The following is a 71270-nucleotide window of genomic DNA, read 5'->3' as shown; positions in this document are numbered from 1 at the left end:
GTTCAAGCCCCAAACAGGCCAAGGAGAGAGGAAACCCACACACCTGCTCTGTGTCACCGAGCAGTCAGCCAACAACACCCTCGTTGTTCAGCCGCTCAGTCGTGTCCGATTCTTGGTGACCCCGTGAACAGCAGCACGCCAGGCTTCCCTGTCTTTCACTGTCTCCCGGAGTTTGCTCAAGTTCATGTCCCCTGAGTCGGTGATGCCATCCAACCGTCCCATCCTCTGCCACCCTCTTCTTCTTTTCCTGTTGCCCTCAATCTTCCCCAGCATCAGGATCTTCTCCAATGAGTTGGTTCTTTGTATCAGGTGACCAAAGTACTGGAGCCACAGCTTCCCCATCAGTCCTTTCTTCAGTGAATATTCAGGGTTGATTTCCTTTAGGATTGACTGGTTTGATCTCCTTACTGTCAAGGGACTCTCAAAACTCTTCTCCAGCTCCATAGTTCAAAAGCATCAATTCTTCAATGCTCAGCATTCTTTATGGTTCAGCTTTCACATCTGCACATGACTACTGGAAAAACCATAGCTTTGACTATAAGGACCTTTGTTGGCAAAGTGACGTCTCTGCTTTTTAATACATTGTCTGAGTTTGTCATAGCTTTTCTTCCAAGGAGCAAGTGTCTTCTAATTTTGTGCCTGCAGTCACCATCTGCAGTGATCTGGGAGCCCAACTAAGGTGAAATCTGCCATGTTTCTACTTTTTCCCCTTCTATTTGCCATGAAGTGATGGGACCGGATGCCATGATCTTAAGTTATTTGAATGTTGAGTTTTAAGCCAGGTTTTTCACTCTCCTCTTTCACCTTCATCAAGAGGCTCTTTAGTTCTTCTTTATTTTCTGCCATAAGGGTGGCGTCATCTGCATACTTGAGGTTACTGATATTTCTCCCAACAATCTTAATTCCAGCTTGTGCTTCATCTAGCCCAGCATCTTGCATGATGTACTCTGCATAAAAGTTAAATAAGCAGGATGATAATATACAGCCTTGATGTACTCCTTTCCCAATTTTTAATCAGTCCATTATTCCATGTCTCGTTACTAACTGTTGCTTCTTGACCTGCATACAGGTTTCTCAGGAGACAGGTAAGATAGTCTGGTATTCCCATTGCTTTAAGAATTTCCATATTTTGTTGTGATTCACACAGTCAAAGGCTTTAGTGTAGCCAATGAAGCAGAAGTAGATTTTTTTTTAATTCCCTTGCTTTCTTTATGACCAAATGGATGTTGGCAATTTGATCTCTGTTTCCTCTGCCTTTTCTAAACCCAGCTTGTATATCTGGAAGTTCTTAGTGCATGTACTGTTGAAACCTAGCTTGAAGGATTTTGAGCATTACTTTGCCAGCATGTGAAATGAGCCCAACTATGTGCTAGTTTGAACATTCTTTGCATTGCCTCCCTTTGAGATTGGGATGAAAACTGACCTTTTCCAGTCCTGTGGCCACTGCTGAGTTTTCCAAATTTGCTGGCATATTGAGTGCAGCACTTTCACAACATCATCTTTTAGGATTTGAAATAGCTCAGCTGGAATTCCATCAGTTCCACTGGCTTTGTTCATAGTGATGCTTCCTGAGGCCCATTTGACTTCGAACTCCAGGATGTCAGGCTCTAGGTAAGTGACCATACCATCATGGTTATCCAGGTCATTAAGACCTTTTTTGTATAGGTATTTTTCAACACCATTGAGGAAGTATTTTGCCAAGAAAACTGAGCTTGAATCTGGTCAGACATCTTGATCTAGTTACCAGTTTACGGGAGTTCAGGGGGCTGAGGACACAGTCAGGACATCACTAGGATCTACTCAGCAAAAGGTGAAAGATCAGGGAGCCCACAGATTAGAAGCAACTTGGTTGAAAAACAGTTTAAAAAATTCACAAGCCCCCTGGATGAATGTAAATGCTGATTGGGCATTTAATGATATTAAACAGCACTTGTAAACGTTTTAGATGTGAGAGCTCATTACTTCTATGTTGAACAGAGAAAGGTACTTAACTTTTAGAGAAAACTCTAAATATTACGGATGAAACAATACTATGTCTGGGATTTGCTTAAAGACAACGAGAAAGGTTGCTGGCAATGGGCGGGGAGCCCGTGAAACGAGAAGCCGGGCAGTGGGCAGCAGTGGAGCGGAGCGGGGCAGGGGGTGTGGAAGGGGCTGCACCACCCTCTCCTGTGCACGGGCAGGGACTCTCCAGGGGGACGCATGATGATGACGTGCTCACTGGTGTGTGTAACGCTGTCTCTCGTAGAAGTGTGTGCACTGCACAGTGGTCTTGAGGGAGCCTTTCTGTCTCTGACGAGAAGCCTTGTGAGACCAAATGATCAAATCCAACAGGTTGAGATGCAGCGGGTTTGCTCAGGGCTTTTGGGCCAGATCCAGGCTCTGCCCTCGCCGGCTGGGCTTGGAGATGGTCTGCGTTGCTGAACAGTGATGCTCTTCCTTGGGCAGTTCTGCAAGGACCCTGTTCTGCACGCGGCTCTGGAGGCTCCCAAAGCGCAAACCAAGAGCATTGCTCCTGCTAAAACCAGCTAATGTCTTCCGGCTGCTTTTAGCATGATCTGCACAGACCTACCTTGGCCTGTCGTTTCAGTGTGACCCGGCTCTCTGCCTCCCTTTATACTGTCCTCCCCGCGGTCCATTTAGCTCGCAGCTCTGGCCACTCCGGTGGCTGGACGTGGCTGTGCACCGCCTGCCCCCCCAGCCCCCCACCAGTCCCAAGCCTCCACCTCCACCTCCCGCCTGCGGGCCCTCGACCTGGCAGCACCCTGGGTGGCGAGCACCCCACCGGGCCGTCCGCCAAGGCCCCCGGGCTGGCCCAGCACCGCCCTCCAGCCGGCCCACAGCTGAGGTGTGCGAGCAGTGACTGTGGGCGGCGTGTGTCCCAGGGCCAGCCAGGCCTCTCACTGCCTCCAGGCCCACTTTGGAGCTTGAGCGAGCGCGGTCCTGTGTGTGCACACTCGCCCGCATGGGAAGGAAATGTATGAGTCTGTGAGGACTGGTTGTGACAGAGGTTTTATTCCTCCTGCTGTCACTGGTACTTTGGGACCGCAGCATGAGGCCAAACAGATGTTATGTGAGGGGGAGCCTGTATCCCTTTGTTTTGTGTAAACGAGTGGTCACCTGACGTGAATGTGCAGATATGTGCTTGGTATCCAGCAAACAAAGCCATATGCCTTGAGTAATTTCTCAGGGTGTGAATTTTGTAGAAAAACTGTAGGGAAGTTAAGTATTTTTCCTAAAGGGCAGCTGGGTGTCTGTAGAAACATCAGCAAGAGGAGTAGGGTTGGAACTTGGGCTGAGCTGGGGCCTCGGATGCGGGACGGGCAGGCTGTGCTTCTGGTGGCATCAAGCCTCTTGTGACAGGTGTAGACGCCGGAGACATCGACAATGTCAGGCATCTGCCATTTGGAAGTGATTCAGAGGTAAACTTCTTAAAGATGGTGTGTGTCCAGGCAGAATATTAGCATTTCCCCCAGAACAACCTTGAATGACATCCATTTGCTCAAATAAACAGTTCCATTTTGGAGACACCTATCTGGCTGGCATCACCCTGGGAGGTGCAGCTGACGTCATCCTTGCCTTTTCTTGCTAATAAAACTTGAAAAGCAACACTTTCCCTTTCTCATCTTTCTCGTTTCTTAAGGAAACATCCACTGCCCCACATCTGGCTTCTCTGATTCCATATTCTGGAGCTGCTGCTAAGTCACTTCAGTCATGTCCAACTCTGTGCGACCCCATAGATGGCAGCCCAACAGGCTCCCAGGCTTGCCCTGGGATTCTCCAGGCAAGAACACTGGAGTGGGTTGCCATTTCCTTCTCCAATGCATGAAAGTGAAAAGTGAAAGTGAAGTCACACAGTTGTGTCCAACTCTTCGCAACCCCATGGACTGCAGCCTTCCAGGCTCCTCCGTCCATGGGATTTTCCAGGCAAGAGTACTGGAGTGGGTGCCGTTGCCTTCCGCACATTCTGGACATTTCAGTCTTAAAAGAAAGGAGAATGGGGTCTCTGAAGTCACCAGCACAACGCAGTGTTTAAAAAGTACGGCAACCCAGACTCAGGGTCTTCCTTTTCTAACGCACACAAAGAAACAGTGAGGTGTGGGTAACAGCACTCCTGACAAGGGAGCCGGGTCAGGGTTAGAGGAGACAGTCCAAAACTGTCGCAAGACGTGTGTGATCGGAAGACTGGCTGGTCCGGCAGCAGGTTGTTGGGGTGACTGCATTTCCTTGTGATGTGACCTGTGAAAACCCCGGAAATGTCGAGTGGGAAGAAGCATGAAGACCTAGAATGCCATGAGGTCAAGTTTGAGCTCTCTGCCATCAACTTCTGCTGGCGACGTCTGTGCTATGTACATACTGGGTTTTACCTCTCACGTGCTCACATTAGTATTAGCAAAAAGTGAGTAAAGTTTTAAGTTAACTTGAATTTTAACATGACTGGATCAGAAGGGAGAATGTGCTCATCTTGGGCACTTGACAGGAGGCTTCATGAATGTGAATTCACCTGTGGAGACGGACCTGGTGAGGGTTTCTGCCACTTTCATGGCGCAGGAGAGCCGCACACGGCTCTGGCCAGTCTCGGGTCACCTCCCCTTGTACAGAAGTGACCTGTGATGCACTCTCGCAGCGTCAGGCCGTGCTCCTGCATCTCAAGTGGGAGGAAGTACCTTCCGTGTTTGCCACTCACAGACGCACTGCCTGAGCACATGACTCCAAGAATTAGAGTGGATGCCCTTCGTTAGAAGCTTAGAAACAACTTGAGAATAAAGATCAAGTGCAATATTTACAAGGGCATGCTTATGAGTGGAAAACATCCGAAATTCAGGAGGAGTTTCAGTTAAGGTGAAAAAGGCAGATGAGGTCCCTTCCTGTTTCTCTTGACAGAAAGGGAAGCGGGAAGGAGGCTGGTGAGCCTTTGTGCTGCTGTCTGGGTCAGCAGAGGGAAGGGTCCCAGCTGCACAATCCTGGCCCGGCAGAGTTACTAGCACTGGGCTGTGGGGGACGATCTGACTAGCAGATGCGGGGTGAGGGATGGGGTCCCTAATGCTCTGAATGCAGCAACAGCCCCTCTCGGTCACTTCTGCATTCTCAGAGGAGGCGCTGCCCTTGGTCCGGGTTTTCAGGCCTCTCTGCTGACTCTCACGCTATTCTGACAGCATAAACTTGCTTCCCAGCCCCAAGCGGACTCTGTGGAAGGTGGGGCTCTTCCATGTGACTGAGGAATGGAGGTGGGCTCTGTCCTCCATGGCTCGTGGTGAAGCCACCTTGTGAGTCAGTCCTGGCTGCGTTTCCCTGAATGGATTTGGTGTGTCCCCAGGCGAACAACACTGATTCTAGCAAACTGACCCAAACAGAACTTGGAGGCTATGTGCTCACCTTTCTCCCTTCCTGCTCATTCCAAAGCCAAGGGTGCTATTTTTATTTACTTGCCGTCCCAGGTGACCTATAGGTGTCTCCCTTCTGACGGCCCGGGAGGTGTCCCCTTGGGTATGAGGCGTGGGACCCTCCTGGGCTCCGAGGCTTTCTTCTGCCCTCAGTGGGATGAGCCTGGCTGTTGGAGGAAGACTGTTCTCCCCCTCAGCTGAGCCCACATACACTCGCTCTTCCCCGTTAGTAGACATCTGATGGCTGTAGATCTAAATAATGTTTCATTGAACATCTTTGTACATAAATGCTTGTAATTGTGTTATTTATTCGTTATGATAAATTTCTAGACTTGAAATTCATCTGCCAGAGGAAATAAACACTTAAAGACTCTAACCATCTATAAATTTCCACTAGAAAATTTGTACCAATTTATAATCCTGCCAGTTCTTCACCAACAAAATGAGTCATAATTAAGAAATTAATTCCCCAGTTTGACTAGTGAAAATAGTGATCAGAATTAATCTGCTTTATCTGTTCAGTGGTGGCACCTGGCACCTGTTGTCCACATGGAGGACCCACTGCGTGTTGGGTGTTTCATAGACATTTTAAAGGGTGGAATAGTTCCTTCCCTTTCCCATGACCCAGAAAAGTCACAGGCTCAGTGAAGGGCCCAGCAGGCCAGCCGCTGAGCAGTGAGGGCTGGCGTCCTCGGAGAACGTCCCTTCTGCAGACCCTCCCAGTGTGTTTACAGTCTGCAGTCCGTGTGGCTTGCATTTTCTTCATAGGTGGGTGTACTTTTGTCTTAATTTTTCTAAACAACTATATTTGCAATACAATCAATATGTGATATGGTAGACACACAGTGAACCCACTGTGGCATGAGTGTTGAGGACTGCGCACATTCACGAGCACAGCTGCACAGGCAAGGTGGGGGACCCGTGCCCCTGTCGCCCAAAGGCTCTGTGCATAGCCTCTGCTTCGGTCAGCTGACTCCAGTGACAGCCGTGGGGCAAGTTCACGCATGTGGACCCTTCCTACTGTGCTGGACTGTCTCTGCTCACATGTATCATGTCCCTTTTCCTTGTTTAGAAATTTTGTAAGAATTTTTCCACCCAAGCCTCCCACTTGGGGGAGGCAAAGGGACTCCTGCCTTACCTCTGCCCATGTGGAAACTGGCCACTGCACAGCTTGTCCTTGGCTGGCCTGGTCACCAATGCAGTCTTGGCTCAGAGAAGACGCACGCAGCATGGATGCCAACCCCTGGTACGGACGCTGTTCCTTGGTATGGGTGCTGGTGCTCGGAATGGGTGCTTGCCCTTAGTAAGGACGCTGGTCCTCGGTACGGACGCTGGTCCTTGGTATGGATGCTGTTCCTTGGTATGGACGCTGGTCCTCCATATGGACGCTGGTCCTCGGTATGGGTGCTGGTGCTCGGAATGGACGCTGTTCCCTGGTGTGGACGCTGATCCTTGGTATGGGTGCTTGTCCTTGGTATGGGTGCTTGTCCTTAGTAAGGACGCTGGTCCTCGGTATGGACGCTGTTCCTTAGTAAGGACGCTGGTCCTCGGTATGGACGCTGGTCCTTGTCTTGGACGCTGGCCCCTGGCATGGATGCTAGTCCCTAGTATGGACACTGACCCCCAGTATGGGTGCTGATCGCTTTTTTCAGCCTTCTTTTCCTACCCATGCTCCCGGGGGCCCCTCTGGGGCTACCATCAGTACCTTGCCTCCTGGGCCCCTTCTGCTTCTGGAGCCAGCTCCCTCTCTCTGCTGAGGGCCAGCCCTTGGTGGAAGCAGGGCTTCTGGTGCAGTTGGGAGAATAGGACGGGGGTGGCCGAGGAGGTGGCCTCTCCCCCGCACTGCACAGGGGATTGGGAGCTGGCGTGGTATCTCTGCTGGTCCTCACGGTGTCTGGGTAAATCTCATCAGTTGGCACCTGGAACAGGGTCGTGGGGAGACTTGTTGGGAAATGGTTGGAGTTAGGATGAGGTCTGCAGCTGAGGGCGTCAGAGCCATGGGAAGCCCAGAGAGCAGCTTTCTTGGGTGAAATAAACGACATTCCACAAGTCAACCAGCAATGATACAAAGGACCATGTTGCTGCCTACCTGCTCCCACCCCCCATCCCTCCTGGTTGTTGGCAGAGAAGACATACAGCCACCCTTGCAGCATAAAGCAGCCACAGTTCTGGGTAACTAGAGAGTTTCTCCCAACAGTCCTGCCTCACCCTTCCTGGCCTTGCTCCATGCCCCTCATATTCTCGGGAACTTAAAGTTTTTGAGATATAAAGTCACCCGTTTAGACAGACCATCTGGTGAAAGAAGAGTTCTAGCCCGGTTCATTTCATCTGAATTCAGTTTGCATCAGAGTTCTTAGGCTCCGCTGCCCCTCCCGCCGGGGCCCAGAGCTCCGGACACCTCACTGTGGGCAGCGAGGGTCAGCGTGCGGCCACCTCTGGGCCTCACACCTTGCAGTGCTTCACCGTGATTTCTAGGGTTCCGTTGTGAGCAGGCTCAGAGTCACAGCCTGGTCCTCCCGTGGATCTCGAGCCCGGCTGCTCTGGGGTTTGCTGACCCTGGGAAAGCCCAGAAGACAAGCCCCTGGCCCCTGGCTGCATGAGAGCGCCTGGCCTGCGGCTCCTGTCAGCTGACACTGCGACGTGGGGCTAGGTCTCCTTCGCTGGAGTGTCAGCAACAGGAGAGCTTGGAAACATTCGATGGACAGAGAAACGAGTGAGATTTGCCAGCCTGTCGTCCTCTCTGGGCCTGGATGGCAGTTAGACGGCAGTTCTGTCTTTTGGTCGGTAAAGGAGCAAACCTGGGGGCCCGGAGTCCTGCTCTAGCAGCGCCAGCCGCGCAGTCACTCTTTCTGAGAAGTCCTCGCGTGCAGGGGGCGGGAAGCATCTCACCGCCCCTGCAGCTGGGGCAGCTGGGGCAACGGGCAGACGTCGAGCCCACACCAGGAGCCCAGAGGAGCGGCCAGGTGGGCTCGTGAGCCCAGGATGGCTGTGGCAGCGGCCGCACGTGAGGTGGGGACACTGGTCACTCTCACGGGATGCCGGCTTGAGTTCCAGTATACCGAACTCCTGCCCCCAGGTTACTTGCACCTGATGCAGTGAGATGCAGTCTGAGCAATTCTTCATGCAATATTATGGTTCACATGGTCTGACCACACTAATTATTAATAAATTTGGCTGTTATCACAAACCACCTTTTGATGTTGTGCTGTGAAGTCCCACATAAGTAAAATATTATTATGCAAAAATAGAAGATTCAGGAGCAGGCCCTGAAAACTGCACTGAAGTCTAGCTGTGTGTTGACAGGTGTCTGTGGCCAGAGGGAAGTGGTTTCAGAATGACAGTGACTGTCAGCGCTGGGACCAGAAGAGAAAGTGGCAGGAGCTGCTGCAGCGTCAGCGAGAGGAGGGTCAGCTGCTCGGCAGCAGCTTCCTGCCCACTGTCCCACGCTCAGCGAGCGCACAGGGGCGATGCTGAGGGCCCCGCCTGGGGCCAGGGCCTCCCTGCTGCCCTTTCAGGATAGAGCCTCCAACCTGCTCTTCACACAGCCACCCGGAGCCAGGGTCCCTGCTCTGCACCAAGTGCGTGTCATTTAATCCTTATTCTCACCTGTGGAGGATGAAGCCCCAGGTTCCAGTGCCAACGAGACCAAGTCCCAGAGGTTTCTGAGCCTTCCTCACCACACAGCTTCCTGGCGGCCAGTGACAGCATTTAAATAAACACCTTTCCAGAAGGATTTGGATGCAAGGCCATAATTCTCAGATTCTACATGGGGGATACAGTTTCCACCCCATCAACAAGGAAACAAGGCTGGGCCTTCCGCCCCTGTGACTGCCTGGCCCCTGACGGCCCCCACTCATCTGCAGAACCCCTGTTCTGGATGGAGCGCCCCAGGGGAGCTGCCTCTTTGTAACTTGTGCAGCGGGTCTCCTTTCCCCAGGTCTGGCCTCTCTGCGGAAAAGCACTCTCTGGTGCCAGTCTGATCCTGAAGAGAGGAAGAAGGGGCCTGGAGCGAGGCCAGGATATGGGCTGATGGGAACTGCTTCCCTCCCACTGCGGCCCCGGCGCCTGTGCTGCTTCACGGGTGGCCCCGTTCCCTCCGTCTGTTAGGTGTGCTGAGCGTACCCCACTTTCAGGCTAGCCTTCTCAGCAAGTCTTCCTTCCAGCATCAAAGCCCCCTGGGTCCTGGGATTAGCATCCTGGGAAGGTCTAGACTTTACCTGGAGTAACAATAGCTCTGCCCTGGGCTGGGCTGGGCTGGTGCTTGGCCCTGGGTTAAAGGCTTTACAGATGAAAAATTGAGGCACATGGGGGTTCAATCACCAGGTTCTGCAGCTCATGAGGGTTAGGGGGTCACGAGACCCAGGAGCTCCAGACTTGACTGGGAACCACACACGTGGGCGCTGAGACGCCATGATGATCCTGGTCGTTGGCCATATACTCCATGCTGACAGCCTGCCGTCTCCACAGGAAATGCAACAACCTCTAGAAATTTGGGAAATTCTAGGAAGTAGGTTTTGACCTCTTGTTCTACTTTCACTTTCTCGCTTTGGTTTACTGAGGAAGTGAAAATTCCAAATTAGCATGTGACACTCATTCAGATCATTGGGGTTTGTGTTTGTGCGTTTTCCCACAAACTGGCAAGAAAACACAACCCACAGGAAACTTTATTGCTCCCGGCTCACTTCTGGGGGAAGGACATGCGCCCCAGGAGGCTCCGTCCATGTGGCTGGACAGACACAGTGAGAGGGCCTCCCGGTGGCCATTCGCTGTCCTGCCCACTTGTGACCTTGTGGCCTTCCGTAGTCCTGGTCACCCTGAGCTTGGCGTCTTCCATGCTGGGTGCTCAGCAACGACTGGCAGAAGGATGCAGGTGGGAAAACTCCTTCCGCCGTCCTTTCCACCTCCCAGCATCTTGGAATTAGAACCCAGTTAATGGTCAGGTGAAAGTGAAGCATCAGCTTCAAGGATGATAGAAACTGATGCACTTCAAAGAGATCATTAAAAAGTTACCCAGATCAAGGATGTGGTGGACAGAAGAGGCCCAGAGTTGTTGGCCTCCAGAGCCCCTGAACCTGTGAATATGCTGCTCCCTGTGGCAGCCAGACCTGCCCTTGTGATCAGCTGAGGACATCGGGATGGGAGGTAATGCTGGGTCACTGGGTGGCCCGATGTAATCAGTTCAGTTCCGTTCAGTCACTCAGTCATATCTGACTCTTTGTGATCCCATGGACTGTAGCATGCCAGGCCTCCCTGTCCATCACCGACTCCCGGAGTTTACTCAAACTCACGTCCATTGAATTGGTGATGACATCCAACCAACTCATCCTCTGTCATCCCCTTCTCCTGCCTTCAATCTTTCCCAGCATCAGGGTCTTTTCAAATGTGTCAGTTCTTTGCATCACGTGGGTGGCCAAAGGCTTGCAGTTTCAGCTTCAGCATCAGTTCTTTTAATGAATATTCAGGACTGATTTCCTTTAGGATGAACTGGTTGGATCTCCTTGCAGTTCAAGGAACTTTCAAGAGTCTTCTCAAACACCACAGTTCAAAAGCATCAATTCTTCAGCGCTCAGCTTTCTTTATAGTCCAACTCTCACATCCATACATGGCTACTGGAAAAGCCATAGCTTTGACTAGACAAAACTTTGTCAGCAAAGTAATGTCTCTGCTTTTCAATATGCTATCTAGGTTGGTCATAACTTTCCTTCCAAGGAGCAAGAGTCTTTTAATTTCATGGCTGTAGTCACCATCTGCAGTGATTTTGGAGCCCAAGAAAATAAAGTCTGTCACTGTTTCCACTGTTTCCCCATCTATTTGTCATGAAGTGATGGGACCGGACGCCATAATCTTAGTTTTCTGAATGTTGAGTTTTAAGCCAACTTTTTCACTCTCCTCTTTCACATTCATCAAGAGGCTTTTTAGTTCCTCTTCACTTTCTGCCATATGGGTGGTGTCATCTGCATATCTGAGGTTATTGATATTTCTCCTGGCAATCTTGATTCCAACTTGTGCTTCTTCTAGCCCAGCGTTTCTCATGATGTACTCTGCATATAAGTTAAATAAGCAGGGTGACAATATACAGCCTTGACGTCCTCCTTTTCCTATTTGGAACCAGTCTGTTGTTCCATGTCCAGTTTTAACTGTTCCCTCTTGACCTGCATTCAGATTTCTCAGGAGGCAGGTGAGGTGGTTTGGTATTCCCATCTCTTGAAGAATTTTCCACAGTTTGTTGTGATCCACACAGTCAAAGGCTTTAGCAGAGTCAATAAAGCAGAAATAGATGTTTTTCTGGAACTCTCTTGCTTTTTCCATGATCCAATGAATGTTGGCAATCTGATCTCTGGTTCCTCTGCCTTTTCTAAAACCAGCTTGAACATCAGGAAGTTCACGGTTCACGTATTGCTGAAGCCTGGCTTGGAGAATTTTGAACATTACTTTACTAGCATGTGAGATGGGTGCAATTGTGCGGTAGTTTGAGCATTCTTTGGCATTGCCTTTCTTTGGGATTGGAATGAAAACTGACCTTTTCCAGTCCTGTGGGCACTGCTGAGTTTTCCAAATTTGCTGACATATTGAGTGCAGCACTTTCACAGCATCATCTTTTAGGATTTGAAATAGCTCAACTGGAATTCCATCACCTCCACTCGCACTGTTCTTCGTAGGGATGCTTCCTAAGGCTCACTTGACTTTGCATTCCAGGATGTCTGGCTCTAGGTCAGTGATCACACCATCGTGATTGTCTGGGTCGTGAAGATCTTTTTGTATAGTTCTCTGTGTATTCTTGCCACCTCTTCTCAATATCTTCTGCTTCTGTTAGGTCCACACCATTTCTGTCCTTCATTGTACCCATCTTTGCATAAAATGTTCCCTTGGTATCTCTAATTTTCTTGAAGAGATCTCTTCTTTCCCATTCTATTGTTTTCCTCTATTTCTTTGCATTGATCACTGAGGAAGGCTTTCTTATCTCTCCTTGCTATTCTTTGGAACTCTGCATTCAGATTGTCATATCTTTCCTCTTCTCCTTTGCCTTTTGCTTCTTGTCTTTCACAGCTATACGTAAGGTCTTTTCAGACAACCATTTTGCCTTTTTGCATTTCTTTTTCTTGGGGATGGTCTTGATCACTTCCTCCTGTACATTGTCATGAACCTCTGTCCATAGTTCTTCAGGTACTCTATCAGATCTAATCCCTTGTATTTATTTGTCACTTCCACTGTATAATTGTAAGGGATTTGATTTAGGTCATATCTTAATGGTCTAGTGGTTTTCTCTGCTTTCTTCAATTTAAGTGTGAATTTGGCAATAAGGAGTTCATGATGTGAGCCACAGTCAGCTCCCAGTCTTGTTTTTGCTAACTGTATAGAGCTTCTCCATCTTTGGCTGCAAAGAATATAATCAATCTGATTCGGTGTTGACCACCTGGTGATGTCCATGTGTAGAGTCTTCTCTTGTGTTGTTGGAAGAGGGTGTTTGCTCTGACCAGTGCGTTCTCTTGGCAAAACTCTAGAGGGTCCTAATAAGGGAGGAGGGGGGCAGGGGGGTCAGTCAGGAAGTGGATGTGACTATGGGAGCAGAGGTCAGGACCAGAGAGATGGGATGGTGGAAGAGGGTGGTGGAGGAGGGGCCAGGAGCCAAGCAAAAAGTGGCCTCTAGGAGCTGGAGGAGCAGGAAGGACTGTACCCTTGAGGGCCCTGAAGAGCAGCCGTGCGGACAGGGGGACTTAGCCCAGGGGCCTGTCTCTGCCCTTCCCAACTGTGGGATGAGGTTTTGTTTGTTTGGAGCCATTTGTTACAGCATCAAGAGGAAGTGAGTACAGGGTTCAGCATATCTGGGGGCTGCAGAGAGACGGGGACGTGGACCTGGCCCCCGGCTCTGGCCTCACCAGCAGCCAGCATCTGAGGTCGGACCCTCAGAGTGTGTGTCCCATGCTCCGAAGACCCTCACTCCAGATGCACCCTGGCAAGGAGAGTTGCAGATGGGTCTACCTTAGTCCTTGCAGGAGCAGGCCCGGAGCAAGGCGGGGAAGCCAGAGGGCTGCGGGAGGGGGTCTGGCTCAGGGCTTGGCCCTGCGGGCTGGCGGGGAGGCCGGCTCTGCTCAGATGCCCTGGGAGCCTTTGTCTAGCAGCAGTCGGATGCAGCCAGGTGCGCGCTCCAGAACCCAGAGCATTTCTGCAGGAAAATGCTCAGCTCTTTCCAAAACGCCATGAGAACGTTAGTGATGGGAATAAATAACAGGTGGGGGAGCAGCTGCTACTGACTCATGACACTTCTTCTTTAAATATGTTTTCTGTGGAGGAACCAAGGGCTTTCAGAAGCATTTTGCTCTGAAATATTCAAGGAATGTTTCTTGCTTTTCCTTATGACAGCGACAGTTTTAGTATTTGTAAGCTGACTCATGAGACCCACAGCAGAGCCAGAGAGGTGGCAAGCTGCGGGCACCTGGCCGTGGCTCCCGCAGTTGCTGTGAAGTGGCATCTGGCCCTTCACGGCGTCTTTCTGAGATGGCGGTTGCCTCCTCTACAAGCCTAGGCTGAAACCATTGCCCGGAGCCACATACACAGTGTGGGAGACACGTGCGGGTGTGGCTGGGTGACTTGGAGGCGGGTCTTGGCCTGGAGGTTTGGGCATGGTGTGCCTGGTCCCTGAGCTGCTCCCCTCCACTGCATTTCTGGAGGGGTCTGTCCTGATGGAGTGTGGGCTGCAGGAAGCACCCTCCCCCTGCCCACCAGCAGGGTGCCTTTGTGTGGGCACTGGATGCACAGAGCCAACAGGACTCCGGAGCTCCTGGCAGAGTGTTTATGGCCGTGAGACGGCTGTGAAGGGCCCCGCGCTCCCTGTTCGGAGACGACAGGCCGCGGTGTTTGCTGAGCCGGTCCCTGGGATCAGCTGGGTTCTGTACTCTTAGACGCTGAGCTACCAAGTGTCAAGAATTTCTACAAGATTTTCTCGTTCACTTTTTCTGTACCTCCTGGAAGTGTGATTAAGTTACCCATTAAGTTCTTTGGTGTGAAGACTGTGACCAGGGCGCTGGCCCTGCCGGTGTTGAGAGTGAGGGCCCCACACACCCTCCTGGCGAGTCCTCGGCCCGCTCTCCAGGTTTGCAACAGCACAGCTGGCTGCCTGCTCACTGCGGGTTCTAACCTGCTCAGAGCCGCGGGGTCGAATGCTTGAGACGGAGCCAGGAGCGTGCTCACCCCGTGGAGTTCACGCGCCAGGCGCCCCGGGTCTCCATGCTGTGTTGTGCAGATAATAACCAGCAGCCAAGTCTCTGACTTTGAGTCAACACCTCCGCGCTTCCTTGGTGAGGAGAGCAGAGTCTAGTCTTGCCCTTGTCTGCTGTTTATCAGGGCAGAGTGAAATGGGAAGCTCTCTCATTGGTTCAAGCCACAGAGCCCCCCACTCCTGCCGAGGCCGTGTCCCTCTGGGGCCCGGGGTAGCTCCCCTCACCAAGCCCACTCAGCTTGTGCCTGAGGCACCTCACAGGCACCCCACGGGGAGGCCGTCCTGGGGTCCTGGGCAGAGAGGTGTGGCTGCAGGATTTCCGGGGGAGGGCGTGGCCCGAGGGCGGGTCTGGAAGCAACTGTAAGACGCCGGTGCTTTGCAAGCTCTTGCCTTGGGGCAGCTGCCCTCCTTAGAACTGGCTGGACGCTTTTCTCCTCCTGGGTCCTGGACCGAGTCCTGGAGCCACCACAGCACATCCCTTGAGCCGGGCAGGTTTCAATGACAGCAGCGTGGTCTCCCACTATTCTGCGGCCAGTCTAACGTCAGGGCTGCCAGTGAGCGGGTCCCTCTGGAGGCTCTGAGGATCTCTATGCCAGCCCCCAACCCTGGCTCCCGGGGTTCTGGGCTTGGGCGGCGTCACCTTGGCCTCTGCTCTCACTCCATCTTCTCAGGGCCCCTCCTGTGTGCCTCTCCTGCTACTGTGAGGACACTCGCCTCTGGGTCAAGGGCCATCCAGTCTATAAAGACCCGCTTTACGCACAAGGTCAGGCTCTGAAGTGCTGGGCTTGGAGGGAGATCATTTAATTTACTGTAGGTGTTGTCATTATGATTGATGAAATGGCTTTGAAAAAAAGAGTATCTGCTTTAAGGGCTTCCCAGGTGGCTCAGTGGTAAAGAACCCGCCTGCCAATGCAGGAGATGCAGGAAACTTGGGTTCCATCCCTGCATTGGGAAGATCCCCTGGAGTAGGAAATGGCAACCCACTCCTGTATTCTTGCCTGGGAAATCCCATGGACAGAGGAGCCCAGCAGGGTACAGTCCATGGGGCGGCACAGAGTTAGACACAACTGAGCTTGCACGCCACGCGATCTGCTTCAGATTTTCCTCAGTATTTTCTGAGAACCTATTTGTCCAAAGCCCCCAGGGAGAGGAGATGTAGTAGAAACCAGCGCCTGAAAAGACTAAAACCAGGAACGCATCCCAAGACAGTCTAGCGATCAGACGCGTGATAGAATGTGCTTCTGGACCCCAACAGAGCAGGAGTGACTGGGAGCTTCTAAATTGTAAGGAGATGGGTTTTATGTGGATAAAAACCCCATGCCGGGACAGACAGTTTCAGTGGTCCTCAGCTCTGCTCTGCTGAAGGGCCCACTGGTTGTGTGGGATTCATCCAGGGAAAAGCCCCGGTCACGGGTGGGAGGCGGGAGCAGCCCTCCAGTCTTGGGACCACGTGCAGGGATCAGGGACAAAGTCACCTCCTCTTGGTCTAGAAGAATCCATCCCACAGTTTTCACCAGCCCTTACCAACAAATAGGATTCAAATCCCTTTATCTGGAGACAAACAGAAAGTGTGTGCTCGTGGTGAATAACTTGAGCTCATACTCTTGCCAGCTGTTAAGAGACACATGCAAAAAAAAAAAAAAAATTCGGTGGCATCTGGTCAGCACTGATACTTTGTGACAGAAGTATTTTCTTCCTGGGGGTGTTTTCTAAGAAACCACATTTCAGAATCCCAGTCTCTTCAGCCCCCGGCCCCTGACCTTTGACCTTTTTGAAAAACAAAGAGGAAAGTGATCGTGTTGACCCCAGCCCCTGGCTCAACCCGATTGCCTCGCTGGGCGGGGCGGTGGGGCAACCAGGAGAGGGCCCAGGACTTGCCTGCGGTCTTGCTGAGTCTGCCCCTGGGGGTGCAGAGAAGCCCCGGTCACATGCCGAGGTGTCTCCCCCACTCCAGGTGGCCTCTCCCTCCTCTGCCCTTCTAACGTTTATGTTCTGGGGCTTCAGGCTTTCATTTTTTTAAAGTAAATAATGTCCAGTAGATGCATTCGTTAACCCTGAGTTTTTTTCTGTGAAATTGTCATGTCTTCTTGGCCAGATTTTTCCAAGAATGCCGAGGACCCAGGCCAGTTTTGAAAGGGAAGTTTAGGAGAAGGTACCGCTTCCAGGCTGGAGAGCTCCCCTCCCCAGAGCCGGGCCCTCGCAGACCTGTTGTGTGTGGCAGTGTGGGTGTGAGCTTTGCTGGGAGGGAAGCTCTGGGGGGCCAGGCGCCCTCTCAGGGACTGGGGTCCCCTCTCGGAGGGCCCCCGACCCACTGCTCTCAGTTCCTTCCGCTGCTCTGAAGTCCTCATGGCGGCCGTGGCCTGCAGAGCCCCCTGCCCCAAGCCCCAGCTGGGTCTTTGCACGGAAGGGTGCAGGCCGTTTGGTAGACAGCAGAAACCATGGAAAGAGCTCCTTCCTGGGGTCAGCACAGGACAGGAGAAGAGCTGGCGATGACTTCAGCAATGGAGAAGAGAGAAACACGGACCTCTGCAACTGCCAGTTTCCCAGTCCTGGTTTCAGTCACCGGGGAAGTGGGGAAAACGTTTCTACCTTGTTACCTGGGGCAGCCTGGCAGCTGGGCGACAGCTAACATCAGGTGGCTTGGAAAGTGGCGATGGCCCTGTGTCTCTGCTGGTGCTGCTTCTGGCCGGGCAGGGACTGGCTGGGCCCCGCGCCCTCCCTCCGTGCCCACCGCCAGCTCTGTCCCCAGCAAGGGCACCTCGTCCCCGCTTCTGAACTGCAGACCCCCAAGACGCCCCAGTGGAGCTCAGAGAAGTGACACGAGCTCTGTGTGTGGGGGACCTGAGAGAGGACGTCACGTGAAGAGGCTCAGATCCTGAAAGAGGCCCCACTCCCTCAGGATTTCACTCCAAGGATGGAGCCGTAGGCTCTTGCTCTGAACAGATGGTACGGACGATGCACAGTGGGAATAAAGCTCCCACCTCATGTACTGGCAGGCCGGAGCATAAACCGGGGTGCGGCTGTCCCAGGGCCGCGACGCTGGGACCCCGTGTGCCAGGCGGGCGCCTGCTGGCAGCTCGTTGGGAAGATCTGCTGCTCTTGCAGCTGCAGCTCTTGAAGCTGTGACCTCTGATGGCTTGAAGCTTCTCTGAAGGTGTGACTGTGCTGTCAGGGCTGGAGTGGCAGGCCGACGTGAGGGAAGATGCACAGGCCTCTGCCGGGACGAGAGCGCCCTTGCTATTAGGAAGGTGCTCAGGTAGGGCTCCACCCAACACACGAAAGCTCTGCCCCCGGCCGCATCCTGGAAGTGTGACGGCGCAAGTCAGTCTTCAGGTGTCGTTTCGGGCTCACAGGAGCAACACTCAGTCTGGAGTTTCGCGTTGAACCTGTGCTGTAGCTGATACCGCACCTCGAGCCGTGACGGCGCCCCGAGGTCTCGACCGGCACCTCTTGCTCCTGCGGGGCCCCCTCGCCCCTCCCGCTCTCCTGGGCCCGGGGGGGCCTCGGGCACCTGCTCTCCCTGCACACCCTGGTCCCGAGAATCCCGGAGGCAGCCAGGCTCCGTCCCGCCCCTGGGGCAAGTCAACCACGTCGTCTGGGAACTTGTGTTTCCACACTCCTGTCTGGTCATCCTTTAACTGAATTTTCTCCGGGCTCTGCCCAGGTTTTAGCTGAGAGAAGGGCCTGACTCCTGCCTGTGGAGCCTCCTCTGTCCCAGCGCCGGGGCACAGATAGCTGGGTAAACCTGTGACACGTGTGTCCTTCTGTCGGACCCGGGAGATGCCTCTGTCCCTGGGACCTGGGTGTCCAGAAGCAGTGACCTGTGTGTGTCTTAGTGTGCAGAGTCACAGTTTCATCTTGCTTTGCTTTTTATGAATCACTTCTGCGTATTTTATCTCATCAATCTCAGGAAAACCAGGGTCTTCAAAGTCAGAAAGAGCCTACGGGGGTGGGGTGGGGTGGGGGTTGGGTAGGGGGAGATGTAAGCCCAGGAAACATGTTTCTTTTCTTTTTTTTTTTTAGGAAACATGTTTCTACAGACATTTGAGTCAGTGAATTTGGGGGAGAAGGTACAGAAAAAGGTTTTGCATTATTTTTTGCTTATAACTGTCACTGTGAAAAGAGCTGTTGTTTTATGGAGTGATATAAATTTGAAAAAATAGTTATGTTGAAGAAGATAAATGCAGCTCTGAATTGTAGGTCAAATGTTATTCAACCTGGTGGACTGTGTGGGCAGTTTTCCAACAAGGCTTTAAGTTGTAGGCCAAATGAATTAATTTTATAATGGCTTTTTCTAGGTGCTGTATTTGTATTATGTAATATTTATTTTCTCTTATCATGATGTTTTTGAAGGTGCTGCTTATTTCTGGTCCTAAGTGGAGGGAGTGTCCTCTGGAGGGGGTGTCTGAAGCTCCGTCTGGAGGGGCTGCTAGGGATCACCTGGAGTCCCACTGGGAGCCACTGTGGCCAGCCGTGAGCCTGTGTGCGGCCCTGGCTTGGAACCATCTCTTAGCACTGCCAAGAGGGAAAACCGAGACGCCCTTCTGTTCAAAGAAGTAATTTTATTTGGAAAGTCTGAACTGATAAAGCCATGCTACAGAAACTCTGGTAAAATAAGAATTAGTCCTCGCATCCATGTCATTTGCTGTGTTTTCTCATATCTCTTTCCTAGTGTACTTTATGTAAACTTGTAATACTCTGAGAACAATTTTATATCTTGCTATCTTTAACCAAGTTTATAATTAATCTCTTTGTTACTACATAGTCGTTAAACCATAATTTTAACAGGCTGCTTAACACTCCATAAAATGTTTACTTGGAAAATTCTCGCTACTGTAATGACACCGGCCGACAGCTCCTGCTGCCTGCCACACAGACCAGCGCGTAACGGAGCCGAAGCCGATCCTGCCCTTGGAACTCTCGCCAACCTCGAATCTCTTCCTCCACATGGAACCAGTTTCCGTGCCCTTGACGGGTGAGATGCCTGTTGTGCCACAATTTATCATGGATGTTTTATAACCAAATGGGTCAGCAATCATTTCATTACATGATTTGACCATGAGAGAATTATAATCTCTCATTGAGTTATAATTTTCTTTCACCTCCATCTACTAGAATAGTAATGGTTTTCCCATCAGTTTGTGATCTTGCCACACGATGAGATTCCTCCGCCTCTCTGGGGCACCAGAACTTATCAAGAACAGTGACAATCTCAATCTTTCTATTATCAAAGACCTTTTTATTGTTTTCTCCATAAAGCCTATGTTCACTTGTACGTTGATGCATCTTACCACTTTGTTGATCAAAGGCATATTTAATTGCCAAAGAGCAGCTGGTGAGTGTTGAATGATTTGATATAATTCCACCAAAAGCAAAGACTGTTTTAGCTAACTTGTGCGGTTTAGGTGATTGCTTGGTGGTGCCCGTGACAATTCACACTTCTCAGACGGTCTGAACCTGTGCACCTTCTTCCTGAAATCACCGCAGGCCCAGACCCTGCTGGCGTGCCTGGGAGTGGGGGTTATGGAGAGCAGGTGTCTGTTCATCTACCCTGCCTTCCAGGGCCTCAGGCACCTCGAGCTCACCCACTTTTACAAAGTCACATTACGATTCAGAGCTCTGAGGAGCTCACAGAGATTCTCCACATGATGAGATGGGTGGGATCATGGCTGGTTTCCTGCGAGTGGTGGCCGGATCTCCACAGTGTGATATCTTTGGCTTGTGATATTCGCGAGGGCCCAGCCTTCAGCAGTTGAAGTGCTTTATTTCGCTTAGGTGTTGGGCTTGGACCCAGAAGAATCAGAATTTGATGACAGTGGTGACAGGTGGGCCAGACTGGCAGGTATGCTGATGGCCTGCCCGGAGCGGGGGCCCTGGACCAGGCAGACCTGTTCTGGGCATGGCTGCACCTCAGCCAGGGTGTTTAGATTCTCTGACCGCACTGTTCCCTTCTGCAGAAGGAGACGACAGCTCTGCCTTTAGAGTTGCTGTGAGGTTAAATGACATAGGGCTTCCCTGGTGGCTCAGAAGGTAAAGAATCCACCTGCAGTGCAGGAAACCTGGGTTCAGTCCCTGGGTCAGGAAGATCCCCTGGAGAGGGAGACAACCCACTCTAGTATTCTTGCCTGGAGAATTCCATGGACAGATGAGCCTAGAGGCCTAAATGAAATAAACACTTATAAAAGTGCTCAGTAGAAGCACGTATAGCATTAATTCTTGGCAATTTCGTTTCTACCATCCAGAGAAAAAGAGTTATCTGTTGAATCCAATTTTACAGATTTCTGAAGGCTCAGACCAAGGCAAATCCCAGGTGGTAACAAGCTTACAGGAAAGCTTGCTGACATGCAAGGTAGAAAATTTTCTGACTAAATCCTTCAGCAGTTACATCCGGCCTCACCCTGCCGGGTGCGGGTCTGTGTCTGCAGCTCACCAGCAATTCTAAGGCAGTGACTGTCGGTGCTTCCGAGAGACACAAGGCCTTCAGTGCAGGAGCTGGTGCTCTGTGTCCGCGCTTTGTGAGGTGGACGGCATGCACCCTGTCTCTCGTCCCACCTGGAGTCTTGGGGGCTGGAAGAGGGCGGGACCGGCGTTGGAGCACTTGTGTCGGCTGATTCTTTGTGTGGCAGCAATGAAACAAAAGAAGTTCCACTTTGATTTGGTCCCGTTTCGTCATGAGGTTTTATTTTTGCTGCATTGTGGTGAACCAGACCACTGCTTTGAGCTTGCTAGGTGCACCAAAGCCCCACCGTGCCCGGGACCCAGGACAGGCGGGGGCAGCTGACTGTGTGTAGCCCAGACCCAGTTTCCAGTCGGATGAAGTCACCACAAGCGCCCCTGTTTGCAGCTAACACCACTGGACCTTAGGGTGGCGATAAGGAAAGCGAGGCGCCCGTGAGGACCAGAGGGGTGTGGCAACACTTTGCACACATCTTTGTGTGAAGAGAAACAGAGGAGAAGAAGGAAATAAAGGAGCAGGAAGAGAAATCGAGACTTAATAAAGGACTGGTGACTCCAGCTTCCAATCTTTCTCTTCTTTGAAATCAGTGTCCCCAGGGCCGCTGGCCCCCTGGATGCCAGGCTTTTAGTGAACAGGATGGCAGTTCCAGAATATGATAGATTCCACATAGAACAGATAACCTGCCTTCATCATTCTTCCAGCACATGTAAAGTATGCTGAAGATTAAACCCCACCGACCTTCATGCTCTTCGGTGACAGGCAACAGGTGCTGTTCTTCTCAGTGTCTTTGCAAGGGGATGAGTGGGAGCCAGTGGGGCCACTTCACACTGACCAGTCCTCCTGGGGTGCCTGGGCCTGATCTCAGCGGTTCCCGAGGCTCTGGCACCTTCCTGTGGTTGGGAACCCCTCCACTCCTGGCGCTGAGTTAGGGCAGGTACCAGGTCCGCTGTCCTCACCTGACACGCTGGAAATAGGAGGCCTGGGAACCTTGTCAGCCTGTAGACTTTGGGTGGACTAACTTCAGGACCACAGCAGGGAGCTTGCCTGACATAGTGTTGTCCACTCTGGTGAGCTTTCCTTCCCTGGCGGCTGAGCTGCAGAGAGGTCCTTCTGCCCCTGGGGCAGCAACAAATCATCACAACCTTGGCCACTGGCCTCACACTGGCCCCAGACACGTGGCCAGCAAGAGCATCTGATGCAGACAAGCAGGCCCAATGGAAACGAGCAAGCCCGACGTGGACGAGCAGGCCCGACGGGGTCGAGCAAGCCCACGGGGATGAGCAGGTCTGATGGGGATGAGCAGGCCTGACGGGGTCGAGCAGGCCTGACGGGGTCGAGCAGGCCTGACGCTGACAGGAGTGCTGTCTCTGCCGAGAGCAGGCTGCAGAGGAGGCCCCCAGAGCCTGCCACGCATCCTCCATGTGGAGGCGGCAGGGCGTTCTCAGTCCAGCAGCAGGAATCAGGAAGTGGTGACCTTGCTGTTGAGCTCACCTTCTTCCTCTAATTATTGCAGAGCAGCCTCCCTAGAATAGAACAGTGAAAGTGAAAAGCATGGAGGGGCACTCTGAGCAGCTCCCTGAGTGACTGCCCGGCGGAGAGTCCTTGTGGACCCTGGGGTCGAAGGCCCAGCCTGCGTCTGATTCATGGTCTCTCTGTGGTAGCTGCCTCCCCCTCCCCACCGGGACACCGAGTTGACCCCTGCCTGGCAGGGTCTGGTGGACGAGCCAAGTGTCGTGCTGGAAGCAACAGGGCCCTGTGTCACGACACTAGGGTGAGCCAGCAGACGCCGGTCAGAGCGGCACACACACTAGCCCGGGACCTGGGGCGATTCTGCCTGCAAACACGGTATCTCCTGCTTGTTGCCGTGTTGGGAGGGAAGCTGACAGGAAGCAAGGGAGGCCCTCTGCAGCCCCAAGGCTCTCGGCATGGAGGCAGGGCCCTGAGTGCCCTGTGGTCTCGGGGGGTGGAGGGCAGGGGCTGGCCTGGCCACTCCTGGAGCTGGCCTCCTCGAGTCTAGCGACAAAGAGCAGGGTGTGTGGCCATTGCTCAGTCTGACGTCTGATGCTCAGCGGGCCGACCCTCGCTTCCTGGCCTGGGTCCTGCTGATGTGAGCGGCAGACCTTCCTGGCGTGAGCGGTCTCCTGCACTGTGCGCTTGCTGTTTACTAAAGAAGGAACGTGGTGTCTTCGGGACCTGGGGCCCTGTGAGATCACTGCGTCCACCCTCAGGTGGGAGCCCAGGATGATGAGAATCTGTAAAGGCCTCACGGGGCAGCGCTCCCAGGTAGAAAGGGGGAGGCTCAGCTAAACTTGGATTTCAGATGGACTAGAAATTTTGTTGCTATAAAGTGTGACCCAAATATTGCATGGGATGAAGCTATGCTAAAAAATTCATTGTTTATCTTAAACTCACATTTAATTGTACGTCCTTCACTTTTATTTGCTAAATCTGGCCACAATCCCAAGGGCCTTCTCTGAAGCTTCATTTCGGGAGAAAATGGCCCAGAACAGAAAGCTGGCCCCAGGGCTGGGGGTGGGGCGGTGACAGGTGACAGAGGCGCGCAGGCCTGGGCCGTGATTTATCGTAACACAAGGGGAGGTATTTTCGGCGCCGGCCTCTGCCCGGGCTTAACTCGGGCTTCAGAAGTTTCTTCTCCGAAGCAGCTGGTCTATTTCTAGGGAGCGACTTGCTCGCGTCGTGAGGCTGCCTTTTACTTTTAAGGGTGTTGGGCGGACGGCAAGGAGCAGCGAGGGTCAGGACTCAGGGCCAGCAGAGCGCTGGAGGCTTGGGTAGCGGCGTCAGCTCAGTCCCGCTCAGGAGGCTGGCCTCCCGGGGCGGCTGCGCGGCCGGGGCCTTCCGCCGACTCGGCGGGACCCGAGCGGGCACTGGCTCTCCTCGGGTGTGGAGCCTGCCGAGCTCCGCGGAGCTTCCGCTCTGACCCTGTCCTACGACGAGCAGCTCCAGGAGAGGGTGCTGAGCGGGGCCGGGGGTCACAAACGCGCGTTCACTGAGCAAAGCCTTTAGACGCCCGTGTGTCCATCCCCAGAGCAAACTCAAAGAGACGGTGGGAAGTCACAGACGAGAGACCCTGGTCAAGGTCGGTGCCAGGACACACGGCTGAGCCACGACAACAGCCTGCATCCAGCGAAGTCTGGAGAGACAGGGAGAGACAGGGAGATAGAGACAGAGAGACAGGGAGAGACACAGAGACAGAGAGATAGAGACAAGGAGACAGGGAGAGAGAGACAGACAGAGAGAGATAGGGAGATATAGAGAGACAGAGACAGAGAGACAGGGAGAGACAGAGAGACAGAGATAGGGAGAGACAGAGAGAGATAAGGAGAGACAGAGAGACAAAGAGAGATAGGGGGATAGAGAGAGAGACAGAGAGACAGGGAGAGACACAGAGACAGAGAGATAGAGACAGGGAGACAGGGAGAGAGAGACAGACAGAGAGAGATAGGGAGATATAGAGAGACAGAGACAGAGAGACAGGGAGAGACAGAGAGACAGGGAGAGACACAGAGACAGAGACAGAGAGACAGAGACAGAGAGACAGGGAGAGACAGAGAGACAGAGATAGGGAGAGACAGAGAGAGATAGGGAGAGACAGAGAGACAAAGAGAGATAGGGGGATAGAGAGAGACAGAGATAGAGAGAGATAGGGAGATAGAGAGACAGAGATGGAGAGACAGGGAGAGATAGAGACAGAGAGACAGGAAGAGACAGGGAGACAGAGAGAGACAGAGACAGGGAGACAGAGAGAGATGGGGAGAGGCAGAGACAGTCAGAGACGGAGAGACTGGGTGAGGGGACAGAGGGCCTCTCAGAATGCTGGGCGCCCCCAACCTTTGCTCCTCAGACAGGCCAGGCTCGGGTTGGCCCCCACTTCCCGGAAGGACCTGGCTTTCTGAGGGCCCTGCCAGCCAGATTCTGAGCGAGGAGCATCTTGGGGGCTGAGACCCCAAGCTGCTCCCCTGGACGGGCTCCTTCCTTCCTCTGGGGCCCTTCCCGCCAACCTTGCCGGGAGCCCCCGGGCTCCTGACCCTGAAGCTTCCTGCTCTTCTGTACAGCATGCTTCCTGGGGCCTCTGAGGCTCAAGGCCCAGGGAGACCCCAGTTCACAACCAGGGCCTCTTGGTCCGTCTGTCCTGGGGGACGGCCCGGTTCGTACATGTGGCCACCCCCTCATCCTGACAAGGTTCTTCTGGCCCTGAGCCCCTCCCCGTGAGAAAATGATTCCTCCTTGGGGGCTTATTTATTTTTTGTGTTTAATCTCCAGCGTGCCCTGAAATGCTGGCATAATAGGTGCTTAATAAATACCGGTGGACTGAGTGCCCTCTGTGGAGAGAAGCACACTGGTGGTGCCCTCCTGCTAGGCTGTGTAGAGATGTGACTTAAGTATCGTGGCGTGTCCAGACACTGTGTGTGCTGACAGGGCTGCAGGGAGGCCCTCAGCTCTGTGGGAGGAGGCCAGGCTCCAGGGTGCCTCCCAGGGCCAGGGACAGGCTGGCCTCGGTCCGGAGCCGCCAGAGCCGAGGACCGTTGTGGGGGGCGGGGGGGCACAGAGTCAAAGTCAGGGGGAACTGAGGGCAGTCGTGGGGGGCAGGGGGCACAGAGGGTTGTGGGGAGCTGAGGGCAGTCGTGGGGGGTGCGGGGGGCACAGGCCTCTAAGGAGCAGCGCTCAGCCTGCCGGCCCCTCCTGAGGCCTCCTGGGAGCTGCTGGGGGACCCCCTGCTTCTGTACCGCACACACTCTCCTCCCTGGTGTTTGCGCCCCAGGGCAGGAGCGGGGCAGTCCTGTAGGTCTCCATCTGCCCATTAGCCAAATCTCATTAGATCTGTTAGTTGGAGGAAGACTGTGGCAAATTAGTGAAAACCAAATAGTTTCACAAAAAAATATTTATTTAAGAAAAAGCAGTTTACTATTTCAGGTATCGTAGAAGCAGGTAAAAGAATGTTTTAAGAAAATTAATGTGATTTCAAAAGGAACAGTAGGTGATACTCGGAGTGTCTCTTATTGGCACGCTGGTGTCAATACTTCTACAGTTGACTCTCCCGGAATGATGACACATGTGCTTTGCTTTTCCTGGGAAAATCCAAGTAAAAGTCCACCTGCCATGCTGGGCGGGTCCTCTCTTATCAGGCGCTTCACGGCCTCACTGGCTGCAGGATGAAACCATGTCCCCCTGGTCTGTGCTCTCCTCTCACTCCATCCACAGTGACGCTGAATACAACTCGTGCCTCATGGAAAACTTCTACTCATCCTTCAGGGCCCAGATCACAGCACCTCCTCCAGGAAGATGTTGCTCCTCTGGGGTCCGTCTCCTCTCCAGTCTGCAATCTTCACCGGGGTCGACGCGTCTTTCATCTCTTTCCTCTGCTTCTCGCACATTCCTGGCACATGTTAGGTACTTATTGAATTTACACATGGTCAATAAGTTTAGAAATGTAAAGAACTGAATTTGTGTTTGCATCAAATTTTCTCTGTGTCAGATTTACAGGATTCAAGGCCTCTGTCAGGTACAGCAGAACAATAGCGGGCTTTGTAAGACATGCGCCATCCTTGTTTAACTCCCTGTCTCCCGGGGCCCGTGTGGCGGGCGGTGCTGTTTCCACTGAGCCTCTTTCCTAGAAGCATTAGCCCAGCATTGTTCGCTGGGCGAGGGCGGGTCCTGGCCGGCCGTCTGCCCTCCGCCTCAGATGACGGTGGTCCCCGCACGTCCCCTCGATAGTCACAGTTCTGCCTCCTGACTCCGGCTGAGAGCCAGGGCGGGGGAGGCTGGAAGCTGGTCCCGCTCTGCAGTTTTCTTGCGTCAGAATCTCATCGGCCAACAGGAGACTACACTTTGGTTCTCTTGGAAATTTCAGCTAAGAGTCTGGCAGTGTCTTACAAAGAGCATATGGCTAAAGGAGGCAGATCTTCACCTTGTGCAGAGCGACGCTTCTCAGGGTCACACCGAGAGCCTGAGCTCCTGCTTCCCACTTACTCAAGGGCCACTAGTCACGTGGACTTGATCTCTGCATTCCTGGTGCCTTCGTCCCGTGAGAACACTCAGTCGGAAGGTGGACTGCCATGCCGGCCTTGAGAGGTTATATCCTGGTGGCTCTCAGCGTTAGGCCAATTTGTTTTGTCCTTGGGTTGGGTCCTGTGGATCTGATGGCAGAGAGCCAGGCCAAGGGTGCTCTGTGCAAGGGGAGGTCTCACTCAGCTCCTGGGGCCTGACCCAACATGGGTGTGAGTCCACACGACCACCCGTATTTCCTTCCTCGGGATTGTCTTCTGTTGCAGTTTAAACTTGCCCCTCGAAGGGCTGGTGGTCTGGGCTGTACATGCAGACTTTCAAGAAGTCTGTTTAGGGTCAAGTGGTCAGTTTAAAATAGAGACTCTGATACACACGCTAAACTGATCAATGAGCTGACTAATGATGAAGCTGGCAGTGTTGCCGGGGTGGGCAAAGGCTGGAGAAAGGCTGTCTTAGACGTGCGTGTTTGTTACACGTGTCTGTCGCGTGTCGCGGTTTGTGGTCACCGGGGGCCTGGGCGGCAGCTCCCCGCAGGCCCACTCCAGCAACGACTTGGCCTCTGCTGGTGTGTCCGCTCCCTGGTCGGTGGGCACAGGAAGGCGTCCTCGGGCGCTCAAGAGGCCCGTGGTAGGTGGTCCCGGCTTTCCCTACAGTGAACACCCGCCCCACTGGTGGGGTCCTGCTTCTCAGTAACGGGGCTGGATCTGAAAGCCTGGTGGCTGTGCAGCACAAGCTCCCGGGTGCAGCAGCTTCCGCAGGAGCCCCCCAACTGAGGGCCCCCTGGCCTGCTGCGGGGCTGGCCTCCTGCTCCATCCAGCGTTTCCCAGGAGTCCAGTCCCGGTCAGGGCCTTCCTCACACGGCAGACCAGCCTGTTCCTGGGACACAGGGGCCCTCCTCCCCGGGCCCTGGAGCCCTGCTGGCTGCCAAGGTTGCTGAGCTCGGCTTGAGCTGCAGCCCCAGGATGGCCTCCAGGGCAGCAAGCGGCTCACTGAGGCCTTCCTGGTGCAGATGCCATGGCTCCTGTGCTCAAGGAACGAACGGACAGGACCTCAGGGTCCCGCAGCTAGGACATGCTGTGCCTCGCCCAGTGTTGGGGGGAGGGGCGGGGGGCGATGTCTCCCGGCTCTTCTGGCCCCAGCCGGCCTGATGCTGAGCTGAGAGTCCCTGCTGCTCACTCGCTCACCCTGTGCCTGGAGAACTGCTGGGCAGGACCAGAGCCTCTGGGATCCTTGTCCTCTTGGGCGGGGCCTAAACCGGCGGCGTGCAGGTCCTGTGGCGGGGGTGCAGGGAGCGTGTCCCCACCTGCGTGGACGACGTGAGCCCTGGACTCACCGTGAAGCGACTTCTCCTGCTGGACACGTCTTGCCCCTGAGGGCCCCAGTTACACCAACCCAGAGAGGGCGGAGGGTCACACAGGAAGTGTTCCGCTTGCTCTTCCCCAAACAAATCCTTCTGCTTCTTAGTGCCATCGTGTCATTTTCCAGATGAGAGGCGTCCTTGGTGAGTCAGGAACGAAGCGGCCCCGGGCGCAGGAAGCCCGGGAGAGAAATAGAAACGGCGTCTGGACGGCAGACCCGGCTCAGCTGTAGGAGCAAGCTGTCATCTGGTCCCGATCCAGGCAGGGCCTGTTGGCTTCACTTTCATTTTAATTTTATTTGAAGCAAAGAGCGATCATCGGTGACTGTTGGTCCAAGAAGCTCCCCGCGTTTCCTCCTGGGGCTGAGCACTGCCAGCCCTGCCTCCAGGCCTCTTCCTTTCCTCCCCTTTCACCTGAGCGTCTGTGCAGCCATGTCTGGAAAGAGGGTCAGAGCACAGGCCTCGCTGCCGTGGGAGGAGCTGTGAGGCTTTTAATTAAAAAGAATTGCGCTCTGAGAGGAAAGCCCCAGGGCGTCATGGCAACCAAGGATTTCCTTCCAGACTCAGTTAAGTGGCTCTGCGCATGGTCTTAGGAAATCCACCCATTCTCCAGGCGCGGTTTCTCCCATTTGACGTTGCTCTTAGGAAGCAGTCTGCCTCCACATCTCGAGGGCCTGGAATGGGTGGCGTCATCTTGACACACGGCAGAGTCTAGCCAAGAGTCGGACGTGGTTTGTGCACCCTCGTTGGGAGCTGCCCCAGCCCTTCGGGCATCCTGAATCTTCCCCAGTTCCGGACATGTGGTGGGCTTGCTCACTGCCCGAGAAGCACCAGCCCTAGGGCTAGTCTCTGAGCCTTTGGATTTATGACTCTCTGAGCTGTTTTCCATTCTAAAGGAGATCAGCCCTGGATGTTCTTTGGAAGGAATGATGCTAAAGCTGAAACTCCAGTACTTTGGCCACCTCATGCGAAGAGTTGACTCTTTGGAAAAGACTGATGCTGGGAGAGATTGGGGGCAGGAGGAGAAGGGGACGACAGAGGATGAGATGGCTGGATGGCATCACTGACTTGATGGATGTGAGTTTGAGTGAACTCCGGGAGTTAGTGATGGACAGGGAGGCCTGGCATGCTTCGATTCATGGGGTCGCAAAGAGTCGGACACCACTGAGTGACTGAACTAAACTGAACTGAACTGAGCTGTTTTCTTAAAAGTAAAGTGTGCCCAATGAGAGTGTTTAAAAAGATGAGTAAATAAGAATCATTTTTCTTCAGATAAGCGCTTAAGGAAAATGAAAAAGGCCCACAGGCCGCAGACCAGGCCTTGGGGTGAGTGGTTGTGCAGGGTCCTTCTGGAGCCATGTCTGGGGGTCCCGCCTGCGGTGGGCAGCTGTGGTCCCCCCAGGGGAGGGTGTGAGACGCTGTGGGTTCTGTGCCTCAGAGGTGACTCTGGCTACTGCTCTGTCACGAGAGGCTCTTAGAGAAGCAGAGAGAATCTGCCTGCATAGCGCCCGGGACAGGCAACTCCCAGAGTAGAAAAGTGAAGCTCCAAGACTCTGCGACAGCCGTGGCCGCTTCCCCGGCCCCCGACAAACAGACATCTCAAAGTCACAGCCGGGCATCTCAGTGTGGCCGCCCCTCCCGAGCACGGGCATCTGTGAATGTTTGCACTGGAGGCCGTAGTGTGGTGTGGTGGTCCTGCCTCAGGTCCCCCCAGCTGCCCCGTCAAGAGCCATCTGAGCTCCCGTGACTGAGTCACTCCCAACTTCAAGGCAGGAGTCTATCTTTTGGGTGAGAAGCAAAGCTTGAGTCAGAGGCTGGATTCTGGTCTGGGTTTGGGCTTGGCCTGTATCTCCCGAGCCCTGACTGTAACAGGGAATCTGTGTCCAGTCAAGGGCATTTAGTGGCCCTTTAGTGGCCTAGACGAGACCAGGGCCTGTCCAGAGCCTGGGGGAGGACAGGCCCCTCTGACTCCTGGTAGCATGACAGAGGCTGCCTTCCTGCGTCAGCTTCAAGCATCTCTCCCCTCCAGCCTTAGAGGCTGACGGCCACATCCCCAGCCCGTGATCCCAGCCGCTGTCCCGTCCGCTCGATGGACGGCAGGGGGACGGGGCCCCTGAGAGGCTGTGCAGCAGTCCCCCTGCACCAGGACCACCAGTGCAGGCCTGACTTGAGGACTGGCGGCCAGGCGGGCAGGGGTGGGCTCGGAACCTCCCGGCCCCCCGTCTCATCCTCCACACCCCACCTCTTCCCTCCCCATCTGGGGGCTGAAGGGAGAAGACACCCGGGGAAATAAAGGTGAGAAGGAGTGACAGGCGGGAGGAGGTGCCTGGGGGTGCACTCTGCAGTGGGAAGGCCCGAGCCCAGGTCTGCAGGGTCGGCTGACCCCCAACATCAACACTAGAGGAGAGAGTGCGTGTGAGTGAGTGAGTGTGTGAATAAAGGGAGTAGGGGACAGGGGGTGGGGGCGGCAGGGAGTAGGGGGAGGTTGGGGGTGTCAGGAATAGAAAGCTGACAGAGACTGCGAGTGTTCAGCGGGCTGAGGTCCCCGGGCTCCGGTGAGGCCCCGGGCGCTCAGGGCCTGGGCCCAGGGCAGCGTCAGGCCTGCTCCCCAAGAGGAGGAAGCCGGCCCTCCCCTCCCAGCTCCCCCCCTCGCTTGTCCTACTTACCATCGGCCATGGTGACCTCAGTTGGGCTTGACTTGGGGTAGAACGTGTGCCTCCTGCCCCCAGGGCTGCAGGGAGCCTGTGGGTGCAGTCAGCATTCCCAGAAGTAGGACGTGGCCCCTCCAGCCTGGGTCGGGTGAACGTGGCCTCAAGGATGGACGGGCAGCTGTGCGTGTCCCTGCACGGGTGCTGCAGCCCCGGCCCCGCCTGCAGGCCCCAGCCCCGAAGCCTGCTGCATGCCAGGCAGCCGGACGCCCGCTGCCTAGCCCCGACCCCGGCCCCCACACAGGCTGCCCAAGGTCCCCACCCAGCGTGGGGCGGCCCGGCCGTCTCGGGCAGCGTGGAGACGGGAGAGTCAGGCCAGGACATGGGCACACATGGCAGTCAGGCCATGTGGCCCCAAACGCCGTATTTCCTGGGAATTCGTATCTGACTTTAATGTTTCTTTCTGTCCAGAAGACACGTGGCGTCACCAAGACAGGAGCAAGGTGGGCAGGGAGCACAGGATCTGTGAGTCCGCAGGCCCAGGGAGCGTCCTTCCCAGAGGCCGAGACACCCCCAGGCTCAGCCTGTCTTTCATGGGGGTCGGGCACTTTGTAGCTAGTAACAGAAGGGGTGGTGACGCAGCTGGGTTTGGGAGGGAAACCAATGAACTCGTAAAGGTGGCTTCTCACCTGGGAGGCACGCACCCACTGCTTCTCACCTGGGAGGCACACATCCACTGCACAGCTTCCTTGCACGCCTGTGGGGCACGCCTGTGGGGCACGCTGGCCCAAGGCTGGGGCTCCCGGGGAGCCTGGACTGGGGCACAGACAGAAGCCACTCTTGGAAATGGAGCCACACAGGGCAATACAGCCCAGACTCTCGAGGGGTGCTCCTGCTGTCTCACGCATCTGTGAGACAGTCTGAGAACACCCCAAGTACTTTGTCAGAGGACAGCTCCATTCCTGCTTGCTGTTCTGCAATCTCCCTGAATTCTGTGGATTTGTTTTTTTCTCATCCATGTTTGCAGTCAAAGACTTTGAGGAGTAAGCTGGGGTCAGATGTGGTCCTCGACCCCGCTCTGTCCCTTACAGTCACCCATGCTGGGCACGCCCCTCTCTTTACAAAGTGCCAGTTATTCACAAACATAGAGAATACAGAATCACTGAGCTGACACTGAGTGTGGTAGTACTTAGGAACATTAAAAATGCTTTAACTTAAGGAAATCTATTCCTTCTCAGTTCTTTACAAATCTGATTCCTACGGGACCCTGCAGCCTAAAACAAAGGCCCACACCAGAGGAGGAGAGGGGGCCCTGGGTGGCAGCAGCGTCTCAGGCTGGATGAGCTCACGCCACAGTGGGGACACGCGTCGCAGCAGAGGGGAGTGCGTGGGGGCCCCGCGGACGCCTGCTCTCCTCGTCACCCAGACAGGCGGAGGGAAGGAAGGACGGGTCCCTGAGGAAGCCGCCAACGTGCGGGGTTGGGCAGAAGGACACGAGAGCTGACAGCTTGGGGCGCCGCATGCGCCAGGCTGCACCCCATTAGCAGGAGGTGCTTACGGGGCAGACACGTAAGGGGCAGCGTCCGCACACACATCGTATCACAGGGCTCAGGGGTGCATCAGGACCAGGAGGAACACAAGGCCTCCTTTCACAGCATCTTAAATTAAAATGTGAGAGAGGAGAAAGCTGCCTGTCAGAAAGCATCTCTGTTTCTTTGAGAGCAAGTGCTGTTTTGACAGCGCCCACTGGCTAGTGTCATCGGTGTCCTTGTAAACTTCCCTAGAAATGGGCCGTCCCTCCCGCCCGACGGCCCTCCCTCTCAATCTGCTCCTCCTGCAGGGCTTAATTGAATGTCTTGATGCGGACGAAAAGGGTTAATGGCAGAGCCCAATCGCACAATATCTTGGATTACAGACAGCCAGCGAGCACAGGCCGGCAGCATGGCAACGGGCCGCACCGTGGGAACGCGGCCGACAATGATGGGATTGACAGTGAGCGTGGAGAGGCCACCTTTGGGAGAGATCGCAGCCCACAGCGAGCGGGGAAAGTGAGAAATAGTAGCAGATGCTGCGGGCGATGAGCAACAGATGCCTTCTGGCCGGGACTGGCCAGCCAACCCGCTCCCACCGCCCGCAGGGAAGGGCCTCCCCGCCCCGCTGTCGGAGGGAGGCAGCAAACACAAATATCGCAGAGGAATTAAAAACAGCAGATGGTGGCGGCAGGATTTGATGAGATCAGGGTCAGGTACGGCACACACTTGGTGGCAGCATTGATCGCCGCCCTGGGGGAGTGGGGAACTCAGGCCCTGCCCGCGTTCAGCCTCGGGTGTGCTCGCCCGCCCCTCCCCGCCCCCCTTGGCTGACCCCTGGACCGGCTCAGGGTGTCCCGTCACGTTTAGCAGAGTGCAGAGAGAACATATGTTGAATATTTTGTTAATTCAATTTGTGTTTAAATAATTGATGTCAGCCGATTCCAAATGGGAAAACGTAAAAGCCGCCTGTGTTTGGTTTGATACATTGTCTCCCACCCTGTCGTGCGCAGGCGGCTGTTTTCATCACAAGACAAACCTTTGCCCCGTTACCTCTGGCCGCCGGGCCTGCAGCCTGGTCCGCCCTGCCTGCATGTTCAGGACCCCCAGGAAGTCCGGGCAGAGGGGTGGCACCCACCTCGGAGGCCTCCTGGGGGGGCGGTGTGGCTCCGCAGAGCTCCGTGTGTGCCCGCTGCCACGTGTGTGCAGGGCCGCACAGGCCGTGTTGTGTGAGGACATGCGGGCACGTCACAACGTGCCTCACAAAACCCAGTTTGAAAACTTTCAGAACCGAGTTGAGACCCTCTGAGCTCACATCCACCGTCCACGGTCGTGGACCGCACTCAAGGTTTGTCCAGTGTTCCCTCCCCACGCGGGGACCCCGGGGGCGGACGCCTGCGGCTGTGCGAGCTGGCGGGTGCACAGGCCTCCGCCCTGCACGGCGCAGAGAGTGCACAGAGGCTGAACCCTCGCCCAGGCAGAGAAAGTGCCTCTCCTCGAGGAAGGAAGGCTAGAGATGGTTTTTACACTTAAAAATACAAAGTATGGCTTGTTTCAATTCAAAAGTAATAGCCGCTCACTTAGAAACAGAGGCAAGAAGAAAACAGCTGTGTTCGGCGTCCCCGGGCTGTCCTGGTCACGCTGTGGCCTACGTTCTTTCCGCCTTTCTTTCCCACGCGCCTTTATTGCTTACAGATTATGTACCACTTTAAGGTATTTACAGGATTATGATTTTGTATCTTGATGTTTTGTGTTATGTTATGATGTAACCGCTTCTCTGCCCTTCAAGTATTATCTTGTTTGTATAATATTCTATTGAGTTGATAGACTTTTAAACATTTTCTCTTAAAAATATGTATTTGAATATTTGAATTGGTAAAATCATTTAGTTTTATAGATAATGCTGCCATGAATTTGTTTTGAAGATAATCTCCGAGCTCCATTTGCTTGCTTAGGCTGATTTCCCAGGAGTGGAATAGGGTGGACGAACGACACGAGAGAGCCAACTTCCTGCTCATAAAGGCAGCGCGTGTTCACTGGGAAAGAGAGACACTGAGACCGGCGGAAAAGGAGAGAGAGGCAAGCAGCTCCATTCGCGTTACAGAAATTTTCATCAAAACCGGGGCTGTCCACTCTTGCAGCCAATTTTTCAAAAGAATTGCAAGAAACTCGCATAATGTAAATTCACCCTCTCAATAATTTCCAAGTTGTCACCATACACACTGCCATACAATGAGCTTTCGAGCTAGTGTAAGCACACCTTATGTCATTAACTCTTTTCTAAAGTAGAATTTTATAAAGTCTACCGAGTATTCTTTTATACAGATGTTTTGTAAGTTTTAGCTAATCCCCTTTTGTTGGTTATTAATGTCCTGTCTATTAATATTACTAAATAAAATCATAAAGAATGTCCTGGTATAAACATTGTTGTAAAAAAACTTATGATTTCTTTGAGATACATTTTAGGAAGTGGAATTAGTGGTTTAAAGCAGCATTGCATTGTTTTATTGTCCTCCAAAACACGAGCTTGTGCATTTTTCCTAGCAGCATTTGACAATGTGTATGTCCTATATTCTTGCTAATAATAAGTATAGATACTTTAAATTTTTCCAAATTTGATACGTATTCATTTCTATTTATATTTTATTACTTACTTTCAAGTAGGACTATGAAATGTGTGTTCATCATTCACTCCTGTTTCCTACTGTGAACTGCTGTTTTGGAACACACCTGAGACTCTGAATCCCTGTGACAATGTGGCTTCTCAGAAGCGTGGCCCGTCGTGCTCAGATGTGGGTGTGGAAGTCATGGGGCGTGGGCTCTGCCTGGTTCTGCCTCAGAGAAGGCTGTATTCTTCCCACGGGGTCTGGTACTTCGTCCCAGGACTCCGAGGGTGACCCCCATGCGTCCTGAGCGGCCAATCCTGTTCTCTTCTCTTGCTGGGAGAACCTGAGAATCTGGTGGGGAATTTTTGGGGAGGAGGGCTGGGGTCACCAACTCCTTCTTCCTCCCTAGTCCTGGGGCCAGAATCACTGGGATGGACAATTCTTCACACTGAGGCTCGGGGTCTGGTGGCACCAGGGTTCTGGGTCCACTTGTGTTGAGATCAACAGCGTCGGGGGGAGGACGTCTGTGGTCTGAAAGGACCAGATGCCGCTGACTGACACTGGCAACGTCCCCAAGGAACCCAGAGGCCGCAGGTCTCCAGGCTCAGGTTTCCCTGCTGCTGTGAACTCTCAAAACTGGGGTCAAAATAGCAGGAGCTTGCAAGCTTCTCTGGGGAGATGATCAGATTCTTTCTTCACTTGTCAAAGTGATCATGTCTCTCAGAAAATTAAAGTCTTTGGCCTAAGTCCAGTTCAGTTCAGCCACTCAGTCGTGTCCAACTCTTTGTGACCCCATGAATCGCAGCACGCCAGGCCTCCCTGTCCATCACCAACTCCCGGAGTTCACTCAGACTCACGTCCATCGAGTCAGTGATGCCATCCAGCCATCTCATCCTCTGTCATCCCCTTCTCCTCCTGCCCACAATCCCTCCCAGCATCAGAGTCTTTTCCAATGAGTCAACTCTTCTCATGAAGCGGCCAAAGTACTGGAGTTTCAGCTTTAACATCATTCCTTCCAAAGAAATCCCAGGGCTGATCTCCTTCAGAATGGACTGCTTGGATCTCCTTGCAGTCCAAGGGACTCTCAAGAGTCTTCTCCAACACCACAGTTCAAAAGCATCAATTCTTCATTGCTCAGCCTTCTTCACAGTCCAACTCTCACATGCATACATGACTACTGGAAAAATCATAGCCTTGACTAGACGACCCTTTGTTCGCAAAGTAATGTTTCTGCTTTTCAATATGCTATCTGGGTTGGTCATAACTTTCCTTCCAAGGAGTAAGTGTCTTTTAATTTCATGGCTGCAATCACCATCTGCAGTGATTTTGGAGCCCCCCAAAAATAAAGTCTGACACTGTTTCCACTGTTTCCCCATCTATTTCCCATGAAGTGATGGGACCAGATGCAATGATCTTAGTTTTCTGAATTGAAGAAAGTAGGGAAAACCACTAGACCATTCAGGTATGACCTAAATCAAATCCCTTATGATTATACAGTGGAAGTGAGAAATAGATTTAAGGGACTAGATCTGATAGATTGGAGAAGGCAATGGCACCCCACTCCAGTACTCTTGCCTGGAGAGTCCCATGGACAGAGGAGCCTGGTGGGCTGCAGTCCATGGGGTCGCTAACAGTCAGACACGACTGAGCGACTTCACTTTCACTTTTCACTTTCATGCATTGGAGAAGGAAAAGGCAACCTATTCTAGTGTTCTTGCCTGAAGAATCCCAGGGACAGGGGAGCCTGGTGGGCTGCCGTCTATGGGGTCGCACAGAGTCGGACACAACTGAAGCGACTTAGCAGCAGCAGTAGCAGCATCTGATAGATAGAGTGCCTGATGAACTATGGGCTGAAGTTCGTGATATTGTATAGGAGACAGGGATCAAGACCATCCCCATAGAAGAGAAATGAAAAAAAAAAGCTTTGGCCTAAAGGGGAGAACAATCCAAGAAGGCAGAGATGGTCCAGGCCCTTGGCCAGGCCAGGCACCAGGCTGGATGGCTGCTGCTGCTGGCTTGGAATTCCCTTCAGGCAGAGTCGGCTATCACGCAGAGGTTCTGTGTTTCTTTATCCCGCCCACTTTTGTTGGGCATTTCTGTTCTAGGTCTCTTTTGTTGTTATAAGTATATTTGTTATGATTGAGTTACCTTTATAAGACCTGGAATTTTGTGCTTTTCCTGTAGGGAGTTCCTTCTGACCGTGTGTATCAGTGTTTCCCCCAGGGGCTCCTGGATGCCTCCTGCACCACCCACTCCTGCTGTTTCAGAGGCTGAGGCTGCTGCAGGCGCTGGACCCAGGCGGGGGGAGGGCTCAGTCAGTTCTGACCTCCACCTTTCACCTCTGCTGCCCCATTGCTTCCTGGAGGACTCTGTCCGGCTCTTCTTCTGAGGGACGTGCATCACTGAGAGTTTACAAAGACTTTTCTTCTCTGTTCTCTTTGATGGTTCAAAAATCCTGATGAAGTGCAGACACCTTAGAGCAGAAGGACCGGCAGAAAGAGGCACGTGGAGAGCTCGTCCTGCAGCCACAGGGGAGGAGCTGCGGCCGTGCCCCGTCTCCCAGAGCAGGGCTCTCATGCTGGGAAGGCCAGGCTGTGGCCAGGAGTCTGGTCTGAGGATGGCAGTGGTGGCGGGAAGGACCCTGAGAGGGAGACCCAGCCCAGGCTGAGTGTGTGGAGCCGACTGGCCAGAAGTCTAGAGCGGCCTCCCACGGTCTCCCTCCAGGCCGAGGTCTGTCTGAGCAGCTCCAATCCCGTCTGCAGTCAGGGCCATGCCTGCCCCTCAGCTGTTGATGCAGGATGAGATCCTTTCCTGGCAGCTCCAGCCCCTCCTTGGGAGGGAGGCCCCAGGCTACCTGTCTGGTGGCTCTGAGCAGTCCCTGACCGAGGAACCCAAGACCCAGCACACGTGGTGCAGCGTGAACTCACCTGGGCAGGCCCCTGTGCTGATCCTCTGCCCCGGGCGAGGTCCTGAGCCTGAGAATGTGCAGCAGGGCCCCGGCAAGCACCCCCAGAGGTCCAGCCCATTGGAAGCGACGAGATCCCTCCCGCGGGTCTCACTGAGCTGAGGTGGCTCTCTGTCCTCCAGGCTCCGACCACTCTGCTCAGGCTTGCAGACCCCACTCTCAGCAGGACCAGAGTCCCCGCGGCCCTTTCCGCCTTAGATGGGCTCTGCTGTCAGCCGCCTCACCCACACCTGGCGGAGCCATGTGCGGGGTCCTCCCCACACTTTTCTCACTGGGCTGAACTAGGTTCACTCACTGTGTCTCCTTCAGCCACTGCACGTCCCCTTCGGTCACTGGGTCTCCCCTTCGGTCACTGCGTGTCCCCTTCGGTCACTACACGTCCCCTTCAGTCACTAGGTCTCCCCTTTGGTCACTGCGTGTCCCCTTCGGTCACTGCGCGTCCCCTTCAGTCACTACGTGTCCCCTTCGGTCACTGGGTCTCCCCTTTGGTCACTGCGTGTCCCCTTCGGTCACTGAGTGTCCCCTTCCGTCACTGCGTGTCCCCTTCAGTCACTATGTGTCCCCTTCGGTCACTGGGTCTCCCCTTCCGTCACTGCGTGTCCCCTTCCGTCACTGTGCATCCCCTTCGATCACTGGGTCTCCCCTTCAGTCACTGTGCATCCCCTTCGATCACTGGGTCTCCCCTTCGGTCACTGGGTCTCCCCTTCGGTCACTACGTGTCCCCTTCAGTCACTGGGTCTCCCCTTCGGTCACTACGAGACCCCTTCGGTCACTGGGTCTCCCCTTCGGTCACTGCGTGTCCCCTTCAATCACTGGGTCTCCCCTTCGGTCACTGGGTCTCCCCTTCAATCACTGGGTCTCCCCTTCGGTCACTGAGCGTCCCCTTCCGTCACTGACGACGCTGGAAGTTGGGGGAGGGGCACAACACACACTGGTTTCAGCCTTCATCTCCTTTCCGGGTTGGCGAGAAGGGAAAGATTCAGATTATTTAATTCAGTTAATTAATTGCTTAAACTCCCCATACACTTCATTTAGTTTTGGCAGGACCGACACTCCATGTTAAGAGCCCTTCTCCACTTGGTGAGGGGCAGGGGTAGATTTCCGGGCGAGCCTTTGAGGCTCTGGACTCAGTCGCGCACCTCACGATACACGTAAGTGCACTCTGGACGACATTTGACAGCCAGACGCTGTCTGCTCCAGCCTTGGTCGTCCGGCTGCTTCCTGTGTAGGGTGCTGAGCGGTTCTGGCGCACACTGGGGGCCCAGGGCTCCCAACAGCAGGTGGGAGCTGTCCCAGTCGCCCTCCCGCAGCCCCATCATCTTCGGGGAACCCAGCCTGCTCCTGCTTCTGTGTCTCCCTGGGGTGCTGGGAGCTGGGAAGGTCTTCACCACCAGCACCAAGGCCCTGCCTGGGGCGCGTTGGTGCTCTGTTGGATGGCTTTGTGGTGAGGCGGTTCTTCCAGCAAGCCTGGCTAGTAGTGTGGACAGGGTGAGGGTCAGAGGAGGGGCGGGGGTGGGCACTGAGCCCTGGCCTGCTTGGACGGCACGAGCGGAGCCTGGATTCCGGGTAGGAGCCTCCGTCCAGCTGGTCCCGGGCTCCTCGTTGCTCTTGGTCTCCTGTCCACACAGATGCGCCCCTCCTCAGGGGCAGGGGTCGTGTGCAGATGCCTGGTGGGCTTGGGGTTGCTTTTCCACATGAGGATCCCCAAGAAGCTGTGACAGTGGCAACGTGTCTGTCTAAGGTCCTTAACCGACAGAAGAGGAGATGGCGTGCATTATTTATGTAAATAGTCAGATTCAGTCCTTGGCATCCAGTAGGAAGTTTCTTTGTTTTACTTTCCCTGTTGAGGGACCAATTAATCCGGACCCGGCCCACAGGTCCAGCTGTCACAGGCCTTGCTGAAAGGGCCCTGTGAATGGGAGATTAAGCAGCAGCATCAGAGAGCACGCCCGCCCGGAGCACGGCCCTTTCTTCCTGCCCCCGATTGTGGCTTCACACCTTTCTGTAAAGCAGCTTCAGAGCCTTCACCTATTTGAGGAATTTTTCAATTAACATTTCTTTTCCTCCAGAGAGACCAGAGCCTTTGGTTCTCCACAAAAGGGCGGCTTTGGGTCTCCTGCAACTAATGTGCTCCGTGAGGCTACAGCCTATTATCTGGCAATGGTTTAGGTCAGCAACCCTCCCCTAATCAATAGCTGATCGGGCACAGCAGGGAGGAATTTCTGCCTTCAATTCGCTCCTCTTCAAACTAAAACGGTCTCTTTTGAATAAAAAAAAAAAAATGCCTTGTTGAATTTTAAACCCATCTAATTGGCAGTGTTTAAAAAAAAAAGGAAAGAAAATATATATACGGAAAAGACAACAACAAAAATGTGTGCTGAAGCTTCTACTTTTGACAGAATCTTACTTTTTCTTCAAAATATACTTATTTCTGGTCACATTTTTTTCTTGAAAGTTTTATCAATTGTTTAAATATTTTAATGGAGTTTTCATCTCTTCAGATAAAATCTCATTATCTGACATCTTTTATAGACTTCAAATCTTCTATCAGAGTCCAGTAAAAACAAAGATTTAATAACACAAATATCTATCTGAATAAATGAAGTTCAGTGGTAAAGTCAACTAATTTCACTGAAATTTTTATGTTTGGTTCTAAGGATCTTTTTGGCCAGTCATGTAATCTTTAAAACAATAGTTGGAAGTGGCAGAACAATGAAGTGAGAAGACGACCTGGAGATAAACAAGCCCGCCAACAGGGGTCGGGCGGTTGGAGTGTGTAGATGCCATACCAGACGTGGCCCGGGAGGTTTGTGGGGCAGGATCTGAGCCCCCCACGTGGGGAAAGTGAGTTTGTATTTTAATACAGGTATGTATTTTTTTTTCATTCATGGCTTGGTCTTTTTTTTTCAAAGGCAGACTTTATTTATGAATAATCTAATGAACAATAAGCTTCCTGCACTCAGAAATTTGATCCGTCCTAGTGGCTCTTCTGTGTAAGGTTACCTCCTGTGTTTGAAGTGAATACATTATGCTTCTGCTGTTTGTTGGAAGGGGCCTGTTTTAAGTCACCTTGGCGTTCACCTGCTGTGCAGCGTAAACTACTCTGCACAGACCTTCTGCCTTCCTCACGCTGTTTCTGCATGCATGTTGCTGTGACACTTACTTGCTTTTGTAAAGCTGCTATTTCATCAGGACACGATAAAAATGAGGGCAAAGGATATCCCTTTTGACAAAAGAAAATGCGCAGAAAACCCAAAGTGGCTGAAATAAAGGACTTTAATTCATAGACTTGGTGGTGCTTCTGGAGCCTGCGTCGCGCGTGCCCCACGTGGTCTCAGCGCTCATGGTAGGTCCCCTTTCCTGTCGGGAAACAGGCTTGGAGAAGAAATGGGGGCCGGGTGCCCAGCCGGCCTGCCACTCCAGACATCTGACTGGTGAACACGTTTCCCTGGGGCCCAGGATCCAACACCGAACCCACAGACGGTGTTCTGAGAGAAACCAGGGGCTTTCACGCTGGCCTAAAAGCTGCACCCTCTGCGTGGCTGCTCCCCACGCTGCCTGGCGAGTCCCGGAAAGGAAGCCCACACAGGAGCCGCAGGCCAGCTGGGAAGAGGGGGTCAGGGCCTCTGGACTGAGAAGACGCCAGAGGTGTCTGGAAACAAGAGCTGGCTCATACACAGGGGGTGTCAGAAGTGCACATTTGAGTCAGAACTCTAGAGAAGCAGTGAGTCAGCATGATGGCACAGTCGCTTTGTAGGATGCAGACTGCGCCTGCGTGGTGATGACACAGTACCAGCTGTTGGGCCTCCAGCCGCCTGCGACGTCGCAGAAGCCAGGGCCTGCCCTGGGCAAGGGTGCTCCTTGGGCTGAAGGGCCAGCAACTGACCAAGTGTTTTTTTCTCAGAACTTTTTTTGGGACAGTGGCTTCATCATGAGGACCTGAAGAATGCCTCTCCCTTGAACTAACCAGTTCACGATGCCTGGGGGTTCCTCCTGGCCGTGGAGGCGCCTCGACTGATGGACTGGGCCAGCATGGCCTCCAGCCTCGACACGCCCTTGTTGGGCATCTGGGAGGCCCCTGTGCCTGTGGCTCCACCTGCCTTTCTGTTGAGGTGGGACCCCACGTTCCAGGGCTGCCAAGGACCTGCTGTGGGGTCAGGCGACCTCAGCGTCTGAGCCTCGTGACAAGGTGGTGGCCGGCCCCCCTCCCGGGGGAAGTGTTTCCGAGCTGTGCTTAGAGTCCTTAGGACCAGTCTGTGTCCAGGGTGCAGGGAGACTGGGTGGGTGGCAGCCCCGGGGCTTCCCGACCTTCGGGCTGGGGAGAGCCCACGCCTCTGGCTGAGCACAGGGACCTGGCTCTGGGGCTGGTGGTCAGCAGGAGCGGCCAGCCCAGCATGAGGCCACTGCAGAGGAGCCGGCGTGCTCCATCTCAAGTCCTGAGGGGCATCTCTGCACCAGGGGAGCCAGCCGAGTGGGCCCGAGTGCCCCGGGGGACAAGCTGGACAGAAGGAGCAAAGGTCGTGGGGGTCCCCCCTGCAGGCAGAGGGGCCCACACAGACGAGCTCAGGCAGGGCCCCAGGGCTGCTTTATGTCCAACCTGTCCTCCAGGAGGGCGCTCAGGGCCGGACCCTGAGTGTGAGTCTCTGGAGTCCCTGAGTGCCCGCTCCTGACCGTTGCACCTCAGGTGGGCAGGAAGCGGGGCTCACGGCTGGCGCCCCAGGTTCAAACGACAGGGCTGGGGCTGGCCTGCAGATCCCGGGGCCCAGAGGTTTGCTCAGCAGGTCCGTCGAGTCAGGCGGTTAGCTCGGTCTGTGTCTCCCGCGGCCTCTGCTTTCTGACCCCCAGCACGTGTGGGGCTGAGGAGCCCTTGACCAGGCGCAGGAACGCTTTTCCTTGTTGACTCGTCTCAGGCTCTGGCTGTGGGAAAGCTTGACTGCAGCAGGCGCGTGGAGCTGAGGAGCACCCACAGGCCTCAAGACCCAACTACAGACAAATGTGCAGTGTTATGACCCCCAGGGAAGCGGCATGTGACTCGGATGTGACACACCCACTGTCTGTCGCTCTGACCTCCCCCATCTCACATTAGCTCCTTGAGCATTAGGACTTTATTTTAGAGACCATCAAAAGTAAAGTCCGGGTACCTGGGCTGATCGTCTATCTCCGCTCATGTGGCCCCTTGGCTGTGGCCTAAGGGAGGGCCCTGTCTCCACACCCCGCCTGCAGGACTTTGTTATGGGGAGCTGGCGGACTTGCTGGGGATGAGTGTCTGTGGGGCTGTGCTGCCAGGTCTGAACCCTGGAGCCAGCAGAACATCTCTGTGGTTAAACGGCCCCCCAGACGTGGTGACACAGGCTGAGCTCCAGAGAGAGACTGGACTGAGCTCAACGGGCCAGCTCTGCCTCCTCTGAAAGGGAAGAGACCAGCCTCAGAGTTACTCAGGGCATCTCGTAGAATTAGGAACAAAACAAAAAGGATTGAAAGCAGCAGGCGTAAGTGTCCATTCCCCCAGCACCGTAAGCTCCTGTGTTCATAGGGAGCTTCTATTCTCGGATGCATGCGGCTAGACTTGCCTCTGGGAAGGCTCTGTGCCATCTGTGGCCAGTGCTGTGGTGGGTCCCTTTGCAGGGGCCTCTGCCCCCATGCAATGCTCAGACACGTGCGTCCGTCATGCTCCACTCTTCTGTGAGGTCAAGGCTCTGCCAGCCGCAGGCTGAGGAGGAGCATGAGTTTCTGCAAAGAGAACAGACTCACTTCTCCCCGCAACATCCAGGTGCCCCAGAGGTTCTCACTTCCCCAGCTTGGCTGTGTGCTGGCATCTCTGCTCCTCAGGGATGCTCATGATGTCACTCAGAACTCAAGGCTCCGCTGGAAAAAGGAGTCTGCAAACTGTGTGTCAACAGTTCATCCCAGAGGCACCATCTGACTGCTGGTGAAAGAGTTTCGACTCCTCAGTCCATTTGCAGGCTGATCAGCAGTGGGGTGCCCAGGCTGGCCTGCCACTGCCCTGAACTAGGATTTCGACTTCAAGGAGGGCTTGCCTGAGGCCAGTCTGTGGGAGCCTGTGCAGGACCACAAGGAGCCATGAAGAAGCCGATTTAGAGAGTAGGCTTTTCAGAAGTGCTTCATCCACGTGCAGAGCTGCCAGCCCGCCCCTGCAGCCCTGAGGCCCGCATGGCAGGTGCAGGGGCCCGTTCTCAGCTGAGATAGGATCTGGACCCGGGAGGGCCTTGCCTCCCAGGATCCGCAGACACACACGTGTGCTCATGCTCGCACGGCGCCCCACACAAAGCAGGGGCTCCACACCCCGGGCCATTGTTCTTGCCGCCGCCGGGGACCACCAGCTGCAGGGCTCGAGTTACTGCCTCATGTGGGGCTGCCTTTGCCTCAGATGTCACCTGACCCCTGAGATCACGTGCCTCACTGCTGGGCCCCACGGCCCCTGTGCCTTGGTCAGCCGAGCCCACAGGCGGGGCCTCCCTCCCTGACCCTCTATTGCCCAGGGAGGGAGGTGGGCCTCAGCACAGCTCAGCTGCCATCGCAGAAGCGCCCTGAGCCTCAATGGGTTTGCCGCGCTGTCTTGAGCTCTGAGAGCTTCTAGGACACACTTGGCCCAAGAGTGGGACCCACTTACTAAGGAGCTGCTGCTCCTAAGTCGCTTTAGCCGTGTCCGACTCTGTGCAACCCCATAGACGGCAGCCCACCAGGATCCCCCGTCCCTGGGGTTCTCCAGGCAAGAACACTGGAGTGGGTTGCCATTTCCTTGTCCAGTGCATGAAAGTGGAAAGTGAAAGTGAAGTTTCTCAGTCGTGTCTGACTCTGTGCGACCCCATGTACTCTTTTCCAGGCAAGAGTACTGGAGTGGGATGCCATTGCCTTCTCCTACTAAGGAGCTACAGCTAGGTAATTGGCTCCTGAACAGAAATCGTCAGAAGGTGAGCAACAGAACTGGAACCCTTGTGTCCCGTTTCAAACCTCCTCCCATTGTGAGAGGACTAGTTGGTGCCACATACAGTGGGAGAGAGTGGTGTGGCGACTGTGAGACATGGTGGCCTGGCACCCACGTGTCTGCAGGGTGGACAAGAGACTCAGGAGACCACGAACACGGGCTCGTTCCACTTTGCTCTTCCAGTTCCCTCTGGATCAGAAGTCCTGAAAAGCCCTCTCTTGAAGGATTTCCAGTTTCTTCCTGGCTGTGGGAAATCTTCCTAATTTGAGATTATTCGTGAGATTTTGAAACCACGTCAGAACTGTCTTGCCAAGTCTGGTTCCTATGGCTCCAGTCACTTCTCCATCCGCAGCCAGGAGGAGGCTAGGAGTCCCAGGTGAGCAAGCAGCCCAAAGAGAATAACGTGCTACACACACACACACACAGGTACACACACACATACATTGACACATACACACAGATAATATCCATACACACAGACACACATACAGATATGCACACACGCATACACAGATACACACAGGTACACACACACAAACATGCACACACACAGATAATACACACAACACACACAGATACACACACAGATACACACATACAGATATATACACACATGCATGCACAGCTACGCACACACAGACACACATGCATGTGCATATAAGTGCACTCACACATAGACACACACACACAACATACACACAGATACACACATGCATACACAGAGATGCACACACACATACACAGAGGTAATACACAGATACTCACACACCACACACACACACATACAGATATATACACATATGCATACAATTATACATACATAGACATGCACACACAGATACACACATGCTCACACACATACACACATGCAATACACATACACAGATACATACACACATACATAGACCTGCACAATGCACACACGCATACACAGAGATACATACACATGCACATATAGACACGCACTCATACACACACGTACAGATACATGTACACATGCATGCATACACATGCACACACATGCACACACAGACAGGCATGCATGTACACACATGCACACACAGATACACATGCACACATGCACACATACACATGTATACACAGACATGCACACACACATCCACACACGCACCCATGCACACACATGCACACATAGACACGCACCCATGCATACACACACATACACACCAACGCTTATAAAAAGGAACAATTTCCAAAGCGTTTACCTAACAACCAAACTCGCTCACCCTGACCAGCCTTCCTTCCAAGTGAGTCATCAGACGCCCAGGGAAGCACATGGCCTCCTCACGTCTCAGTGGTGGGCACTAAGGGCCTTCTGGGCAGAGCTCACTGCCCTCCTCTGCACTTTGTGTTGTGACATCACAGCTGTGGGGGCGGCACCAGGTGAGAACCCAGCACCAGGAGGAGGGGGTTGCTGCAGTTTCTCCTCTGCTTCAGCAGCGCTCCTTGACTAGGCATTTTACTTACTTTTCCCCCAGAAAAGCCCGGCAGTCGGTGCGTGTGTGTTAAGAACTCCGTTGTGCCTCTTGGGTGGGGGCGCTTTCCCCACAGGGAGGGGTGGTCTCATGACCTTTCTGTCTGTGCTGCACAGCTGGCGCGCCGTCAGATTCTGCAGCAAGGTGGTGGCACCAAGGTGTGCAGGGAGGCAGTGCTCAAGGCCAACGTGCTCCTGGCGGGGGCTCTTGGGGACTGGGGGACAGGTCAGGTCCAAGTGCGAGGTCTCCTGGACAGAGAAGAGGGTGGTCAGGTAAGGCCAGGTGTGTTCCTGTGGGAGCCTGACCAGCTCAGGCCCTGTGGTTCCCTCAGCAGCTTAGCTCTTTCCACTCACATGTGTGGCGACTTTGGCCCAGAACTCTTGGCCAATGCATGACTTCAGTATGTTGGAAACAAATAAGAGAACAAGCCGGGAGAAGAGGGAGCCTCATTGTGGGCCCCCCAGGCCGAGCGTCAGGGCAGTGCTGCTGTGGGCCCGCCGCTCCCGTCTGTGGTCTGTCTGGCCGCCTCCTCGGATGTCTGTCCTTCTTCTTCTCTCCTCTTGGCACAGATTTCCTGGCTCTGGGCCTCCTTGGGCAATGCTGCTCGGTGGCCCTGAACTCACCTGCCTGTTTGCATGCCTCTTGGGATGATCGACACTGTGTGTGAGGGCGGCACACGTGTGTACGCGTGTGCTCAAAGACATGTTTCTACAGGCCTTTCCATGCCCCCTCTGTTCAAGGCCAGGGCAGACGTAGGAATGAATTTGTGACCCACTCTCCCTGGGAGCTCTGCCCCAGGCCCAGCTCCTGACCTGAGCAGAAGCAGCTCACCCACCAGTGCCGTGTCCAGGCTCCCTCGTGTGGCCTCAGGCGTGGCTGAGGTTCCAGGAGCCCCCTCCGGGGACCAGGCTGGCACGGAAGCCACATGGCACCCTTGGCATCTCCCACCCCATGTGCTGCTGCCGGACCATGAGCCCTGCCAGGGGCCTGGGGTGCAGGCCAGCCCCAGGAAGGGCTGAGAAGAGGCAGACCCTGTGCCGCCTTGCAGGGCTCTCCCCCGCAGGAGAGTGGGCCAGACCCAGCGGCCGCAGCCCTGGAGGAGAGCCTAGGGTAACAAAGAGGCAATTAGCGGTGATGTTTATGCATGAGCAGGCGGCCTGGCCCGTGACCTGCTGCTCAGCTGTGAAAGCCCATGTGATTCCCCTGCTGGTCACATCAGAGGAATCTGAGAAGGAAAATCTGTTGGATCCTGGGCTTTCTCTCCCTAGTGAATATAAGCCATGCTGAATGGCAGCAAAAACTACCGCCCTTCTTGAGGAAGAGGGAGGAGCTGCAGAGCTTCTGCAGAAAAGCTTCTCGATCCTGGTCCTCCTGCCACCTTCTCACCGAAAATCCAGAGCACATCCCCAGCTCCTTCCACCACCCCCTCACTAAAAGTTCCACTTGAATTTTCAAAAAAGGTTTTGGTGCAAAATCTGCCTGACTTAAGACAAAGGGTCCGTGGCTCTTCCCGGGACACTGGACTTTAGTACTAAACCCAGGACCATCCTGGAGATGAGAACCGTTGGTGACTGCAGATCGGGACCCATTCCTGTCGCACCTAAGCCGTGCGTGGGACCACCAAGCAGGAGGCAGTGAAGGGTCTGCGGCTGTGAGGCTGACCTGGGCTGAGGCCCTGTGGAGAGGGGTCCTTTACAAGCTGAGAGAGACTGAGGCCCCCTTTGGGCATATTCTTGAAAAGCAAACTGTATGCTGACCGACGAAAGCAGTGTGAGGCCCAGCGCTTGGCCCCGTGGTCAGCGCTAAGACACAGGGATCAGGCCCCGGAAACCCCAGGGCCCAGGTGCTGAACGTGGTAACTTTGTCTTTCGTGACTGTACCAAACACGTCTTAGACTTATCTGTATTTTTATCTGTACTGATTAAAGATTGCAGACACGTTTCGTGTCGTGACAAGAGTTGTGGGAAGTGCGGGTGCCCCTTGGAGAAGCTCTTTCAAGCCCTGGGCTGGTGCCCTACACGAGGGCTGCCCTGCAACGCCCGACGCCTGCCGGGTCAGGGCTGTGCGGGGCCCCGCGCAGGGCAGGTGTGAGCTTGCTCAGGGTTTGGAAGGAAGGCTTATGAGACCGAGCGGAATTTGATCTCCCCCATCGTGACTCACCCTGCCGGCATTAGGCGTCAGTGGGCGCTGGCCGCTGCTCTGACAACACCCTGGGGGCTCCGGGTGGGGGTGGGGTGAGATTGGGGGAAGCAAAGAGACGGGAGGCTGGTCAAGGGGCTCGAGGTGGCCCGGCTGCAACGGGACAGGCTGGCAACGCTTGTTTCGTCACATGCTGACCCTGACGGTCCTAAAAATCCTGCATTTCTAACAGGGGTTTGATGAGGGCCACCCTGGGGTGTTGATGCGGTGGGACCTGGGCCTGACTTTCTGGGAAATGGTGACTAGTTGGGTGGAATCCGACCTGGGACAGCTCTAGAGACCCACCTTCTATCTGTAAAAAAATTGGTAAGAGACTGTAAACAAAAACTGTTTATGAAGTCCTTTCATTAAGGAGACGAAACGGTGGGTGCAAGACCCACTTAACCTCAGTGGCGCCTTCCGTGGGCGAGCGCAGCACGCAGGGAGGGGAGGGCACGGCGGGCCATGCCCTGGCGCATCCTGGCTCCAGGGCCCTTGGCCTCCCACCAAGAGCGAGTGCGGTGTGAACCGGGCGAGCATGTCCGTGCGCCTGGAGGGCAGGTGCGGCCCGTGTCTGAGGGCCTGCTCACCATACCTTCCCTTTCCAGCTGCTGCTTCTTTCCGGACGTGTTGATTTTGGAGGCTCTGTCTTTGCTTGGCTTGGTTGCTTCATGGAATCTTGAGCCCCTCCCAGCAGATAACATTCCTGTGGCCGCTGGCATTCCTCAGGCTCTGGGCTCAAACACCTGGAGGAGAAGAGTTCCAGACACCCAAAAAGTCCCCCACCGCCAGAACAATGTCTGTGTCTCTCCCAGCACCAGGGGCCACCTGCCCTCGGGAGCCTGATGTGCAGGAACCTTGTTGCCCCTTGTCTGACGTCCAAAGAGGGCTGCCCTTGACCTCCCGCATGTGGGGTGTGCCGTCCAGGAACCCCCCTGCCCTGAATCGCCGCCTCCTCTGGGAGCAGACGCGACTTGTGTGAGCCCTGAGGGCTGAGGGCTCAGGCCGTGACAGGCCAGGTGAGAGGGTGAATTCCTGAGCTGTGTACCTTTGAGGGAACATCCTGCCTCCAGCGCGGCAGGAATTTGGGGCTGCAGGTGAGGCCAGGAATGCAGGGCAGAGGGCAGCAGGCGGGCTCTGAGGCAGGCTGGACCTGGCCCAGAGGCAGGGGCAGCTGGTGCCAACCCCCGCCCAGCGCCCAGAGGGTGGGGCAGCCAGCACAGTGACCCATCCTCGAGCCGGGTGGCTGTCGGGGCCCCGGGGCTTGGACACCCTTCCTGAGTGGGGGCATCTGGCAGGCGGCCCGGACCTGGGGCCAGGAGGCTCTGCGGTCCCCAAGGCTCACACCCCACAGGGCAACTGCGATTGTCCTGGGAGGAAGGGTGGACCACGCTGCCGCCCCCTGCGCTGCCTGCAGACGCGGCCCTCCCTGGGCATGGAGGGGCTGCCAGGCGCCACGGCGTCAGCAAAGGCTCGTGGCTGAGACCACGGCGCAGTGCTTTCCTCTCTTGAAGCCCACCTGACCCTCTTGCCCAGGTCCCTCCATGGGCTGTGGGTTCTAGGCTCTGCCCTGTCCTCGAGGAGTGCGTGGCAGGTGGGGAGCCTGACCCCGCCGAGTCTGCAGCCCTCCCCCCCAGGGCCTCGCCCGGAGATGCGGGCAGCAGCACCCGAGTGCTGGCCCAAGCCTGGGGCAGGCCGTGAGCCCACCTGGGACAGGGGCCTTTGTCCACCTGGTCCAGGTGGGCCACCCTCTTTGGGCACAGGGCGGGCTGAGATGGTGACAGTGTGACAAGTGTCCCCTGGCATTTCCTGGTAAGGGCCACCTCTGTGAAGGGCGGGCAAGGATGCAGGCAGACTGCTGGGCCCTGGAGGACCCAGCACGGCACCGTCAGGCACCGTCTCTGCCCCAGGACATCACTCCGTTTTAATCGGGGGCCCACAGTCAGGAGGGATTCCGCAGGGAGGTCTGGCCAGGTGGGGTGCAGGCTGGTGGCTGGGCTGAGCGGGGGGACAGCGTGGCCCCAGGACGAAGACCCCAGGTTCCAGCCCCCCTGTACCGGTGGCACCGGCCCCTGGGGGTCCTGAACCCCGGGACCCGAAGCCCACGGCAGCCCCTCCCACATGAGTCTGTGCTGAGGTGCAGACAGGGGAGGCTCCCAGAGCCTCTGCCCCTCTCCTGGGCCGTCAGGGCCCCTGCCTGCCAAGCTCAGAGCTAGAGGGGTGCAGAGCATTTGGGGGACCAGTTTCAGAGGCACCCCAGGCATTGCGTCCACGCCCCCACCGTCCCTGCTGCTGGTCAGGGGCCTCTGTCCACAGGGCCCGGGCTGGGCGGCCTGGTGAGCCCGCAGCACCGAACCTGCCTGGCTGCTCCGCAGGCTGAGATGGGGAGCGCCGGGAGCAGCGCCTCCCGACAGGAGCCCTGCTGCCACCACCGGACTCCCTTCTGCTCCTGACCTGCCAGAGCTGCAAATGCTACGATTCTCAAAACTACCGTTTTCTGAAAACCTGTGGAGAAGGCCTACAAGTGAGGAGCAGATTATTACCCAGAGTATTACACTGAGGGCTCTATTTCTGAAACAAATAACCGCAGCCTGGAGCCCCGCCCAGGCTCCTCCCCTCCCGGGTCCTGGGTTTCCGACGCCAAACGGCCTGGCTGTCTCCTGCCTCCATGATGCCCCTTTGGTCTCCCTGGGTTCCAGCCGTTCAGCCCGCTGGGCTGGGCTGCTGTGTCATCCTAAATGGAGGCATAGCCTGTCCATACCTGCCCGCCCCTCCCTCTCATGCTGTGTCACCAGCCTCCCCCTTGGGAGGCCACGGAGGCCTCCACGGTGGCGCCCCAGGGGCGTCACAGTTGTGCCTCTTTCTTGAGCTCGTGCTGCGTCGAGGGCATCTCACCCGCCCTGCTGCAGACCCAACCACCTAGAGCCAAGAGCAGCTTCCTCCCGCCACAGAGCCACCGCTCCCTGCACCCCCAGGGCTGCAGGCCTTCACCTGCAAGTGTTTGTGAAGCACCTGCACCCCGACACTGCCGGGTGCCATGGGCAGCACACCCAGATGCGGCCTCCCCTGAAGGGCGGTCGCATTCACTGGGAGAGGCTGTCAAATAACCACTTGAGAACACGCAATGTAAACGTGGGAAACACTCCCGAAGAGAAGCTCATGGCACGGCGACCTGCCAGGGGGCCAGCGAATGCTTTCCCGCGCAAGTGAGGCTGGCACTAGGGAAGGGAAGGCCTGGCCAGGCAGGAGGGGCTGAGCACAGCTGGGCAGGGAGGACGCCCGCAGGGACTGTGGAGGCGGCGTGTGGATGGGCTGGGGTAGGAGCAGGGACGTGCATCCTAAGTGTCACGTGTGTGATTTGGTCCTCACTTGGAGGGTGAAGGACAGGAAGGAGCGCTTTGCGGCGCCGGTGGGGGCGGGGAGGAGCTGGGACCGAACCAATGCTTGACCGTTGGGTGCAGAGAGGATCCCGTGCAGGCGTGGCGGGGGTGGGCTGCCGGGCCAGGGCGCCGGGCAGGGGCTCACCTCGGCCTTCAGCATGAGCGCTGATGCACCAAGCTCACCGCTCCTTCAGTCACGAGCTCTTGGTCGGGCCCTTCCCAGCAGGGAGCCGAGCCGTCAGAGGTGCCAAGCGCAGGCCCCAGTAGCAGCGGCGCTGAGGACGCTGACCTGTTTGAGGTCAGATGTCCTGGCTAACGCGGGCTGGGGACAGAGGTGAACTGTGACCTAGAGAGCTGGGGTCTGTGTGCTCAGCCTTGTAAAGTAGCTTTCACACTGATTTTAAAATGGTAGCCCCGTCAGAAGCCCCACAGCCTGCGACCGTCGTCTGGAAGGGGAGGCACCCCCGTCTGTGAACCCTGTCCCCAGCACCTCACTGAGCGCCCTCCGCCTGGGCTGAGCTGCCTGTCTCTAGAACGCGCCGTCCAGTGTCCAGGACTGACCGTCCCAGCAACCCGGGGGCCGCTGTCACTCTGCTGCAGGAACCTCTAGTTACCTCTAGTTGTGTGCCTGCAAATTGTGGTGTTTCCAGCTTGCTCCGTCTGAGAGGGAAGCAGAAAACCCACGCATGCCACGGCTGGAGCAGCAGCTGGCATGATGCTGCCCAACACTCATACCCGAGCTGCGTGCCCGTTGGGGTTGCCAGGCCCCAGCGGTCCCACCACAAAACTCTGGAGCTGAAACAACAGGCCTGGGCTTGCAGTGCCCCACGTCGCCCCAGGCAGCTCTCCAGGTGGGTTAGGTGACGCTGCTCCAGGGTGGAGGGTGCTGTGAGGAGGCCCCCCATGGGCCGCCTTCCCTGAGCCTCCCTCAGCCCAGGCGCCCCCCACGCGCACACGCCTCCCATGGAGGCTCTGAGAGGTGGGGCCGCGCAGCGTCTCGTTTTGGGGCACGGAAATTCTGTGGGCGCCCGGCGGGACCGCACATGCTGCCCCAGGCCATGCTGAGAGCGCTCGTGGCATCTTCACAGCGACCCCAGGCATAAGGAGCTGCCAGCCCACCCGGCCCAAGGGGCAGCCAAGGCGTGAATGTCTGAGTAGATCTCTCAGGCACCCAGCTGGCCTGCAGCAGGCCGGGGACTGGAACTCAGACGGTCGACTCTAGAACCTGAGTGTGGTCCTCAGGGACCCGGAGGCCAAGCCAACATCACACCGTGAACTCCCTCCCTAAATCACAGGCTTCAGGATTTCGCCAGAGCGAAGACGTCCCAGTTAAAATCTCTTTCCCTAGCACCGAGCCTCCTGGTGGAGTGAGATAATTATAAACCTGAAGCAAAGGGAAGGCAGGGCGGGGACCGGAGCAGCGACTGGGAGGACGCAGCCCTGCTCTGTGTCTGCAGACTGGACGTCTCTGTTCCTCACACACTGGGTGCCCTGGACCCCTCCGTGGCCTCGGCAAGCAGATGGCACATTTTCCTGCTCAGGTGCCCATCTGCCCTTAGGCGCTAACGCAGACCTGCTGGGTGGTCAAACCCAAGGTCAGGAAGCTGCGGGCTTTGTCATGGGGGCCAGCTCTCAGGCAGGATTCCCCAGCTGACTGACCTGGCATCTCCGTGGGCACTCAGTCAAGACTCTCTCCCAGAGTCCAGGCTGTCCACACTCGCAACCCCACTGGTGTGCAAGGGCCCAGCCTCTTCCCCACTGTCCCAGGGACCGGCCTTGCCTGCCCCGGGGGTCTGATGCTGTGAGGGGTCAGGTCAAGGGCCCAGCCTCTTCCCCACTGTCCCAGGGACCGGCCTTGCCTGCCCCGGGGTCTGATGCTGTGAGGGGTCAAGTCAAGGGCCCAGCCTCTTCCCCACTGTCCCAGGGACCGGCCTTGCCCGCCCCCAGGGGTCTGACGCTGTGAGGGGTCAGGTTGCTACTCCTGGCCCCATTCTCAGCCTCAACATTTCCCAAACATTAATAAAAGCTCCTGTCTCTAAGGGAGAGACCGATTTTCAACGTTTCCACATTCCTACCGTGAACAAAAGCCAAAGGAGACCAGATGGGGGACGATATGTCTCTTGGGTGGAGCTCAGCTATGGGTTTATTTTGCTTTGTCTTCACTGTGGCCTGAGATTTTCTGGAAGAAGTGATCTGCTTGGTTCTGATGTGGTAACAGCCGAGCTCTTATTAAAGAAACGAGGACCAGACCTGCCACCAGGGACCGACGTGTGGAGCAGACATCTCCTGGGGAAGGGCACGCACAGGGAGAGCTGAGCCTGCCCGCCCCAGCATGAGAAAGGCAGACCAGTAGGGGGAACTGGAGAAGGGGTCTGGGGAGGCTGTTGGGAGCCACCTCTGTCATGTCGACCTGAAAATATGTGGTCGAGAACGCTGGCCTCCTGACCCCGGAGGAAACCAAGGGAACACTCGGGAATAGGATGCCTGAGTCCAACCCCGATTCCTAAGTTCTCCCAGAACAGCTACTAGTCCCAAGAGGGGACTTGCCAGCCTGTCCCACTAGCAGAGGAGCTGGCCACACACAATACCAGTACGCAGGCAGGGACTTCTTCTGGTTGATATTTAAAGCTCCCAGGTGTGTGTGTGCCTTGGAGGTCCCCACAGCGACGAGCATCTTCTCGGCTCCCAGTCCCTGCAGCCTCCCGAGCTGTGCTGTGCGCTGCGTGACATGTGGTCCCCGCCACAGAGCAGATCCCACGGGCCTTCTCCACCAGGGCCTGCGGCCCTTCTGGGCTGTGCTGTGTGCCACGTGGTACGCGGTCCCCTCCATGGAGCAGGTCCCACAGACCTCCGCCGGGGCCCGCGGCCTCCTGAGCTGGGCAGCACCTTCCTGGGGCCTCGGTGCCCTGCAGGCAGCCTGCCCTCTGCTCCTGGCCCTGTGCCCAGTGAAGCTGCTCGGCTCGGGGCTCCCTCAGTCCCAGGGTGGGGAGAGGTGGTTCTCCTTCCGACCTGGGAGCAGGAAGGCAGGACGAGAAGCCCTGCCCTCCCATCAGCTTATCTCCAAAATCAACAACCCCACAGCAGGGGCCGTTAGCCAGTCACGGAGGCCCAGGCGGGCAGCGTCACAGCAGCCCTTCAACCACTCCTGGCTCTGGCCCCGGCCACTCTCGCAGGGACCATGGCAGGAACACTGTTCACAGGGACAGACCCATGCCTCCAGGTGAGAGAGGAAGTCTGCAGTCAGCAGACGGGGAGGAAGAGGACCCACCCGGCACACTTAGGTCTCCAGGTAGACAGAGCGCATGCACCGCCCCCCCCCAGTGCTCACACACATGTTCACACACACATGCTCACACACAGATGCTCACGCACAGGTGCTTATACACCTGCTCACACACAGGGCTCACACACAGATGCTCACACACAGGTACTTATAGACACATACACACATACTCACACCCATGTGCTCACACACAGGGCTCACATACAGAGGCTCACACACATGTACTCACACACCTGCTCAAACACACGTGCTCACACACGTGCTCACACACAGGCACTTACACACCTGCTCACACACCTGTGCTCACACACCTGCTCACACACAGGGCTCACATAAAGATGCTTACACACACGTGCTCACATACCTGCTCACACACAGGTGCTCATAGACATGTACTTACACACCTACTCACACACATGCTCACACACACATGCTCACACACAGGTGCTCACACACAGGCACTCACACATCTGGTCATACACATCTGCTCACACACCTGCTCAGATACCTGCTCACACATGGAGACTTACGTGTGGTTAGGGCTAATTCCTCTGCATCTTCACTTCTGCTTTGTGGGACACCAGGAAGCATTTAGCAGTTGGGTTTTGTGAGTGGTGAAATCTAACCACTGTGCCAGAAGTAAATCTTTAAAAACGAGAGTTAAATAGTTCATTTTCTTGCCACTTGGTTGGTGCTAAGGGACAGCTTTAAATGCAAAGACTGTAGCCAAGAGTGTGGCCCATCATCATAGAGTGTCCTTTGTGTTGGTTGTCCCTGAATCTGTAGTAAACGCGGACGGGGCTGCCTCCTGCCATTACTGAAGGCGAGTCTGCCTGTGGTCCTCTCACGTGCCTGGTCTCATGGTCTCCTCCATGCTCTCGCCACCCCACCTCGAGAATACCCCTTCCTGGTGGGGAGGGAGGGAGGAGCTGGCCTAGGGCCACCAGGTTAGAGCGACTGCACACTGGCTCACGGGATTCACGTTTCGTGGAACAATATGAATGCATACACGTTTCCAAAGAGGTGGTGTGAGAGGTTAGAGCTCTGTACGTGTGTGTGGGCATGTGTGCCTGCGTGTGTGAGGGGATAAGGAGACATTGACTCTCAAGGCTATGTTCTCCATACTCACGGCTGTGGCCGACTGTCCAGGGGGCGTTTCTAGACTGTCCAGTGGGTGTTTCTAGACTGTCCAGTGGGCATTTCTAGACTGTCCAGTGGGAGTTTCTAGACTGCCCAGTGCAGTAGCCACTGGCTGCTTGTGGCACAGAGCCCTTGAAATGTGGCTGGTGAGGGTGAGAACTGATTTCTAAGATCTAATTTAATTTTAATGAGTTCAAATGTAAACACTCATATAGGTTAGTGGTGACCATCTTGGACGATGCCAGTCTGCACAGCTGAGCCAAGTAGAAGTTAAAGTTGATTGTGTCTTGCCTCTAATTAATGCCCTAAGCTGGTGGAAAGAGTCATAGTTTAAACCATCTCCCTGATTTCTCTTTTTAGTTTAAATCTTGTTTGAAGGATGGTTTTGCCTATTCTGTTTGAGGATGTCTGCTCGCAGGTGGGGGCTCTTCTGAGTGGGGGTCTCCTGGCTTCAGGGGCCATGCTTCCAGGGTCTGCAGGGGGAGACCCAGGAAGGCTGTATTGTATTCTTGAGTGACGCTGGTGAAGGAAGCCACACACAGGTCCAGGGAGCTTTGACGGGGCTGGGGAGAGAGACTGTCGAGACCAGCTGTGAGGAGAGGAAGGGCGCTCTGGGAGGTGACTCGGCCTCCCCACACCAGGCGTCTCAGCCGTCCGCACGTTGGAAGAGGGCAGGCTGAGTTGAGCGGGAGACCTGGCTGAAGATCAGGGTGGCAGAGTGGTCTGGGTGGATCCCAGAAAGGAGGAGGAGGAGGAGACTGCTGCCCTGGGCTTTACGAGGGCTCAGCACAAACCCCAGGCTGTGGGCCACTCCCTGGGGGCTTCCAGAGGGCGACAGCCAGGCTTGCACTCCCTGCAGAGCAGCACCCTTGGGTGTTGCATGGCCCCTTGTGAACCGGGTCTCGGGGTGTTCCATCTTTTGTTGGCAGCATCACCATCTTTCTTGGAGGCCATGTTTGCTGGGCATGATGTTGGCATCCAGTGCACCAAGAAGCCAGTTCAAAAGCCCTTGAAAGGACATTCCCAGCTGTTGGATGTGTGTTCAGCGACATGCTGGTTCTGTGTGGCCATGTGCCTGCGGCTCCACAGCAGACTGAGCAAGTCCTGGGTTCTAGCCTGCTGCCGCAGGACTTTCTCTGAGCCCCAGACCATCCCCTGGGAGCTGGCCTCTGCATGCCAGGAAGACGGAGCCACTACCAACGAGGCAGCAAACCCAACTGAGGCTCTCTCCAAGTCTGCAGAAACACAGCCGGGTGCTGAGCACTGCGCGCAGCCCGTGTGACTTGGGCCCTGGGAAGTGTGAAGGTTGAGAGCACAAGGATCCTGTCAAGTGTTCAGACCAACCACGTCAGATGGAACCTTTGGAATCAGTCTTCATGGGGCGTCAGGCAGGGCCCCCAAGGCTCGTGGCTCATGTGCTGTGGGTCGTGGAACTTACAGGAAGACAATGGTGCCTACTTTTAGTTCAGTTCAGTCGCTCAGTCGTGTCCGACTCTTTGCGACCCCATGAATCCCAGCACGCCAGGCCTCCCTGTCCATCATCAACTCCCAGAGTTGACCCAGACTCACGTCCATCGAGTCAGTGATGCCATCCAGCCATCTCATCCTCTGCCGTCCCCTTCTCCTCCTGCCCACAATCCCTCCCAGCATCAGAGTCTTTTCCGATGAGTCAACTCTTCTCGTGAGGTGGCCAAAGTACTGGAGTTTCAGCTTTAGCATCATTCCTTCCAAAGAACACCCAGGGCTGATCTCCTTCAGAATGGACTGGTTGGTTCTCCTTGCAGTCCAAGGGACTCTAGCTTCCTTTTATTTATCACATTTTCCAGTTGTAAACACAGGAATGATAAGCGGCTTGGAAACTTCTGACAAAGATAGATTTTTGAATGCATTTTTATTTATAATGACTATAGGTTCATTTAGTTTTTGAGTTCGTCTTGGTTTAATTTTGACAATCTACATTGCTAAAATTACTGTGAATTCTATAGAGGTTTTAAAATTTATTAATACTCAGTTGTTCATAGAGTTCCTTTGCAATTTGGAAAGTGTCCTCTGTATTGTAATCATCCTCCATTTTTCATTCTAAATATGTAATCTGTGTCTTTATCTTCACCTAGTCTTGCTAGGGTCTCATCTGTGCTTCTACAAAGAATAACTTAATGTCTTTTCTTACCAATCACTTATTTTTAATCAGTTTCTTTATGTTCTTTAACATTTCCTTCTTTCTACTTTCTTTGGGTTTTCTCTATTCTCTGTCTTCCTGAATCAAAAACATTAACTAGTCCCTTTCAGTCTCTGTCTTTCTGATGAATGTATTTATAGAAAACTATTCAGTATTTCTCTCCTTTTCTTCCAAATAACAAGTTGTAATGATCACCAGGGGTTTCCCTGGTGGTGCAGTGGTAAAGAACCTGCTGCCAACGCAGGAGACACAGGGATTCGGGTTTGATCCCTGGGTTGGGAACATCCCCTGGAGAAGGAAATGGCAACACAATCCAGTACTCTCGCCTGGGAAATCCCATGGACAGAGGAGCCTGGGGGTGAAGAGGCAGACACGACTTAGTCGCCAAAGCAACAACAACAGCAAATTATCACTGGCCTCTCCTTCTAAATTGTTATTATTGCCTATGTATTTATGTCTTTTTTTGGAAGAAAAAAAACCTATTTTATAAGATACTTTTAAAAAACTTAAATAAGTGACTTAGAAATGAATCTCCTGCATTTCGCTGTTTCTTCGGTCCTGTGCATTCTGAGTGTAGTTGCCATTTGGCTGAAGAACGCCTTTAGCTTCTGTTTAGTGAGGATCATGGTTGCTCAGTTCCTTGTCTTTGAAGGTGTAAGCTGTCTTTATTTGGCCCTGATTCTTAAGGGAGCGGTATAAATCTCTCAGCTGACAGATATTTCCCTAATCATGTTCAGATGTTACTCCATTACCTGTTCACATTTATTATGGCTGATGGGAAGTCTGGTCTAAAGAGCCTCTTGATGAGAGTAAAGGAGGAGAGTGAGTAAGCCAGCTTAAAACTCAATATTAAAAACTAAGATCACAGCTACTGGTTCCATCACTTCATGACAAATAGAAGGTAAAAAGAGGAAGCAGTGACAGATTTCCTCTTCTTGGACTCTAAAATCACTGTGGATGGTGCCTGCAGCCATGAAATTAGAAAATGATAGCTTCCTGGCAAGAGAGCTACGACAAACCTAGTCAGTGTGTTAGAAAGCAACGACGTCACTTTGCTGACAAAGGTCCACATAGTCAGGGCTGTGGTCCTTCCAGTGGTCATGTGTGGATGTGAGAGTTGGACTGTGAAGAAAGCTGAGGCCAAAGAATTGATGCTTCTGAACTGTGGTGTTGGAGGAGACTCTTGAGAGTCCCTTGGACTGCAAGGATATTAAACCAGTCAATCTTAAAGAAAATCATAAATGTTTTATCTCCTTGCAGACTCAAGAGTCTTCTCCAACACCACAGTTCAAAAGCATCAATTCTTTGGCCTCAGCTTTCTTTACAGTCTAACTCTCACATCCATACATGACCACTGAAAAAACCATAGCCTTGACTAGACAGACCTTTGTTGGCAAAGTAATGTATCTGCTTTTTACTATGCTGTCTAGATTTGTCATAGCTTTTCTTCCAAGGAGCAAGCATCTTTTAATTTCTGCTGCAGTCACCATCTGCAGTGATTTTGGAGCCCAAGAAAATAAAGTCTCTCACTGTTTCCATTGTTTCCCCATTTATTTGCCATGAAGTGATGGGACTGGCTGACATGATCTTAATTTTTTGAATGCCGAGTTTCAAACCAGCGTTTTCATTCTCCTTTTTGACTTTCATCAAGAGGCTCTTTAGTTCCTCTTTGCTTTCTGCCATAAGGGTGGTGTCATGTGCATATCTGAGGTTATTGCTGTTTCTCCTGGCAATCTTGATTCCAGCTTGTGCTTCATCCAGCCCAGCATTTCTCATGATGTACTCTGCATAGAAGTTAAATAAGCAGTGTAACAATATACAGCCTTGAGGTACTCCTTTCCCAATTTGGAACCAGTCCATTGTTTCAAGTCTGGTTCTAAATATTGCTTCTTGACCTGCATACAGGTCAGGAAGGCAGGTAAGGTGGTCTGATATTCCCATCTCTTGAAGAATTTTCCACAGTTTGTTGTGATCCATGCAGTCAAAGGCTTTAGTGTAGTCAATGAAGCAGAGGTAGGTCTTTTTCTGGAATTCTCTTGCTTTTCCTATAACCCAGTGAATGTTGGATACATCTGTTGGATCATAGAAAACCTTGTTGGTGTGCACAAGGTTTTGTTTGCACCCTCTGAGCATCTCTGGTGCTGTTGAGGTTTGGTTCTAAACTCAATTATACCCCTCCTACCATTTTGTTGGGACTTCACCTTTGCCCTTGGACAAGGGTATCTTTTATGGTGGGATCCAACATTCTCCTGCTGATGGTTGTTCAGCAGCTAGTTGAGATTTTAGTGTTCTCACGGGAGAAGATAAGAGCATGTCCTTTTCCTCTGACATCCTCATTGTTAGCCCCCCTTTAGAAACTAGGACATTAAAAAAAAACTGACTGCATATACACGGAAAAATAGGAAGTGCCCATGCATGCCCAGGGGAAAGTTCAGAAAACACAAAAGAAAGCACATTAAGTTTATGCCTCAGGCTGATTCTTATCAAGGAGAGCATATGACAGTCAGAGAAGCAAAAACCACAAGAATAGTAACAAAATCCAGCAAATTTTGGGGAAAGGGGAAAATCTGATTTCCAAAGCTTCCACACTATTAAATTCAAGTCTCCAGTTTTCAATAAGAAACCAAAAGGCATACAAAGAATAAGTATGGCTCATTCAAAGAAAAGAGAAATTCAATAGAAAGTGTCCCTGATAAAGATCTAATGGCAGATGTATTAGACAAACAACTGCTGTCAAGAAACAACTGTTAAATATGCTCAAAGAACTAAAAAAAATGTGGATATAGTCAAGAAAACAAAGTGTTAAAAAACAGAGTGATCAATAAAGAGAAAATCTAAAGAGAACTGCTAAAGAAATTCTGGACTAGAAAGTTCAATAACTGAAATGAAAAATTCACCAGATCTGAGCAGGTGGAAGGAAGAATAAGCAAATTTGAAGATAGACAATGGGAATGACTGAGTCTGAGGAACTGAAAGAAAAAAGATTGAAAAAAAGCTAACAGCTCTAAGGGACTTGGGGGAGAAAGAAAGGGGTAAAGAGAGATTTGAAGAAATAATGACTGATCTCCCAAATTAGATGGAAGACAAGAACAAAAGCATCAAGAAGCTCAATGAACTTCAAGTAAGATGAACTCAAAGAGACCCACAGTGAGACATGTTATAGTCAGTTTCAAAAGCCAGAGACAGAGTCTAGAAAACAGCCGAGAGAAGTGAATCACCACACTTACAAAGGATCCCCAGTCAGATATTCTCATCACATTTCTCGTCAAAGCTTTCAAGACCAGAGACGATGGGCAGATGCATTCAAAATGCTGAAAGGAAAAAACCATGCTGACCAAGATTCTATGTTCTAGCAAAACTGTTCTTCAAGAGTGAGTGAGAAATTAAGACATTCCCAGATAAACAGAAGCCGATGGAGCTTGTTGCCACAGACCCACTGTGTGGGAAATGCTCCAGAGAGTCCTACAGTGACACAAAGGACATAGACCAGACCTCAAAAGCATACAGAGAAGTAACGACCTTAATAGAGGTTGTGCTGTGCCGTGTTCAGTCACTCAGTCAGGTCTGACTCTGTGTGATCCCGTGGACAACAACCCACCAGGCTCCTCTGTCCATGGGATTGTCCAGGCAAGAATACTGAAGTGGTTGCCATGGCCTCCTCCAGAGGATATTCCCAACCCAGGGATTGAATCCAGGTTTCCCACACTGCAGGCAGATTCTTTACCATCTGAGCCAGCAGGGAAGCCCAATAATACTGCAGTCGGTAGCCTATCCCTTCTCCAGGGGATCTTCCCAACTCAGGAAATGAATTGGGGTCTCCTGCATTGAAGGCAGTTTCTTTACCAACTGACGTACCACGGAAGCCCTAATAAAGGTGTGTGTATATATATGCAATTATAAAAAGTAATATTATTGAAACAATGGCCTAAAATCGCACTTGTTTTGTTTTCTACCTGATACAAAAGACTAACACCAAAGACTAAAGAAAACCAACTATTAGTGTAAAAGCTTTCATTACTACGGCTTTCATCTGTAACTCCAAATCTTATTTTTTACATAATTTAAGAGTCTGGTGCCTTTAAAAGAACAATTGCTTTATGTTTTGGGGCACACAATGTATAAAGATCTAATTTTGCAACATCAACAACAAAAATGGGTGAGATGGGGCTGTAAAGGAGTAGTTTTTGTATGTTAGTGAAGTTAAGCTGACACAAAGTCAAATTAGAGCATTAGGTTATTAAATGAAATCCTTGTGGTGGCCGTGAAGAAAATAACCCTAGCATATACACAAAAAGAAATCAGAAAGGATTTTAAATGTTAATTACAAAAGATAAACTAAACACAAAAGAAGACAGGAATACAGGAAATAGGGACAAAAAGCTATAAGGCATATAGAAAAAAATAATACGACAGAACTAAGTCCCTCCTGATCAGTAATTACTGTAAAATCAATGGATTAAAGAAAGGAAAATGAAAAGACAGAGACTGGCAGGATAGATAAACCCACATGATCTACGGTTTGCTGTCTACAATAGACTCACTTGAAAGCCAAAGACACAGACAAGTTGAATGTAAAGGATTGGCAAAGATATTCCATACAAATGGCAACAAAAATAGAGCAGGAGTGACCTTACTAATCTCAGACAAAATAGACTTAAAAAAAGAGACAAAGATGGACATTATATACTAATTAAACGTTTACTATAGCAAAAGATATAACAACTACAAACATTTGTGTACCTAATGACAAGCAATAAAAATATATGAAGCAAAAAATGACAGAATTGAAGGAGAAATAGTTCCACAACAGTACTTGGAAGTTTACTATCCCACTAACAATAATGGATAGAACAACCAGATAGAAGGAAAGTAAGGAAATAGGGAATTTAAGCAACACAATAAACCAACTAGAGCTACCAGACATACACAGAAGCTACCCAACAAACAGAAGAAGCACGTTCTGAAGCGCACATGGACGGTTTCCAGGGTAGGCTGTATGTTAGGCTGCAGTTTAAGTCCTAACAGATTTAGAAAGATAGATATCATACAAAGTATATTCTCTGACCACAATAGAATAAAATTAAAAATCAATAACAAAGGAAAAACTGAAAAATTCACAAAAGTAAACAACACATTTTTAAACATCCAGTGCGTCAAAAGATAAAATAAAAAGAGAAGTAGAAAGTACTTAGACACAAATGAGAACAAGAACTCAACATAACAAACTTATGGGATGCAAGGAACGTAGTACTCATGAAAGCTTGTATTAAAAGGCAAAACAGATCTCAAATAAATAGCCTAAATTTACAAATCAAGCAACTAGAAAAAGAAGAACAAACAAAACCCAAAGCTAGCAGAAGGTGAGAAGTAATAAAGATTAGAGCAGAGGTAAATACAATACAAATTAAGAAAACAATAAAGAAAAGCAATAAAACTAAATTTGCTTTTTTAAAAAGATAAAATTGACAAACTTTAAGGTGCATGGACTAAGAAAAAAAAGAGAGAAGACTCAAATTATTAAAATAAAAAAGAGAGTGGGGACATTACTAATGATTCTATAGAAATAAGAATTGTAAGAAAGTACTAGGAATAGTCATATACCAACAAATTAATAATCTAGATGAAATGGACAAATTCCAATAAGCACAAAAACATGCCAAAACTAAATCACAAAGAAATAGAAAATCTGAATATACCTGTAACCAGTAAAGAAATTAAGTCAGTAATAAAATATCTTCCAACAAAGGAAAACTCTGAATTAGACCACTTCACTGGTGAATTCTGAATATTGAAAGAACTACTTTCAATCCTTCTTAAACTTTTCAAAAATATTGAAGAGGTGGGGACACTTCCTAACTCATTCAGTGAGGCCTGCTGGCACCAAAGCCAGACAAAGACACCGCGAGAAGAGAAAGTACAGACCAATATCCCTGTAACTGTCGATGGGAGCATTCTCAGCAAAGCACTGACAGAAGGTTGTAGCATGTTACGAGGGACGTGCGGGCTCCCCTGGTGGCTCAGCTGGTAAAGAATCTGCCTGCAATGCAGGAGACCTGGGTTCCATCCCTGAGTTGGGAAGATCTCCTGGAGAAGGGAATGGCTACCCACTCCAGTATTCTGGTCTGGAGAATTCCATGGACAGTCAGACACGACTGAGCGACTTTCACTTTCACTCTAAGGAACATGCATCACAATCAAGTGGGTTATATTCTTAGAATGCAATAATGGCTCAACTTTATTTTTAGGGGCTCCAAAATCATTGCAGATGGTGACTGCAGCCATGAAATTAAAAGACACTTACTCCTTGGAAGGGAAGTTATGACCAACCTAGACAGTATATTAAAAAGCAGGGACATTACTTTGTCAACAAAGGTCCGTCTATGAAGGCTATGGTTTTTGCAGTCGTCGTGTATGGATGTGAGAGTTGGACTATAAAGAAAGCTGAGCACAGAAGAATTGATGCTTTTGAACTGTGGTGTTGGAGAAGATTCTTGAGAGTCCCTTGGACTGCAAGGAGATCCAACCAGTCCATCCTGAAGGAAATCAGTCCTGAGTGTTCATTGGAAGGACTGATGTTGAAGCTGAAACTCCAATATTTTGGCCACCTGATGTGAAGAGCTGACTCATTTGAAAAGAACCTGATGTTGGGAAAGATTGAGGGCAGGAGGAGAAGGGGACGACAGAGGATGAGATGGTTGGATGGCATCATCAGCTCAATGGACATGAGTTTGGGTAAACTCCGGGAGTTGGTGATGGACAGGGAGGCCTGGCGTGCTGCGGTTCATGAGGTCGCAAAGAGTCAGACACGACTGAGCAACTGAACTGAATGGTTCAACATACAAAAATGGGTCAATGTTTACTGTTCCATATGAATGAAGGTAAAAGCTTCATTATCCAACACATTTGAGGCAGAAAAAGCATTTGACAAAACTCAGCGCCCACTACGAACAGATTAAAGTACCTCAATATAATAAAAGCCATGTATGAAAACCCCACAGTGAAAATTGTCCATGGTGAAAACCTGAAAACATTTCTTCTAACACCAGGAACAAATCAAGGATGCCTGCTTTTGTACTGGAAGTTCTAGCCAGAGCAATTAGGCAAGAAAAAGAGATGAAAGGAATCCATACTGGAAAGGAAGAAGTACGATGATCTGTTTGTGGGTGATATGATTTTATATGTAGAAAACCCTAAAGATTACACAAAAAGACTATTACAACTAATAGAAAAACTCAGCAAAGTCGTGAGATACAAAGTCAGCACATAAACCATTCACATTTCTATACACAAGCAAGAAACAATCTGTAAAGGAAATGACAGCAATTCTATTTACAGTAGCATCCAAAGAATAAACTACTTAGGAATTAAGCAAGGAGGTGAGAGACTTGTACAATGAAAACTATAAAACACTGGTAAAAGAGAAACAAAAGCATTGGTAAAGAAGACATAAATAAAGTATTTCATGTTCATGGATTGAAAGGCTTAATACTGTTCAAATGTCAATACTAACTAAAGTGATCTACGGATTCAATGCAACACCTATCAGCATTTCAATAACATTTTTAAAAACGTTAGAAAAGCCCATTCTAAAATTCATGTAGCATCTCAGGGGTCCCCAAATAACCAAAACACATTAAAAAAGAATGCAAGTGGAGGCTCATACTTCTTGATTTCAACTTACTACTGCTGTTAAGTCACTTCAGTCGTGTCCGACTCTGTGCGACCCCATAGACGGCAGCCCACCAGGCTCCCCTGTCCCTGGGATTCTCCAGGCAAGAACACTGGAGTGAGTTGCCATTTCCTTCTCCAATGCATGAAAGCGGAAAGTTAAAATGAAGTCGCTCAGTCCTGTCTGACTCTTCGCGACCCCATGGACTGCAGCCCACCAGGCTCCTCCATCCATGGGATTTTCCAGGCAAGAGTAGTGGAGTGGGGTGCCATTGCCTTCTCCGTCAACTTACTACAGTGCTATAGTAATTAAAATAGCGTGATATCCCCATAAGGACAGACCTATAGCCCAATGGAATAGAATAAAAAGCTCAGAAGCAGATCTCTGCACATATGGTCAAGTGAATTTTGACAAGTGTGTCAAGACCATTCAGTAGAGAAAGGACAGTCTTTTCAACAAAAAAGTGTATTAACTTTACTCTGTTTTTCTTTCTGTGTCCTTCCTTTCGTGCTGATGTTCACAAATTCTTTCTCATCATTTCCATTCTGTTTAGGGAACGTCCTTCTGTCAGTATTTTAGGGTAGGTCTACTTCTCTTGGTTTTCCTTAATCTGAGGATGTCTTGGTTTCCCCTTTATTTTTAATGGACATTTCTGAATTATATAGGATTCTGAACTGACGGTTATTTCCTTTTAACATGTAAAATATCGGGCCCCTTCCTTCCAGCCTCCATGGTGTTGGATGAGAAATACACTATTATTCCAACTATTTTCCCCCTAAAGGAGAATGTCAGCTTTTCTCTGGCAGTTATCAGGATTTTTTTTTTTTTCTGTGTCTTTAGCTCTCAGAAGTTTAATCATGAGGTGTTTTGCTGTGGGTTTTAAGCTTGTCCTGTTTGGGTTTGCTCATCTTCAGAGTCTGTAGGTTTATTAGGTGTTGTTTGGTCACTCAGTCGTGTCTGACTCTTTGTAACCCCATGGACTGTAGACCACCAGGCTCCTCTGTCTGTGGGATTTCCCAGGCAAGAATACTGGAGTGGGTTGCTACTTTCTTCTCCAGGGGATCTTCTGACTCAGGAATTGAACCTGCGTCTCCTGCACTGAAGGCAGATTTCTTTTTTTTTTTACCACTGAGCCGCCTGGGCCTCCCCTGTAGGGTTATGTCTCTTGCCAAATCTTAGAGGTTTTCAACTCTTGTTCCTCTGATCAGTGTTTCTTTTCCTTCCTTCTCTTCTCATTCCTGGTTTTTCTCTCCTCAGAACACAGGCTTTCCGGTGGAGAGACACCTTCTCGCTCTGTGCTGTCTGTGAGGACACCCCAGAGAGATTCCTGACCATGTGGGGCTGAAGCCCTGAAGAGGGCCTTTCTCTCCTGAAGAAGATTTATGAATGCAGTTGAGAATGACCAAATCATCGACTAACAAGTTGTGTACAGATCACACAAGAACTTAAGCACAGGTGTACACACATCACACATGTACACGGACGAGTCCACATGTGGCTCTGTTAAGACTGTCTCTCCTCACCAGGCCACAGACTCACCCAGGTCAGCTGGCTCTGTGATGTCCACCTCCTCTGTCCCCATAGGCTGACTCATGGTCCACGATGGCCACTGACATCATCATATTAAAATTTCGGACACTGCGGTCCCCACAGTTATGAGCTCAGGCCAAGCACACATGCCAGTCTGCAGTCCCCTGACTGCTCCACAGCCAGCCTGTGTACCCCCACAGGCCAGTACACGGAGAGCCACCCCAGAACAGCCACGCTGGGTCTCCACATGCCAGGGTCAGAAGGGCTCCGGTGAGAAAGTGTCTGAAGTCGGTGTCATCAAACAGAGCTCCTCTTTCTTCACGGCTCATGGTTCGTGGGTGACCCCCAAACCCCCAAGGTCAGAGCACCCAGTGGCTCGTTCCTTAATTTCCTCATGACCTTGGGTGTGGCCTGCAGACCTTTTGAAAGCAGTGGGTCTAGTGTCTGGGCCAAGTGGAATACCAGCGTGGAGGCCGTTCCCCAGGGTAGGCATGGGAGGCACAGGTCAGCTGAAGCAGGATGGTCTCACGCAGATCTGCACCCTTGTTGAGAAGACACTTTCCACATGAGAGGGACTTTTTAAAGAATTTATTCTTAATTGGAGGATATTTGTGTTACAATACTGTGTTGGCTTCTTCCATATAATAACCTGAATCAGCCGTAAGTATATACGTGTTCTCTCCCTCTGAACTACCCCCTGTAGCCCCCTCCCTCCATTCCAGACTGTCACGGGGTGCTGTGTGCAGCTTTCTGTGTGATACAGCACCTTACCACTAGCTCCCTATTTTGCATATGGCACTGTATGCTTCCAGGCTACTCTCTCCGTTCATCTCACCTTCTCTTTCCCTGCTGTGTCCAAAGTCTATTCTCTGTGTCTCTGTCCCTATTCCTGTCCTGCAAATAGGTTTATCAGTACCATTTTCCTAGATTCCATGTATATGTGTTAACATATGAAAAATTTTTTTTCTCCTTCTGACTTAATTCACTCTGTAAAACAGACTCTAGGTTCATTCACCTCACTAGAATTGACTCAGCTGTGTTCCTTTTCATGCCCGAGTAATATTCCATTGTATGTATGTACCACAACTGCTTTATCCATTCATTCATCAGTGGACATCTAGGTTGCTTCCATGTCCTAGCTATTATAAATAGTGTTGCAATGAGCATTGGGGGTATATGTGTCTTTTTAAATTATGATTTTCTCAGGGTATATGCCCAGCAGTGGGATTGCTGGGTCATATGGTAGTTTTATTCCTAGTTTTTAAAGGAATCTCCATACTGGTCTCCATGGGGCTTCCTTGGTGGCTAAGTTGTAAAGAATCTGCTTACAGTGCATGAGGCACAGAAGAAGTGGGTTCGATCCCTGGATTGGGAAGATCCCCTGGAGGAGGGCATGGCAACCCACTCAAGTATTCTTGCCAGGAAAATCTCATGGACAGAAGAGTCTGGTGGGCTACAGTTCATAGCGCTGCGAAGAGTCGAACGTGACTGAAGTGACTGAGCGTGCGTGTACACTCTCGTACTGTTCTCCATAGTGGCTGTATCAGTGTACATTCCCACAAGTAGTGCAAGAGGGTTCCCCTTTCTCCATACTGTTTCCAGCATTTACTGTTTGTAGATGACCATTCTGACCTGTGTGAGGTGACACCTCATTAGTCTTGATTTTGCATTTCTCTAGTGATGAGTGATGTTGAGCACCTTTTCATGTGTCTGTTGGCCATCTGTGTGTCTTCTTGGAGAAATGCCTAGGTGTTTCCCCCACTTTGTGATTGGGTTGCTTTCTGGTATTGAGCTCCGTGAGCTGCTTACATTACTTGAAGGCTAACCCTATGACAGTTGTTTCATTTTCAATTATTGTCTCCAATTCTGAGGGTTGTCTTTTGATGTTGTTTATAGTTTCCTTTACTGTGCAAAGGTCCCATTTATTTATTTTTGTTTTTATTTCCATTACTCTAGAGTCAAAAAGGATGCTGCTGTAATTTATGTAAGAGTGTTTTACCTATGTTTTCCTCTAAGAGTTTCATAGTTTCTGGCCTTACATTTAGGTCTTTAATCCACTTTGAGTTTCTTTTCATGTATGTTGTTAAATGAAAGAAAGAAAGAAAGCGAAGTTACTCAGTTGTGTCCAACTCTTTGCAACCCCATGGACTGTAGCCCACCAGGCTCCTCTGTCCATGGGATTCTCCAGGCAAGAATACTGGAGTGGGTTGCCATTTCCTTCTTCAGGGGATCTTCCCAACCCAGGGATCGAACCTGGGTCTCCTGCACTGCAGGCAGATGCTTTATCCTCTGAGCCACCAGGGTTAGGACGAGTTCTAATTTCATCCTTTTACATGTATTTTTCCAGTTTTCCCAGCACCACTTAAAGAGTGGTGCCTTGAAGAGGCTGTCTTTCCTCTACCCAAAGCTATCTACAGATTCGGTGCAATCTCTAGCAAACCACCAACGGCATTTTTCACATAATGGAAGCACCAAAACCCCAAAGAGCAAAACCATCTTGAGAAAGAAAGATGGAGGTCGAGAAATCAGCCTTCCTGAATTCAAACTATACTACAAAGCTATAGTCATCAAGACAGTATGGTACCAGTTTAAAAAAAAAACAGAAATATAGACCAGTGGAACAAGATAGAAAGCCCAGTGATAAACCCACACACCTCTGGGCACCTTATCTTTGGCAAAGAAGGTAAGAATATACAAAGAAGGGACTTTTAAAAAGCTCATGAAGTAGTATTTGTCTTCTCTTTTGCCTGTAAGAAAGCAGGAAGTTTATAACTTTAAGGGGGAGGTGGGAGGTGGAGTATGAAGAAATAGAAAGTGAAATGACAAAGAATTCACAAATAAGGGATGATTTTCCTGCACGCCAAGCAGAATTTAGCAAAAGGCCCCGAATTGGAGACTTCTGCACGAGATTCCACTGTAATTGCACAAAGCCTATAAAACATTGTAGTTGATTGATTTTTTTCTTTCTCTCTTGTTTCCTGAGAAAAAACAGGGGGCTGTTATTCTTGTGCTTCAATACACGAGGATAGTTGTGTACTAGAGGGGTCTTTAGAACATGTGGGCAGTTTTCTGGAACAGGAAGGACCCCCAGGTTGTGTGTACACATGAGTGGGGAGAGGGGGTACCGAGGATGGAGAGTCAAGACTTAGTCCTGTCCTCACATTCCAGCGAGCATGAATCTGCAGAGTTAAACCTGTGGTTCTCATATTAAAATGGGAAAAGATAAAGTGATGGCTTTTTAAATCTTGGTAGATTTCAGATACAGTTTCTCTTTTTAATCTG

Source organism: Bos grunniens, chromosome 9 (assembly GCF_055505025.1).
Source record: "Bos grunniens cultivar Pamir isolate PY7600 chromosome 9, Bosgru_T2T1.0, whole genome shotgun sequence".
Lineage (NCBI taxonomy): Eukaryota > Metazoa > Chordata > Mammalia > Artiodactyla > Bovidae > Bos > Bos grunniens.
Note: the sequence above shows the minus strand (reverse complement) of the source record.